The sequence below is a fragment of the Salvelinus fontinalis genome, chromosome 2 (assembly GCF_029448725.1).
Source record: "Salvelinus fontinalis isolate EN_2023a chromosome 2, ASM2944872v1, whole genome shotgun sequence".
NCBI classification, from domain to species: domain Eukaryota; kingdom Metazoa; phylum Chordata; class Actinopteri; order Salmoniformes; family Salmonidae; genus Salvelinus; species Salvelinus fontinalis.
Window position 1 is genome coordinate 20,622,026 of NC_074666.1, and position 60,948 is coordinate 20,682,973.

At 43.3% G+C, this 60,948-nt stretch overlaps 1 protein-coding gene and 1 pseudogene across 5 annotated transcripts; one reads left to right on the forward strand and one right to left on the reverse strand.

Moving 5' to 3' along the window:
* The first annotated feature begins 30,329 nt into the window (after positions 1-30,329).
* LOC129814054 (probetacellulin-like) lies at positions 30,330-36,348 on the forward strand (annotated as a pseudogene).
* An 8,921-nt stretch (positions 36,349-45,269) lies between these two features.
* LOC129813929 (heparanase-like) lies at positions 45,270-60,492 on the reverse strand. Of its 5 annotated transcripts, XM_055866603.1 has the most exons (13): positions 60,261-60,490; positions 59,824-59,866; positions 59,173-59,312; positions 58,718-58,846; positions 58,391-58,564; positions 56,585-56,756; positions 53,922-53,969; positions 50,285-50,378; positions 50,014-50,120; positions 49,075-49,189; positions 48,789-48,913; positions 48,347-48,499; positions 45,270-47,900 (listed from the first exon to the last, which is right to left on the reverse strand). In XM_055866603.1, exons 2-13 carry the CDS (start codon positions 59,835-59,837, stop codon positions 47,741-47,743), a joined length of 1,431 nt encoding a protein of 476 aa, XP_055722578.1. In that variant the 5' UTR covers positions 59,838-59,866; positions 60,261-60,490; the 3' UTR covers positions 45,270-47,740. The 5 variants fall into 5 exon arrangements, with proteins under 5 accessions (XP_055722578.1, XP_055722551.1, XP_055722570.1 ...); XM_055866576.1 differs by having other exon boundaries at positions 59,824-60,490; XM_055866595.1 differs by lacking the exon at positions 58,391-58,564 and having other exon boundaries at positions 59,824-60,492.
* Positions 60,493-60,948: the final 456 nt, after the last annotated feature.

Below are 60,948 nucleotides of genomic sequence, written 5' to 3' on the forward strand. Positions count from 1 at the left end.
TTGTAACCGGTTTTCATCAAGAATCTCTCTGTACTTTGCTCCGTTCATCTTTCCCTCGATCCTGACTAGTCCTCCAGTCCCTGCCGTTGAAAAACATCCCCACAGCATGATGCTGCCACCACCATGCTTCAACGTAGGGATGGTGCCAGGTTTCCTTCAGACGTGACGCTTGGCATTCAAGCCAAAGAGTAAAATCTTGGCTTCATCAGACCAGAACTTGGAGATTTTGGCAAACTCCAAGCAGGCTGTCATGTGCCTTTTACTGAGGACTGGCTTCCGTCTGGCACTCTACCAATCAAGCCTGATTGGTGGAGTGCTGCAGAGATGGTTGTCCTTCTGGAGAGAACTCTGGAGCTCTGTTAGCGTGACCATCGGGTTCTTAGTCATCTCCCTGACCAAGGCCCTTCTCCCCCAATTGCACAGTTTGCTGGGTGGCAAGCTCAAGGAAGAGTCTTGGTGGTTCAAAACTTCTTCCATTTAAGATTGATGGAGGACACTGTGGTCTTGGGAACCTTCAATGCTGCAGACATTTGTTGGTATCCTTCCCCAGATCTGTGCCTCGACACAATCCTGTCTCGGAGCTCTACGTACAATTAATTCGACCTCCTGGCTTGGTTTTTGCTCTGACATGCACTGTCAACTGTGGGACCTTTATATAAACTGGTATGTGCCTTTTCAAATCATGTCCAATCAATTGAATTTACCACAGGTGGATTCCAATCAAGTTGTAGAAACATCTCAAGGATGATCAATGGATGCAGAACGCACCTTAGCTCAATTTTGAGTCTCATCGCAAAGGGTCTGAATACTTATGTCAATATGATATTTCTGTTGTTTTATTTTAATGCATTTGCAAACATTTCTAAAAACCTTTTTTTGTTTTGTCATGATGGGGTATTGTGTGTGATGATGAGGATTTATTTTTTATTTAATCCATTTAAGAATAAGGCTGTAACACAACAAAATGTGGAAAAAGTCAAGTGGTCTGAATGCATCCGGAAAGTATTCAGACCCTTTGACTTGTCTATATATAAGGTCCCACAGTTGACAATGTATGTCAGAGCAAAAACTCATCCATAAGGTTGGGGGAATAGTCTATAGATCATTATGGGGTATTATGTGTAGATTGATGAGGAAAAAAACCTATTTAATACATTTTAGAAAAAGGCTTTTAGGTAACAAAACATGGAAAGAGTCAAGACGTCTGAATACTTTCCGATTGCACTGTACAATATACTGTGTATATACATGTCAAATATATTTGCCCACTACATACTCACCTAGTTATATCTTTACTATAGTGTTTATTTAAAGCACCCCGGAATCGTTACATGATTATAAAAAATTCCTGAAAGGACAGCTCTGATTTTCTGTTCCACAATTTGAGTTGTCATTTCCCAAATAATCCATCTAAATCTTTCATAAAACCCCCTCTCTATCTATCACTGGTTTAAAAAATCGGACATTTCAGTCCATTGGTATATTTGCTCCAGGTTGTAGCCATAAGCATAAAGCAGCTGTCAAATGCAATAAGCTTTGATTGATGCAATAAGCTTTATAGCAAAATATGGAGTCAAAGTATTTTTCTGTCAAGACACAGCAATTTCCAATATTTCATGATATATTCTGATCATCCTGCTTATTCTTGTGCCAGGAAACTAAATATCACATGAATCAGATAAAATACACTATATATACAACAGTAAGTGAACACCCCTTCAAATTAGTGGTTTCGACTATTTCAAGGTGTATTAAAATTGAGCACACAGACATGAAATCTCCATACACAAACATTGGCAGTAGAATGGCCTTACTGAAGACCACAGCGACTTTCAACGTGGCACCGTCATAGGATTCCACCTTTCCAACAAGTTATTTTGTCAAATTTCTCTGCCCTGCTAGAGCTGCCCCGGTCAACCGTAAGTGCTAAAGTGGAAACGTCTAGGAGCAACAACAGCTCAGCCGTGAAGAGGTAGGCCACACAAGCTCACAAAATGGGACCCCCAGTGCTAAAGCGTGTGGCACATAAAAATCTTCTGTCCTCAGTTGCAACACTCACTACCGAGTTCCAAACTGCTTCTGGAAGCTACGTCAGCACAATAACTGTTCGTCGGGAGCTTCATGAAATGGGTTTTCACGGCTGGAGTGGTGTAAAGTTCGCCGCAATTGGACTCTGGAGCAGTGGAAACGCGTTCTCTGGAGTGATGAATCACACTTCACCATCTGGCAGTCCGAAGGAAGAGTCTGGGTTTGGCGGATGCCAGAAGAACGCTACCTGCCACAAGGTATAGTGCCAACTGTAAAGTTTGGTAGAGGAGGAATATTGGTCTGGGGCTGTTTTTCATGGTTCGGGCTAGGCCCCTTAATTCCAGTGAAGAGAAATCGTAACGCTACACCATACAATTACATTTTAGACGATTCTGTGCTTCCCACTTGTGGCAACAGTTTGGGGAAGGCCCTTTCCTGTTTCAGGATGACAATGCCCCTGTGCACAAAGCAAGGTCCATAGAGAAATGGTTTGTCAAGATCGGTGTGGAAGGATTGGCCTGTACAGAGCCCTGACCTCAACCACATCGATCACCTTTGGGATAACTTGGAACGCCGACTGCAAGCCAGGCCTAATCGCCCAACATCAGTGCTCAACCTCACAAATGCTCTTGTGGCTGAATGGAAGCAAGTCCCTGTAGCAATGTTCCAACAGCTAGTGGAAAGCCTTCCCAGAAGAATGGAGGCTGTTATAGCAGCAAAGGGGGGACCAACTCCATATTAATGCCCATGATTTTGGAATGAGATGATTGACGAGCAGGTGTCCACATACTTTTGATAATGTAGTGTACCTGGCCATTACATCAGATCAAAGATTTCTGACCAAATTCGTAGTTCCTGCGTTTTGGCTGTGTAGGGCAGTACAGTAGCCCTGTAAGACAGAAAATCTTTCCCTTTAAAACAGTGTTGATAGATCAATCGTCTGTCTGTCCCTTTCTTCTCTATCTTTGATCATGGTTTAAGTTGGCAGACAGGCATGCTATCAAACAGATAAGTGGTTGGCATCTGGGGTCCAAGGATGAGGATAAGAGACTACAGAGGCCTTGATGGAAGAAGACATTAAACAGGACTTAGAATAACTGTGCATCAGGTAAACCTGTTCTAAAGATTCAATATACTATCTTGTTTGATCAAATATTACTGGAGTGCTTGTAGGTCCTCTAATATTTGATCATATATTCAGGCGCAACCAGAATGTGTCTTTCATTTTAGATTATGCATAGTCTGATGTGATGACAGATGCATGTTGTTATTAATAACCCATATCTACATTTTTGTTACACAGTAGAGTAACTGTCAATAGTTCCAGCAGACTTCCTCAATTAACTGTCCCAAGCTAATCATTACATTTACATTTAAGTCATTTAGCAGACGCTCTTATCCAGAGCGACTTACAAATTGGTGCATTCACCTTATGACATCCAGTGGAACAGCCACTTTACAACAGTGCATCTAAATCTTTTATGGGGAGGGGGGGGGGGGTCAGAAAGATTACTTTATCCTATCCTAGGTATTCCTTAAAGAGGTGGGGTTTCAGGTGTCTCCGGAAGGTGGTGATTGACTCCGCTGTCCTGGCGTCGTGAGGGAGTTTGTTCCACCATTGGGGGGCCAGAGCAGCGAACAGTTTTGACTGGGCTGAGCGGGAACTGTACTTCCTCAGTGGTAGGGAGGCGAGCAGGCCAGAGGTGGATGAACGCAGTGCCCTTGTTTGGGTGTAGGGCCTGATCAGAGCCTGGAGGTACTGAGGTGCCGTTCCCCTCACAGCTCCGTAGGCAAGCACCATGGTCTTGTAGCGGATGCGAGCTTCAACTGGAAGCCAGTGGAGAGAGCGGAGGAGCGGGGTGACGTGAGAGAACTTGGGAAGGTTGAACACCAGACGGGCTGCGGCGTTCTGGATGAGTTGTAGGGGTTTAATGGCGCAGGCAGGGAGCCCAGCCAACAGCGAGTTGCAGTAATCCAGACGGGAGATGACAAGTGCCTGGATTAGGACCTGCGCCGCTTCCTGTGGGAGGCAGGGTCGTACTCTACGGATGTTGTAGAGCATGAACCTACAGGAACGGGCCACCGCCTTGATGTTAGTTGAGAACGACAGGGTGTTGTCCAGGATCACGCCAAGGTTCTTAGCGCTCTGGGAGGAGGACACAATGGAGTTGTCAACCGTGATGGCGAGATCATGGAACGGGCAGTCCTTCCCCGGGAGGAAGAGCAGCTCCGTCTTGCCGAGGTTCAGCTTGAGGTGGTGATCCGTCATCCACACTGATATGTCTGCCAGACATGCAGAGATGCGATTCGCCACCTGGTCATCAGAAGGGGGAAAGGAGAAGATTAATTGTGTGTCGTCTGCATAGCAATGGTAGGAGAGACCATGTGAGGTTATGACAGAGCCAAGTGACTTGGTGTATAGCGAGAATAGGAGAGGGCCTAGAACAGAGCCCTGGGGGACACCAGTGGTGAGAGCACGTGGTGAGGAGACAGATTCTCGCCACGCCACCTGGTAGGAGCGACCTGTCAGGTAGGACGCAATCCAAGCGTGGGCCGCGCCGGAGATGCCCAACTCGGAGAGGGTGGAGAGGAGGATCTGATGGTTCACAGTGTCGAAGGCAGCCGATAGGTCTAGGAGGATGAGAGCAGAGGAGAGAGAGTTAGCTTTAGCAGTGCGGAGCGCCTCCGTGATACAGAGAAGAGCAGTCTCAGTTGAATGACTAGTCTTGAAACCTGACTGATTTGGATCAGGAAGGTCATTCTGAGAGAGATAGCAGGAGAGCTGGCCAAGGACGGCACGTTCAAGTGTTTTGGAGAGAAAAGAAAGAAGGGATACTGGTCTGTAGTTGTTGACATCGGAGGGATCGAGTGTAGGTTTTTTCAGAAGGGGTGCAACTCTCGCTCTCTTGAAGACGGAAGGGACGTAGCCAGCGGTCAGGGATGAGTTGATGAGCGAGGTGAGGTAAGGGAGAAGGTCTCCGGAAATGGTCTGGAGAAGAGAGGAGGGGATAGGGTCAAGCGGGCAGGTTGTTGGGCGGCCGGCCGTCACAAGACGCGAGATTTCATCTGGAGAGAGAGGGGAGAAAGAGGTCAGAGCACAGGGTAGGGCAGTGTGAGCAGAACCAGCGGTGTCGTTTGACTTAGCAAACGAGGATCGGATGTCGTCGACCTTCTTTTCAAAATGGTTGACGAAGTCATCTGCAGAGAGGGAGGAGGGGGGGGAGGAGGATTCAGGAGGGAGGAGAAGGTGGCAAAGAGATTCCTAGGGTTAGAGGCAGATGCTTGGAATTTAGAGTGGTAGAAAGTGGCTTTAGCAGCAGAGACAGAAGAGGAAAATGTAGAGAGGAGGGAGTGAAAGGATGCCAGGTCCGCAGGGAGGCGAGTTTTCCTCCATTTCCGCTCGGCTGCCCGGAGCCCTGTTCTGTGAGCTCGCAATGAGTCGTCGAGCCACGGAGTGGGAGGGGAGGACCGAGCCGGCCTGGAGGATAGGGGACATAGAGAGTCAAAGGATGCAGAAAGGGAGGAGAGGAGGGTTGAGGAGGCAGAATCAGGAGATAGGTTGGAGAAGGTTTGAGCAGAGGGGAGAGATGATAGGATGGAAGAGGAGAGATTAGCGGGGGAGAGAGAGCGAAGGTTGGGACGGCGCGATACCATCCGAGTAGGGGCAGTGTGGGAAGTGTTGGATGAGAGCGAGAGGGAAAAGGATGCAAGGTAGTGGTCGGAGACTTGGAGGGGAGTTGCAATGTGGTTAGTGGAAGAACAGCATCTAGTAAAGATGAGGTCAAGCGTATTGCCTGCCTTGTGAGTAGGGGGGAAGGTGAGAGGGTGAGGTCAAAAGAGGAGAGGAGTGGAAAGAAGGAGGCAGAGAGGAATGAGTCAAAGGTAGACGTGGGGAGGTTAAAGTCGCCCAGAACTGTGAGAGGTGAGCCGTCCTCAGGAAAGGAGCTTATCAAGGCATCAAGCTCATTGATGAACTCTCCGAGGGAACCTGGAGGGCGATAAATGATAAGGATGTTAAGCTTGAAAGGGCTGGTAACTGTGACAGCATGGAATTCAAAGGAGGCGATAGACAGATGGGTAAGGGGAGAAAGAGAGAATGACCACTTGGGAGAGATGAGGATCCCGGTGCCACCACCCCGCTGACCAGCTGCTCTCGGGGTGTGCGAGAACACGTGGGCGGACGAAGAGAGAGCAGTAGGAGTAGCAGTGTTATCTGTGGTGATCCATGTTTCCGTCAGTGCCAAGAAGTCGAGGGACTGGAGGGAGGCATAGGCTGAGATGAACTCTGCCTTGTTGGCCGCAGATCGGCAGTTCCAGAGGCTACCGGAGACCTGGAACTCCACGTGGGTCGTGCACGCTGGGACCACCAGATTAGGGTGGCCGCGGCCACGCGGTGTGAAGCGTTTGTATGGTCGGTGCAGAGAGGAGAGAACAGGGATAGACAGACACTTAGTTGACAGGCTACAGAAGAGGCTACGCTAATGCAAAGGAGATTGGAATGACAAGTGGACTACACGTCTCGAATGTTCAGAAAGTTAAGCTTACGTAGCAAGAATCTTATTGACTAAGATGATTAAAATGATACAGTACTGCTGAAGTAGGCTAGCTGGCAGTGGCTGCGTTGTTGACTTTGTAGGCTAGCTGGCAGTGGCTGCGTTGTTGACACTACACTAATCAAGTCGTTCCGTTGAGTGTAATAGTTTCTACAGTGCTGCTACAGTGCTGCTATTCGGTGGCTAGCTGGCTAGCTAGCAGTGTTGATTACGTTACGTTGCGTTAAAAGAACGACAATAGCTGGCTAGCTAACCTAGAAAATCGCTCTAGACTACACAATTATCTTTGATACAAAGACGGCTATGTAGCTAACTAACACTACACTAATCATGTCAAATTACCGTAAAAGGTGGATCTTTTCTCTCTCAATGCCACTGAATCAATTAAACCTAATGACAAACGACCTACTCTCTACAGTTGGATTACACCTGCTGTATAGGTAGTGGTGAAACTGTCTTTCTGTGAAGACTGTGCACTCTATTTTCAAAGATTGGAATTATATCAGTTTTTTCTAAAAACATTTGTTTATTGATATATTTTTGTGTGTGTGTGTTTGTGCATGCATGTGTGATAAGAGAGGAGGGGTTGGATGTGAGTTGGTAATGAAGTCTGCAAGGATGGTTGTGATGCTCATGATGCTGTCATACCTGCCAGTCATTGGCGAGGAGGATGGTTTTATAACAGCCATTAAAATACCATAAAGCTGAAGGATCCCCAGCTGCTCGACCCTCATCTCCAACCCCCGACAGTGCTGTAATTGAATGCTGGCTGCTGCCAATACACTAAAAGAACACAGTTGCAAGTCAAGCCTCAGTAATTGCAGAATTCTTTTTTTTTTACTGCCACCCACGTAATATAATGTTTATGAGGCCAAAGTTGTCAGCTGAGGGTAAATATTCCTATACATTTTGTTTTCCACACCAATATTACATTCTATAGCAGAACTGAAGTTGTCAAGGGGACGGCAACATGTCAGATCACATCAGTTCCATAATCAGTGCAGAAACATTTGCTGTCATGGCCAACTGCTGGGTGACTAATTAATTTGATGTCAGTCCATGTCCATGAATCTGATCTGGTAATTATCTGGAAGCAAGGTAAATACTTTGCAGCTCTGGGTAGAAAAGTTGACACAGACAGGTTTACATGGAATCACATTCACCTTATGAGAGCCAGTTACATCATAGCGCTTGATGGTTTTTGCTACTGCTCAAAGTTCTTGACATTTTCTGCATTGGATGACCTTCATGTCTTAAAGTAACGATAGACTTTAATTTCCCCTTGCTTATTTGAGCTGTTCTTGCCATAATATGTACTTGGTCTTTTACCAAATAGGGCTATCTTCTGTATATCACCCCTATCTTGTCATAACACAACTGGTTGGCTCAAACGCATTAAGAAGGAAAGAAATTCCACAAATTCACTTTGAACAAGGCACACCTGTTAATTGAAATGCATTCCACCTCATGAAGCTGGTTGAGAGAATGCCAAGAGTGTGCAAAGCTGTCATCAAGACAAAGGGTGGCTACTTTGAAGAATCTCAAATATAAAATATATTTTTATTTGGTTAACACTTTTTTGGTTACTACTTGATTCCATATGTGTTATTTCATAGTTTTGATGTCTTCAATATTATTCTACAATGTAGAAAATAGTAAAAATAAAGACAAATCCTTGAATGAGTAGGTGTCCAAACTTTTGACTGGTACTGTATGTAAATAAGGTATTTCAGATTTTTATTTTGAATATATTGGCAACATTTTGTAAAAACCTGTTTTCACTTTGTTATTATGGGTTGTTGTGTGTATATTGATGAGGAAAAACATTATTTAATCCAGCCTGGAATAAGGCTGTAACGTAACAAAATGTGGAAAAAGTCAAGGGTTCTGAATATTTTCCAAATGCACTCACTGCTCATGAGTCCTGAGTAAAATAGTGTCCTAATGGAGTGTGTGTACTAGTGTCGCAAGGTACTGTAGTGCATGTCGTTGAAATGGAACAGGTCTCTCCATGGATGCATCTTTAAAAGGACATCAAACAAATTAAAGATGACACAATACCATTTCAAAGCAAAGTAGCACTCCTGGGACATTCATTTGGGTTCACCTTCCCGAAGTGCATTCGTAAATCAGACCCTCAGACAAGGACAGAGAAGCAGGTAGAACTGGTAATGACATTAGTACTGAAACAGCTAAACACCATCAACTATATGCCAATGATTACACTTCCCACGGCACTGTCGTAACAGTATATGAAAACAACAGATGAAATAGGATTATGCATATTTCTTCAAATGTAACCACATTGTTTCATGCTGATTGCTCATAATTTTGGGGGTAAATGAGTTGAGCTTCCACCAGCACCAGGTTTAATCCTCAACTGGATGTGAAACCATTGGATACTAAGGCAGCGGCAGCCAATTATGCCAGTCCACCTGATAGGTGATCACAGGGAAGGGACATCCTAAAGTCTATCTGCCAGACATGGACTACCTCGTCTTCTGTAAGAGATGGAGCCCTTTGAGGTTGTTGTATAGATGGAAGGTGCACTGGACTGGAGACTTATAAAAGGAGATGAATTACACACATCCAGGCGTCACATGGCATAGTCATGCAATAAGAAGAAATGTCTGCTTACTATTTTTTGCTAATCACTGACAAGACTCTAAAATGAAGAGTTTAATGTGAATCATGAGCATATGAAATGCTGCCTGTATACATGACTTACATGAATGAAGATAGTCAGTGTAAGGAACACTTGGGGCGGCAGGTACCCTAGTGGTTAAGAGTGTTGGGCCAGTAACTGAAAGTGTGCTGGTTCAAATCCCCAAGCTGACTAAGTGAAATATCTGCCAATGTTCCCTTGAGCAAGGCCCTTAACACCAATTTCTCCTGTAAATCACTCTGGATAAGAGTGTCTGCTAAATGACTAAAATTTAACACTGCTACCTGTTTATTCACATGAGGTGTTTCTTAAAGTTTGTACACTAGATGGCAGTATGTACAGTTGAAGTCGGAAGTTTAGCCAAATACATTTAAACTCCGTTTTTCACAATTCCTGACATTTAATCTTAGTAAAAATTCAATGTCTTAGGTCAGTTGGGATCACCACTTTATTTTAAGAATGTGAAATGTCAGAATAATAGTAGAGAGAATGATTTATTTCAGATGTAATTTTTTTCATCACATTCCCAGTGGGTCAGAAGTTTACATACACTCAATTAGTATTTGATAGCATTGCCTTTAAATTGTTTAACTTGGATCAAAGGCTTCGGGTAGCCTTCCACAAGCTTCCCACAATAAGTTGGGTGAATTTTGGCCCATTCCTCCTGACAGAGCGGGTGTAACTGAGTCAGGTTTGTAGGCCTCCTTGCTCGCACACACTTTTTCAGTTGTGCCCACAAATTTTCTATAGGATTGAGGTCAGGGCTTTCTGATGGCCACTCTAATACCTTGACTTTGTTGACCTTAAGCCATTTTGCCACAACTTTGGAAGTATGCTTGGGGTCATTGTCCATTTGAAATCCCATTTGCGACCAAGCTTTAACTTCCTGACTGATGTCTCGAGATGTTGCTTCAATATATCCACATCATTTTCATTCCTCATGATGCCATCTATTTTGCGAAGTGCACCAGTCCCTCCTGCAGCAAAGCACCCCGACAACCCCCGTGCTTCACGGTTGGGATGGTTTTCTTCGGCTTGCAAGCTTCACCCTTTCTCCTCCAAACATAACGATGGTCATTATGGCCAAACAGTTCTATTTTTGTTTCATCAGACCAGAGGACATTTCTCCAAAAAGTACGATCTTTGTCTCCAAGTGCAGTTGCAAACCGTTGTCTGGCTTTTTTTATGGCGGTTTTGGAGCAGTGGCTTCTACCTTGTTGATCGGCCTTTCAGGTTATGTCGATATAGGACCGTTTTACTGTGGATACAGATGCTTTTGTACCTGTTTCCTCCAGAATCTTCACAAGGTCTTTGTTGTTGTTCTGGGATTGATTTGCACTTTTCGCACCAAACTAAGTTCATCTCTAGGAGACAGAACGCGTCTCCTTCCTGAGCGGTATGACGGCTGCGTGGTCCCATGGTGTTTATACTTGCGTACTCTTGTTTGGACAGATGAAAGAGGTACCTTCAGGCGTTTGGAAATTGCTCCCAAGGATGAACTAGACTTGTGGAGGTCTACCCTTTTTTTCTGAGGTCTTGGCTGATTTCTTTTGATTTTCCCATGATGTCAAGTTTGAAGGTAGGCTTTGAAATAAATCCAAAGGTACACCTCCAATTGACTCAAATGATGTCAATTAGCATATCAGAAGCTTCTAAAGCCATGACATAATTTTCTGGAATTTTCCAAGCTGATTAATTAAAGGCACAGTCAACTTAGTGTATGTAAACTTCTGACCCCCTGGAATTGTGATACAGTGAGTTATAAGTGAAATAATCTGTCTGTTAACAATTGTTGGAAAAAGGACTTGTGTCATGCACAAAGTAGATGTCCTAACGGACTTGCCAAAACTATAGTTTGTAAGCAAGACATTTGTGGAGGGGTTGAAAAACGAGTTTTAATGACTCCAACCTAAGTGTATGTAAACTTCCGACTTCAAATGTAGCTCTGTAAATGTTACAAAGTGAATATTGATGGGGTAACAAAAGATCGCATCTTATTGTATATATGTAACCCCTTCCCAATGAGTTAGTGGTGTAGCATGCTTAAAAATAGATTATTAGGCCCTCCCAAGTGGCACAGCGGTCTAAGGCACTGTAGTGTTTGAGGTGTCACCACAGACCCGGGTTCACTCCCGGGCTGTGTCGCAGCTGGCTATGATTGGGGGACTCATGAGGCGGCGCACAATTGGCCCAGCATTGTCCGGGTTAGGGGAGGGTTTTGCCGACCGGGATGTTTTGTCCCATCGAGCTCTATCGACTCCTTGTGGCGGGCGTGGAACATGCACGCTGACACAGTCGCCAGTTGTACAGTGTTTTCTCCAATACATTGGTGTGGCTGGCTTCTGGGTAAAGCGATCAGTGCGGCTTGGCAGGGTCGTGTTTCAGAGGATGCATACCTCTCCCGAGTCTGTACGGGAGTTGCAGTGATGGGACAAAACTGTAAGTACCAATTGGGGAGAAAAAGGGGAAAAAGTACAACAGCAAAAAAGACCTCTGTACTATCATGTTAAGACCACTCTAATATTTAAGGAAGTGTCGAGGTTCTGCTCCCTAAGATAGAATACCTCATGATAATAAGCTGTAGTCCATACTATTTACCAAGAGTTTTCATCTAAACTCAGCAAAAAAAGAAACGTCCCTTTTTCAGGACCCTGTCTTTCAAAGATAATTAGTAAAAATCCAAATAACTTCACAGATCTTCATTGTAAAGGGTTTAAACACTGTTTCTCACGCTTGTTCAATGAACCATAAACAATTAATGAACATGCACCTGTGGAACGGTCGTTAAGACACTAACAGCTTAAGGCAATTAAGGTCACAGTTATGAAAACTTAGGACACTAAAGAGGCCTTTCTACTGACTCTGAAAAACACCAAAAGAAAGATGCCCAGGGTCCCTGCTCACGTGCTGTACGTTTATTTATGTGTAACTCTGTGTTGTTGTTTTTCTCGCACTGCTTTGCTTTATCTTGGCCAGGTCGCAGTTGTAAATGAGAACTTGTTCTCAACTGGCCTACCTGGTTAAATAAAGGTGAAATACATTTTTTAAATTCTTTTAAAAATGGGTGACATGTCTTGTGAGCATGAAGGTCATGGAAGAACTTGGCCATGTTCAGCTTTCAGGAATTGTGTATAGATCCTTGCGACATAGGGCCGTGCATTATCATGCTGAAACATGAGGAGACGGCAGTGGATGAATGGCACGACAATGGGCCTCAGGATCTAGCCACAGTATATATGTGCCTTCAAATTGCTATTGATAAAATGCAATTGTGTTAGTGGTCCATAGCTTATGCCTGCCCATACCATAACACCACCACCACCATGGGCACTCTGTTCACAACCTTGACATCAGCAAACCGCTCATCCACACAACATCATGCGCATTGTCTGCCATATGCCCAGTACAGTTGAAACCGGGATTAATCTGTGAAGAGCACACTTCTCCAGCAGGCCAGTGGTCATCAAATGTGAGCATTTTCCCACTGAAGTCGGTTACGATGCCAAACTGCAATCAGGTCAAGACCCTGGTGAAGACGATGAGCACGCAGATGAGCTTCCCTGAGACGGTTTCTGACAGTTTGTACATAAATGATTCTGTTGGACGTACTATCAAATTCTCTAAACAGATGTTGAAGGTGGCTTATGGTAGAGAAATTAACATTAAATTTTTTGGCAACAGCTCTGGTGGACATTCCTGCAGTCAGCATGCCAATTCTATGCTCCTGTAATGGAACATTTTATGTTGGTGCTTTTCTATTTACCAATTTCTATGTTCTATGTTTGTGCTTTTCTATAAACCAATTTCTGTGTTCATGCAAGTGACTGATTGAACGAATCCTCACTATCAATGTCTGCAATTTTGGCAATACGCCCAGAACCTTGCTTAGAGAAAGGGATATCTCAGTTTCAAGATTTCAGCTGAGAGAAGAAGCCTTGTAAGGTATTGGTCTGTCACATGCATGACCCTGTACTGGTCGGTCACACGAATGAAGCAAATGTTAATGATTAATTAATTAATTATGAATAAGCTAAATCATGCAAAAATGACTTGTCAGTATATAAGGGAACTAATGGGACTGCCCTTTTAGATCTCCTGACAGACATTCACTGTGGTGCATCAAGTTTGTTGGAACATATCCAGCACGCTGACAAACCATTATTAATTTAAGATTGACTTTGAGTGTCCCTGTCAAACAATTTCTACAACATCCCCTTAAAACATGAAGCACCTATGGCATTTACATGTTGTCAACAATCTAAGCCATCCCCATCTGTTTTGCCCCATAGTTGCACACCCCTTGGTTTTGTTGCTAAACAACCAACTTGTCTATATGGAAGTGGTCCGATGAAGCGGATGCTAAGGTACAGGATTGTTTCACTAGCACAGACTTGAATATGTTCTGTGATTAATACAATGTCATTGAGGCATTTACTACATCAGTCCCCAGCTTCATTAATACGTGTATCGACGACGTTGTCCCCACAGTGACTGTACGTACATATCCACACACCTGTATTTGGGGAGTTTCTCCCGTTCCTCTCCACAGATACTCTCAAGCTCTGTCAGGTTGGATGGGGGTGCCTTTTACTGAGGAGTGGCTTCTGTTAAGCCACTCTAACATAAAGGCCTTATTGGTGTAGTACTGCAGAGATGGTTGTCGTTCTGGAAGGTTCTCCCATCTCCACAGTGCAACTCTGGACCTCTGTCAGAGTGACCATCGGTGTAACGATCGTCTACTTCGTCCTCCTCCTCAGACGAGGAGAGGCGAGAAGGATCAGAGGACCAATGCGCAGCGTGATAGTTTGACATACTGATTGTTATTAAAGTAAAGACGAAACACGAAAACACTTCAACAAACTACAAAACAAATAAACGATGTAGACAGACCTGGACTTGAGAACTTACAATATACGAAGAACGCACGAACAGGAACAGACTACATACACGAACGACAAAACAAAACAGTCCCGTGTGGTGCAACATACACAGACACGGAAGACAACCACCCACCACAAACAATGTGAAACAACCTACCTATATATGGTTCTCAATCAGAGGAAAACGTAAAACACCTGCCTCTGATTGAGAGCCATACAAGGTCAATAAACCTGACACTTAACATAGAACAAACAACACAGACTGCCCACCCAGCTCACGTCCTGACCCACTAAACACAACTATACAAAAGGAAAACAAGGTCAGGAACGTGACATTACTCCCCCCCCCCCCCCCCCCCCCCCCCCCCCCCAAGATGCGGACTCTGGCTGCAAAACTCAACCTTAAGGGGAGGGTTTGGGTGGGCATCTGTCCACGGTGGCGGCTCCGGCTCCGGACGCTGTCCCCACACCACCATAGTCACTCCCTCCCGGCTCTGGCTGATCCTGGCTGGCGGACGGCTCTGGCTGATCCTGTCTGGCGGAAGGCTCTGGCTGATCCTGTCTGGCGGAAGGCTCTGGCTGCTCCTGTCTGGCGGAAGGCTCTGGCTGCTCCTGTCTGACGGAAGGCTCTAGCGGCTCCTGTCTGGCGGTAGGCTCTAGCGGCTTCTGTCTGGCGGACGGCTCTGAAGGCTCATGGCAGACGGGCGGCTTTGCAGGCTCAGTACAGACGGGCGGCTTTGAAGGCTCAGTGCAGAATATGCCTTGTCATCCCTACTGCCTCTGATCTGGCGGACTCATTAAACACACATGCTTTGTTTGTAAATTATGTCTGAATGTTGGAGTGTGCCGTGGCTATCCGTAAACTTAAGAAACAAGAAAATGGTGCCATCTGGTTTGCTTAATAAGGAATTTGAAATTATTTATACTTTTACTTTTACTTTTGATACTTAAGTACATTTTAGCGATTACATTTCCTTCTGATACTAAAGTATATTTATAACCAAATACTTTTAGACTTTTACTAAAGTAATATTTTACTGGATGACTTTCACTTTTACTTGAGTCATTTTCTATAAGGTATCTTAACTTTTACTCAAGTATGACAATTGGGTATTTTTTACACCACTGGTATATAGGTCCTGGATGGCAGGAAGCTTGGCCCCAGTGATGTACTGGGCCGTACTCACTACCATCTATATCGCCTTGCAGGAGGCTCTTGATGGTGCAGCTGAAGAACTTTTTGAGGATCTGAGGACACATGCCAAATCTTTTCAGTCTCCTGAGGGGGAACAAGCATTGTCGTGCCCTCTTCATGACTGTCTTGATGTGCTTGGACGGTCCTAGCTTGTTGGTGATGTGGACACCAAGGAACTTGAAGCTCTCAACCTGCTCCACTACAACCCTCTCAATGAGAATGGGGGCGTGCTCACCCCTTCTTTTCCTGTAGTCCACGATAATTTCCTTTCTCTTGATCATGTTGAGGGAGAGGTTGTTGTCCTGACACCACAATGCCAGGTCTCTGACCTCATCCTTATAGGCTGTCTCATCGTTGTCAGTGATCAGGCCTACCACCGTTGTATCGTCGGCAAACTTAATAATGGTGATAGAGTCGTGATTGGCCATGCAGACATGTGTGAACAGAGAGTACAGGAGGGGACTAAGCATGCACCCCTGAGGGGTCCCTGTGTTTACGATCTGCATGGCAGATGTGTATTTGCCTACCCTTATCACCTGGGAGCAGCCAGTCAGGAAGTCCAGGATCCAGTTGGGAGGTGTTTAGTCCCAGGGTCCTTAGCTTAGTGATGAGCTTTGAGGGCACCATGGTGTTGAACGCTGAGCTGCAGTCAATGAACAGCATTCTCAAGTACGTGTTAATTTTGTCCAGGTGGGAAAGGGCAGTGGAGTGCAATAGAGATTGCGTCATCTGTGGATCTGTTGTGGCGATATGCAAATTGGAGTGGGTCTAGGGTTTATGGGATGATGGGATGATGGTGTTGATGTGAGCCATGACCAGCTTTTCAAAGCACTTCATGGCTACAGATGTGAGTGCTACGAGTCGGTAGTCATTTAGGCAGGTTACCTTGGTGTTCTTGGGCACAAGGACTATGGTGGTCTGCTTGAAACATGTAGGTATTATAGACTCGGCCAGGGACAGGTTGAAAATGTGAAGGAGCTTAGCAGTTGGTCAGCGCATGCTCGGAATACACGTCCTGGTAATCCGTCTGGCCCTGCGGCCTTGTGAATGGTGGCCTGTTTAAAGGTCTTATTTATATCGGCTACGGCGAGCATGATCACACAGTCGTCCAGAACAGCTGGTGCTTCATGCATGCTTCAGTGTTGTTTGCCTCAAAGCGCGAATAGAAGTAATTTAGCTCGTCTGGTAAGCTTGTGTCACTGGGCAGCTCGCTGCTTCCCTTTGTAGTCCGTAATAGTTTGCGAGCCCTGCCACATCCGACGAGTGTCAGAGCCGGTTTAGTAGGATTTAATCTTAGTCCTGTATTGAGGCTTTGCCTGTTTATTGGTTCATCTGAGGGCATAACAGGATTTCTTATAAGTGTCCGGGTTGGAGTCCTGCTCCTTGAAAGCGGCAGCTATACCCTTAAGCTCAGTGTGGATGTTGCCTGTAATCCATGGCTTTTGGTTGAGGTATGTAGGTACGGTCACTGTGGGGACAATGTCGTCAGTGCACTTATTGATGACGCCTCTGACGAATGTGGTATACTCCTCAGTGCAATCGTATGAGTCCCGGAACATATTCCAGTCTGTGTTAGCAAAACAGTCCTTAAATTTAGCATCTGCGTAATCTGACCACTTCCGTATTGAGCAAGTGACTGGTACTTCCTGCTTTAGTTTTTGCTTGTAAGCAGGAATCAGGAGGATTCAATTATGGTCAGATTTGCCAAATGGAGGGATAGGGAGAACTTTGTACGCGTCTCTGTGTCTGGAGTAAAGGAGGTCTAGAGGTTTTTTTTTCTCTCTGGTTGCACCTGTGACATGCTGGTAGAAATGAGGTAAAACGGATTTAAGTTCCCTGCATAAAAGTGTTGGAGCATACCCCTGGCAATTCGTACATAAAAAAATATATATTTTATGCCGTCTGTTTTGGTTTATATAAGGAATTTGAAATGATTTATATTTTAGCAATTACATTTACTTTTGATACTTAAGTATATTTAAAACCAAATACTTTCAGACTTTTACTTAAGTTGTAATTTACTGGGTGTCTTTCACTTTTACTTGAGTGATTTTCTGTTAACTTCTTTGGGCTGCAAGCCCGAAGCCGGGCACAATATGACAACAGCCACTTCAAGTGCAGGGCGCGAAATTCAAAATATATTTTTTAGAAATATTTAACTTTCACACATTAACAAGTCCAATACAGCAAATGAAAGATACACATCTTGTGAATTAAGTCAACATGTCCGATTTTTCAAATATTTTACAGCGAAAACACCACATATATTTATGTTAGCTCACCACCAAATACAAAAAAGGACAGACATTTTTCACAGCACAGGTAGCATGCACAAAGCCAACCTAACTAACTAAGAACCAACCAAACTAACCAAGAAACAACTTCATCAGATGACAGTCTTATAACATGTTATACAATAAAAATAAAAAAAAATTCAAAACATTTGCATATTTGAGGTATAAATCAGTTTTACATTGCAGCTACCATCACAGCTACCGTCACAAATAGGACCGAAGCAGCCAGAGTAATTACAGACACCAACGTCAAATACCTAAATACTCATCATAAAACATTTCTGAAAAATCGATGGTGTATAGCAAATTAAAGACAAACATCTTGTGAATCCAGCCAATATTTCCAATTTTTTAAGTGTTTTACAGCGAAAACACAATATAGCATTATATTAGCTTACTACAATAGCCTACCACACTACCGCATTCATTCATCAAGGCACGTTAGCGATAGCAATAGGCACGTTAGCGATAGCGAATAAACCAGCAAAAGATATATCATTTTTGACTAACCTTGATAAGCTTCATCAGATGACAGTCCTATAACATCAGGTTATACATACACTTATGTTTTGTTCGAAAATGTGCATATTTAGAGCTGAAATCAGTGGTTATACATTGTGCTAACGTAGCACCTTTTTCCCAGAATGTGCGGATATTTTTATGGCACTCAACTATTCTGACCAAATAACTATACATAAACGTTACTAAAAAATACATGTTGTATAGGAAATGATAGATACACTAGTTCTTAATGCAATCGCCATGTTAGAATTCTAAAAATAACTTCATTACGAAATCCAGCTTAGGTATAGCGAGAGAGTACCCAAAATCTGGGCGCAAACGACTATTTCACATGTTCACATGTTCACATGACAGATATATGAAATAGCATCATAAAATGGGTCCTACTTTTGACGATCTTTCATCAGAATGTTGTACAAGGGGTCCTTTGTCGGGAACAATCGTTGTTTGGATTTAGAATGTCCTCTTCTCCAGTCAATTAGCACGGAAAGCTAGCAAAGTGGCGCGAAGCTCTCCTTCCTGAACAAAGGCACACAACGCAACACGCCTAACGTCCCGAAAAAATTTCAATAATCTAATAAAACTATATTGAAAAAACATACTTTACGATGATAATGTCACATGTATCAAATAAAATCAAAGCCAGAGATATTAGTCGTCTATAACGACAGCTGTACAGAAGGCAAAACCAATTCCCTTCACGCGCTCTCCAGAAAACAGGAAACTGGTGACACGTCATACAAAGAGCTTTTGTTCGACCCCAGATCAAGTTACACACTCCATTTCTTCTCTCACTGCCTGTCGACATCTAGTGGAAGACGTATGAAGTGCATGTATACTGATATATATCAAGGACATTTATAGGCAGGCCCTAGAACAGAGCATCGATTTCAGATTTTCCACTTCCTGTCAGGAAGTTTGCTGCAAAATGAGTTCTGTTTTACTCACAGATATAATTCAAACGGTTTTAGAAACTAGAGAGTGTTTTCTATCCAATAGTAATAATAATATGCATATTGTACGAGCAAGAATTGAGTACGAGGCCGTTTGAAATGGGCACCTTTTATCCGGCTACTCAATACTGCCCCTGCAGCCCAAACAGGTTAAGGTATCTTTACTTTTGCTCAGGATTGACAACTGGGTACTTTTTACACCACTGGTTGTGATGCACAAAAGACGCTACTGAAGTGGCCTGGCGGAAAGCACGACTTGTTCATTCTGCAGAACAGAAATGTTGGCCTGTAAGCCTCCAGGCGGGAGCTGTTGGGGATGAATGGCTTATTGGTGAGTGTTGCTTACTCATTTTAAGTATATTTGCCATTGCTAAAGGACAGATCGAAATTGACTGGGTGGTCCAAAATAGGGGAGGGTGGTGAAACTTTTTCTATTTGCTTTGGGGAGGGTTGTGTGGATTTTTGGGGGGCACAGGGGATGGTAGTGCATTTTCTCCCTTGTTTGCATTTGCTCTTCTGCTTGTATTTTCCCTATAAACAATGGCTTACTTTGATCTTTATCAAGGCACAAGGCGAGACCCAGATGCAGACACAGGAGGCAGATGGTTGGAGTCTTACTGTCACGACTTCCGCCAAAGTTGGTCCAACTCTCCTTGTTCGGGCAGCGTTCGGCGGTCGCCAACCTTCTAGCCATCGCTGATCCTCTTTTCATTTTCCTTTGGTTTTGTCTTGTCTTGTATCAGACCTGGTTTCAATCATTGTCCTTGTCGGCGATTGTTTTGTTTGTAAGCATTGTGCAAGATATATTCTGGTGTGCCACGTGTTTTGTACCCACTTGTTCTATTTTGTATATTTTGGTTGTCGGAGTTTTTGAGCACTTATTAAACTGCTCCGTTTATACCAAGTTTGATCTCTTGTGCCTGACTTCCCTGCCACCAGCACGCATCCTTACAGAATCACCGACCCAACTATGGAGTCAGCAGGAGCAGGTACCCCGGTTATTGGGGTGGACGAGCGCGTCCGGGAGCACGCAGCATTGCTTCACCTTTTTGGCACCGCAATGGACTGCGTTGTCCGGACTATGGGCCGCTGGGAGAGACAGGGAGTTCTTCCAGCGCCTCCACCAGCACAACCGGGCTCTTCTCTAAGCGCCCCTTGTCCACCTGGTTCCAGTGCGATTTGTCTCTCCCTGCCCCAGGAGTACAACGGAGAGGCTGCGAACTGCCAGGGGTTCCTGCTTCAACTGGAGCTATACCTGGCCACCGTCCACCCGGCTCCATCGGGCCGTGAGAGGGTGTCCACCCTCGTCTCTTGCCTTACCGGGAAATCCCTGGAGTGGGCCAACGCTGTGTGGAGAGAGGGATATGTGTCGTTGGACCAGTTTGAGGAGTTCACCCGCCGTTTCCGGACAGTCGTCGACTGCGAGCACCTCTTCCAACTGAGGCAGGGGACGAGGAGCGCCCAGAGGTTCGCCCTGGAGTTTCGGACCCTGGCTGCCGGCGCGGGATGGAGCGACAGGGCCCTGATCGACCATTATTGCTGCAGTTTGCGCGAGGACGTCCATCGGGAGTTGGCCTGCAGAGATACCACACTCACGATTGACCAGCTGATGGACCTGTCCATCCGTCTGGACAACCTGCTGGCTACCCGCGGACATTCTGATCGGGGTCTGTTAGTTCCATCCCCACGCACCCCTCTCCGATACCCATGGAGCTGGGAGGGGCGGTACGCAGGGAAACCGGAGTGGGTTCCAGCTCGTGCACCATCTGTGGCCACAGAGGTCACACTGCCAGTCGGTGCCGGGTTGGTTCCTCTAGGTATCAAGGCAGCAGGCAGGGCACTCTGGCGTCACCCCAGGTGAGCACCATTCTCACCCAGAGTCCTCTGTTGCACATATGTTTGTGTCTGTCACTTTTCCTGAGTTTTCCCCGCATTCCCAGCATAAGGTGCTCGTCGATTCAGGCGAAGCTGGGAATTTTTAGATTTTTTTGAGCTTTAGCCCATAGTTTAGGGATCCCCATCGTTCCCGTGGACGTGCCTTTCCCTGTTCACGCCTTAGATAGTCGACCATTAGGCCTCCCGGGTGGCACAGTGGTCTAGGGCACTGCATCGCAGTGCTAGCTGCGCCACCAGAGTCTCTGGGTTCGCGCCCAGGCTCTGTCGCAGCCGGCCGCAACCGGGAGGTCCGTGGGGCGACGCACAATTGGCATAGCGTCGTCCGGGTTAGGTAGGGTTTGGCCGGTAGGGATATCCTTGTCTCAGTATGTAATGTAAATGTAATAAAAAATGTATGCACTCTACTGTAAGTCGCTCTGGATAAGAGCGTCTGCTAAATGACTAAAATGTAAAATGTAAATTAGGGTCAGGGTTGATTAGGGAGGTCACCGCTCCTTTGGCATGGTGACGCAGGGGGATCATACAGAGATAATTAGTCTCTTCCTTATTGACTCTCCTGCGTTTCCTGTGGTGCTGGGCCTACCATGGTTAGCTTGTCATAACCCCACTGTTTCTTGGCCACAGAGGGCTCGCACGGGGTGGTTGCGAGAATGCTCAGGTAGGTGTTTAGGGGTTTCCGTTGGTGCTACTACAGTAGAGAGTCCAGACCAGGTCTCCACTGTGCGCATTCCCCCTGAATATGCCGATTTGGCTCTCGACTCAATTACCACCTCATCGACGGGGCGATTGTGCGATAGATCTCCTGGTAGACGCTGCACTTCCCAGGAGTCACGTGTATCCCCTCTCACAGGCGGAGACGGAGGGTAAGGAAACAGATGTCTCCGAATCCCTGCGTCAGGGGTACATTCGGTTCTCCACTTCACCTGCCTCCTCGAGTTTCTTTTTTGTGACTACCGGGGTCTGAATCAGATCACGGTGAGGTATAGTTACCCGCTACCGCTCATAGCCACAGCGATAGAGCCAATGCACGGGGCGTGCTTCTTCACCATACTAGATCTCAGGAGCGCTCACAACCTGGTGCGTATCCGAGAGGGAGACGAGTGCAAGACGGCTTTCAGTACCACCTCTGGGCACTATGAGTACCTCGTCATGCCGTACGGGTTGATGAATGCGCCATCAGTTTTCCAAGCCTTTGTAGATGAGATTTTCAGGGACCTGCACAGGCAGGGTGTAGTGGTGTATATTGATGACATTTTGATATACTCCGCTACACGCGCCGAGCATGTGTCCCTGGTTTGCAGAGTGCTTGGTCGCCTGTTGGAGCATGACCTGTACGTCAAAGTTGAGAAATTCATGTTTTTCCAACAGTCCGTCTACTTCCTAGGGTATCGCATTTCCACCTCAGGGGTGGAGATGGAGAGTGACCGCATTGCAGCCGTGCGTAATTGGCTGATTCCCACTACGGTGAAGGAGGTGCAGCGGTTCTTAGGGTTTGCCAACTCCTACCGGAGGTTTATCTGGGGTTTTGGTCAGGTGGCGGCTCCCATTACCTCACTGCTGAAGGGGGGCCCGGTGCACTTGCAGTGGACAGCTGAGACGGACAGGGCTTTTAGTCACCTGAGGGCTCTGTTTACCTCGGCTCCCATGCTGGCCCATCCGGATCCCTCTTTGGCATTCATGGTGTAGGTGGGCGCGTCCGAGGCTGGGATAGGAGCTGTGCTCTCTCAGCGCTCGGGTACGCCACCGAAGCTCCGCACTCTGTGCCTTCTTCTCGAAGAAGCTCAGCCCGGCGGAGCGAAACTATGATGTGGGGGACCGGGAGCTGTTGGCTGTCGTCAAGGCCTTGAAGGTGTGGAGACGTTGGCTTGACATCCTTTTCTCATCTGGACTGACCACCGTAATCTGGAGTACATCCGGGCAGCAAGGAGACTGAACCCTCGCCAGGCAAGGTGGGCCATGTTTTTCACCCGTTTTGTGTTTACCCTTTCTTACAGACCAGGCTCCCAGAACGTGAAGGCAGACGCATTGTACCGGCTGTATGACACAGAGGAGCGGCCCATGGATCCCACTCCCATACTCCCCGCCTCCTGCCTGGTGGCGCCGGTAGTGTGGGAGCTGGACACGGATATTGAGCAGGCGTTAGTGCAGAGCCCGCTCCTGTCCAGTGTCCCGCTGGGCGTTTGTACGTCACATCTGCTGTCTGTGACCAGTTGATCTATTGGGCCCACACGTCACCCTCTTCTGGTCAACAAGGGATCGGTCAACCAGTGCGCTGTTTGAGCGGGAGGTACTGGTGGCCTGCCTTGGCTAAGGACGTGAGGGTTTATGTTTCCTCCTGCTCGGTGTGCGCCCAGTGTAAGGCTCCCAGGGAACTGCCCAGAGGTAAGCTACACCCCTTACCCGTTCCACAGTGGCCTTGGTCGCACCTGTCGGTGGATTCTCTTACTGATCTTCCACTCTCACAGGGTAACACCTCGATCCTGGTCGTTGTGGATCGTTTCTCTAAGTCCTGTCGTCTCCTCCCTCTGCCCGGTCTCCCTACGGCCCTACAGACTGCGGAGACCTTGTTTATACACGTCTTCCGGCACAACGGGGTGCCTGAGGATATAGTGTCTGATCGTGGTCCCCAGTTCATGGAACATCTTGGGGTCTCGATCAGCCTTACTTCAAGTTTTCACCCCGAGAGTAATGGGCAGGTGGAGAGAGTGAACCAGGATGTGGGCAGGTTTCTATGGTCCTATTGCCAGGACCGGCCGGGGGAGTGGGGGAATTTCGTGCCCTGGGCCGAGATGGCACAGAACTCGCTCCGCCACTCCTCCACTAACATCTCTCCCTTCCAGTGTGTACTGGGGTACCAGCCGGTTCTGGCGCCTTGGCATCAGGGTCAGACCATGGTTCCTGCGGTGGACGACTGGTTCAGGCACGCGGAGGTTACATGGGAAGCCGTCCGTGTCCACCTTCAGCAGGCCGTGACGCGCCAGAAAGTTAATGCAGATCGGCACCGCAGTGAGACACCGGTGTTCGCACCGGGGGACCGGGTCTGGCTCTCGACCCGAAACCTGCCTCTCCGCCTGCCCTGCCGGAAGCTGGGTCCGCGGTTTGTGGGGCCATTTAAAGTCCTGAGGAGAGTGAACAAGGTTTGTTATAGGTTACAGCTTCCACCCGATTACCGTATTAACCCCTCGTTCCATGTGTCTCTCCTCAGGCCAGTGGTGGCTGAGGAGTCTGAGGTGCGGGAGGTTCCTCCGCCCCCTCTGGACATCGGGGGGGGGCCCGGCATACTCCGTTCGCTCCATACTGGATTCGAGGCCCCAGGCGAGGAATTATTAAGCTTTAGCCACTACAGGCCTATGATATAGAGGCAATTGTTGTTGTTTTTTCACCTTTATTTAACCAGGTAGGCAAGTTGAGAACAAGTTCCCATTTACAATTGCGACCTAGCCAAGATAATGCAAAGCAGTTCGACACATACAACAACACAGAGTTACACATGGAGTAAAACAAACATACAGTCAATAATACAGTAGAAAACTAAGTCTATATACAATGTGAGCAAATGAGGTGAGATAAGGGAGGTAAAGGCAAAAAAAGGTCATGGTGGCGAGGTATATACAATATAGCAAGTAAAACACTGGAATGGTAGATTTGTAGTGGAAGAATGTGCAAAGTGGAAATAGAAATAATGGGGTGCAAAGGAGCCAAATAAATAAATAAGTACAGTAGGGGAAGAGGTAGTTGTTTGGGCTATATTATAGATGGTCTATGTACAGGTGCAGCAATCTGTGAGCTGCTCTGACAACTGGTGCTTTAAGCTAGTGAGGGAGATAAGTGTTTCCAGTTTCAGAGATTTTTGTAGTTCGTTCCAGTCATTGGCAGCAGAGAACTGGAAGGAGAGGCGGCCAAAGGAGGAATTGGCTTTGGGGGTGACCAGAGAGGTATACCTGCTGGAGCGCGTGCTACAGGTGGGTGCTGCTATGGTGACCAGCGAGCTGAGATAAGGGTCTTGTAGAGGGTCTTACCTAGCAGGGTCTTGTAGATGACCTGGAGCCAGTGGGTTTGGCGACGAGTATGAAGCGATGGCCAGCCAACGAGACGTACAGGTTGCAGTGGTGGGTAGTATATGGGGCTTTGGTGACAAAACAGATGGCACTGTGATAGACTGCATCTAATTTATTGAGTAGAGTGTTGGAGGCTATTTTGTAAATGACATCGCCGAAGTCGAGGATCGGTAGGATGGTCAGTTTTACGAGGGTGTGTTTGGCAGCATGAGTGAAGGATGATTTGTTGCGAAATAGGGAGCCAATTCTAGATTTAACTTTGGATTGGAGATGTTTGATGTGAGTCTGGAAGGAGAGTTTACAGTCTAACTAGACACCTAGGTATTTGTAGTTGTCCACATATTCTAAGTCAGAACCGTCCAGAGTAGTGATGCTGGACGGTGGGGCAGGTGTGGGCAGCGATCGGTTGAAAAGCATGCATTTAGTTTTACTTGTATTTAAGAGCAGTTGAAGGCCATGAAAGGAGAGTTGTATGGCATTGAAGCTCATCTGGAGGGTTGTTAACACAGTGTCCAAAGAAGGGCCAGAAGTATACAGAATGGTGTCGTCTGCGTAGAGGTGGATCAGAGACTCACCAGCAGCAAGAGCGACATCATTGATGTATACAGAGAAGAGAGTCGGTCCAAGAATTGAACCCTGTGGCACCCCCATAGAGACTGCCAGAGGCCCGGACAACAGGCCCTCCGATTTGACACACTGAACTCTATCAGAGAAGTAGTTGGTGAACCAGGCAAGGCAATCTTTTGAGAAACCAAGGCTATTGAGTCTGCCGATGAGGATGTGGTGATTGACAGAGTCGAAAACCTTGGCCAGGTCAATGAATACGGCTGCACAGTATTGTTTCTTGTCGATGGCGGTTAAGATATCGTTTAGGACCTTGAGCGTGGCTAAGGTGCACCCATGACCAGCTCTGAAACCAGATTGCATAGCGGAGAAGGTGCGGTGGGATTCGAAATGGTCGGTAATCTGTTTGTTGACTTGCCTTTCGAAGACCTTAGAAAGAGGGGGATGACCGCAGCTGCTTTCCAATCTTTGGGAACCTCAGACGACACGAAAGAGAGGTTGAACAGGCTAGTAATAGGGGTTCCAACAATTTCAGCAGATAAATTTAGAAAGAGGGGCTCCAGATTGTCTAGCCCGGCTGATTTGTAGGGGTCCAGATTTTGCAGCTCTTTCAGAACATCAGCTGACTGGATTTGGGAGAAAGAGAAATGGGGAAGTATTGGGCGAGTTGCTGTGGGGGGTGCAGTGCTGTTGACCGGGGTAGGGGTAGCCAGGTGGAAAGCATGGCCAGCCGTAGAAAAATGCTTATTGAAATGTTCAATTATAGTGGATTTATTGATGGTGACAGAGTTTCCTATCCTGAGTGCAGTGGGCAGCTGGGAGGAGGTGCTCTTATTCTCCATGGACTTTACAGTGTCCCAGAACTTTTTTGAGTTTGTGTTGCAGGAAGCAAATGTCTGCTTGAAAAAGCTAGCCTTGGCTTTTCTATCTGCCTGTGTATATTGGTTTCTAACTTCCATGAAAAGTTGCATGTCATGGGGGCTGTTCGATGCTAATGCAGAATGCCACAGGATGTATTTGTGTTGGTTAACTTCTTATGGCTGGGATCCCGTTAACAGCCAGTGAAAGTGCAGGGCGCCAAATTCAAAACAACAGAAATCTCATAATTAAAATTCCTCAGACTTACAAGTATTTTACACCATTTTAAAGATAAACTTGTTGTTAATCCCACCACAGTGTCCAATTTCTACGACGAAGGCTTTACGACGAAAGCACAACATATCATTATGTTAGGTCAGCACCTATTCACAGAAAAACACAGCCATTTTTCCAGCCAGAGAGGAGTCACAAAAAGCAGAAATAGAGATAAAATGAATCACTAACCTTTGATGATCTTCATCAGATGACACTCATAGGACTTCATGTTACACAATACATGTATGTTTTGTTCGATAAAGTTCACATTTATATCCAAAAATCTTTACATTGGCGCCTTATGTTCAGTAATGTCTTGCCTCCAAAACATCCAGTGATTTTGCAGAGAGCCACATCAATTTACAGAAATACTCATAATAAACATTGCTAAAAGATACACATATTACACATGGAACTTTAGATAAACCTCTCCTTAATGCAACCGCTGTGTCACAATTAAAAAAAACTTTATGGAAAAAGCACACCATGCTATAATCTGAGTACAGCGCTCAGAGCCCGAACAAGGCATGAAGATATCCACCATGTTTTGGAGTCAACAGATTAGCAGTCAGAATAGCATTATAAATATTCACTTACCTTTGATGATCTTCATCAGAATGCACTCCCAGGAATCCAAGTTCCACAATATATGTTTGATTTGTTCCATAAAGTCCATCATTTATGTCCAAATACCTCCTTTTTGTTCGCGCGTTCAGTACACAATCCAAACTAACGACACGCGGGCAAGTCCATGCGAAAGTTCAGACAAAAAGTCCTATTACAGTTTGTAGAAACATGTCAAACGAAGTATAGAATCAATCGTTAGGATGTTTTTAACATAAATCTTCAATAATGTTCCAACCAGAGGATTCCTTTGTCTTCAGAAATGCAATGGAACGCAAGCTAACTCTCTCACGTGAACGCACGTGGTCAGCTCATGGCACTCTGCCATACCCATGACTCAAAGAGCCCTCATTCACCCCTCCTTCACAGTAGAAGCATCAGACAAGGTTCTAAAGACTGTTGACATCTAGTGGAAGCGTTAGGACGTGCAAAATGACCCATATCCCACAGTGTATTCGATAGGCGATGAGTTGAAAACCTACAAACCTCAGATTTCCCTCAGGTTTTTGCCTGCCATATGAGTTCTGTTATACTCACAGACATCATTCAAACAGTTTTAGAAACTTCAGAGTGTTTTCTATCCAATACTAATAATAATATGCATATATTAGCAACTGGGACTGAGGAGCAGGCAGTTTACTCTGGGCACCTCTGGGCACCTTTTCATCCAAGCTACTCAATACTGCCCCTGCAGCCATAAAAAGTTTTAGCCCATTTGTCAGCTCAAGCCATCTCCAGTGACCATACGCCCAGATTATCTGCAGGGAACTAGAGTGGAGACCATAAAAACATAGATACTAGTAGGGCAGAAATGTCTTACTATTAGTTACATATGAATTGTTAACCATTAATATCAAATAAATCAGGTAAATACGTAATTTTTCTATCACATTGTAGACAGCTACTAAAAATACTGATGAAAACGCTCTAGGTAGATAGTGTGGTCTACAGCTTATCATGAGATACTCTACCTCAGGCGAGCAAAACCTTGAGACTTCCTTAGATATCGTGCACCAGCTGTTGTTTACATAAATGCATAGGCCCACGTCTCGTGTCTTACTAGATGCTGCTGTTCTGTCCTGCCGAAAGAGAGTATAACCCGCCAGCTGTATGTTCTTAATGTTGTTGTTCAGCCACAACTCGGTGAAACATAAGATATTACAGTTTTTAATACCTTGTTGGTAGGATAAACGTGCTTTCAGTTTGTCCCATTTATATTCCAGCGATTCAACGTTAGCTAGCAGAACGGAGGGCAAGGGCAGATTAGCCACTCGTCGCCTGATCCTCACAAGGCACCCTGATCTCTTTCTGCAAAATCTCAGTTTCCTTCTCCAGCGAATCACGGGGATCTGGGTCTGGTCGGGTGTCTGTATTATATCCCTCTCGTCCGACTCACTGAAGAAGAACTCTTCATCCAGTTTGAGGTGAGCAATCGCAGTTCTGATGTCCAGAAGCTATTTTCGGTCGTAAGAGACTGTAGCAGCCACATTATGTACAAAACAAGCTACGAACAAAACAAAAAATAAAAATAAATAGCCTGGTTGGTTAAGAGTCGATAAGACGTTAGCCTTCCCCTCTGGCGCCGTCACAATTTTTTCAATAAATAAATAATCATTTTAAAAAGGAAAAAATACAAATAAAAGGTGCATGGCCAAGCAATCATAGTAGAGAGTACAGGAGGGTGGAGGTGTTGTTGCCTACCTTCACAACTTGGGGTCGGCCTGACAGGATGTCCAGGACACAGTTGCACAGGGCGGGGTTCAGACCCAGGGCCCTGAGCTTAGTGATGAGCTTGGAGGACACTATGGTGATGAAGGCTGAGCTGTAGTCGATGAACAGCATTTTTACATAGGTATTTCTCTTGTCCAGGTGGGATAGGGCAGTGCAATGGCTATTGCGCCCATGGATCTCTTGGGTGTCAGGTAAGGTTGAGGTGATATGGTCCTTAACTAGCCTCTCAAAGCACTTCATGATGACAGCTACGGGGCAATAGTCATTTACTTCAGTTACCTTCTCTTTCCTGGGTAGAGAAACAATTGTGGTAATCTTGAAGCAAGTGGGGAAAACATACTGGGATATGGAGAGATGGAATTTGTCCGTAAACACTCCAGCCAGCTGGTCTGCACATGTTTACGGACATATTGGCAGGGTTACATATATCAAGGAACCACCTGGAATTGTACCTTCGAGGGATAACTCTACCCCTGTATATGATTTCCAATTTCCACTACTTATTGCCTGGCCTTGCAGCATTGATGTCCATAGACTACCTATACTTGAGTTCACATTTTAGCAGAGGGCTCATTGTGCACTGAGTAGGCCTCAATAGAGAGTAGTCTGAAGGTGAGAAATGAAAGAGCACACAGGTAGACCTGGCCAGACTCACATCACCTCTTCCTCCTGGGGAATAGTGAGGCATGCTTGCCAATGAACACAAACAAACTCTCTGGTCACAGCTCTAGACTGGCCCATGGTCTCATTAGCCTGCGCCGTCTGCCGTTTACCAACAGTTCAGAGTAGAGGTCACTAAAATGTGCTGATGCAGGTAAAACTATGTGTATTTTAGTGAAATCCATAAGTGCTATATTTGTATATGCAAATATCATGGGATGATCCTTGAAATATTCTTTAATTGTTTACATTTTTGTTTACAGACCAACTCTGTTTGTAACAATGTGAATGATGTTCAAATTATGTTCTGAAGGAGATTAATCTTCTGTCATTTGTTAGAATAATATTAATAACTTCTTGCATTAGGCTATGTGCACATCTACGGATTACACATTTAATAGCCTAGTAGCCAATTTCCAGTTTAAGCTGCATGCCATAATAAACTGCAATGGTCAAGTGCACTCACACATACATAGATGGGTGGGGCAGCAATGGGTTCAGATTCCATTTCACCCATTCAAACCTCTAGACTGCACAATCTCTAGCCTACTGTAGTTCACCAGTGCGTGATTTTGCTGGACTACGTTATTCGAGAGTTGGGACGCAGAGTATCCTACTAAGAAGATATTGAAGGAAGGATTGGATCAAATGAACTCAATCTGCTTTTAACTATATTTATCCACCTGGAAAGTAGATAACTTGCCCACGGACATGGCAAAGGCATACAGTCTGTATGTAGGAATGGTAACAGGTAAGAGGCACCGTTCTGTGATTAAGTTGAACAACTCTTCAGCCTCACTTTATTTACTCCAGCATTTCCCAAACTTGGTCCTTGGGACCCCAATGGATGCACGTTTTGGTATTTGCCCTAGTACTACACAGCTGACTCAAATAATAAAAGCTTGATGATAGTTGATTATTTGAATCAGCTGTGTAGTGCTCAGGCAAAAAACTAAATGTGCACCCATTGAGGTCCCGGGAACCAAGTTTGGGAAACGCTGATTTACTCACTGTATCTAACTATAATTGCCTATAGACTGGTTATTAACTGAATTAGTACTGTTTGATTAACAAATAACATTGTATTTAATTTTATATGAATATATTTCAGGTATTATTAACATGTTCTTTCTTAACTTTACTAGTTTTCCTTTATTAAAAATATTCTGTACGTATTATAGGCCTACTGTAATGTTAAAATTGGATAGGAGGCCTGTGTGGGCTTACAGTTCCATTACAATTGGGTATATGGCTCAGGTCTCTGTTGGCCTCTTTTCACGAGAAGAGACAATACAATATTTATTTGTGCAACTCAGTGAAGTAGAAAGTTGTATAGTTTTTATAACAAAAGATATGCCAACAAAGATGAATGGACTTGTAATGAATACTCAGGGAAAAAAGGTGTAGATTCACGTGCAGAGCGTGGCAGGAATCGTGGTTACAGGCAGGCAATGGTCAAAGACAGGTAGGCAGTCAAAAAGCAAACAATACCTCACAACCATACAAACAGAAAGAACTAACCTAAATAGGGAGCTGATGAGACCAGGTGAGAAACGAACACAGGTGAAATCAATGAACAAAAATGAAAGATAGGGCTACGTTCCAGAATACAAAGAAAAAGATCACAAGGTTGACAAAGAAAAGAAAAGCAGAACCTTACAGGACTGCCCAATTTTGAAATTATTTCCCCTGTCTAGCTACTTTGATTAATCTATCTGTGCTTTAAAGGAGTCTGCAACACTGATTTTAGATACTGGAGTGTCGTGTACTGTTAACTTAATACTCCTATGTACCTGCCTATACTGTGATTGACAGCAGCAATTAGCATGCTGGTGTGTCAGATGATCAGCAAATGATCCACCACCCACCACCCCATAACCCTCTCTCTATTTACAAATAGAGTTCCCCAAATCACATGCCAAGATTACCCAAACCAATAGAATAGACTATTAATAACCACATCTGTTGTTTTTATAGATCACTTATCCCATTCACCACATTCGTATCATGGCTGGGTGTTGTTTTGAATATTATGAAAAACTGACAGTGTTGTTGGATTGAATGCAAAGACTATCTTTAGAAAGGTTATCATGGTGTTGGAAATCCCAGACACCCAAAGCGTGAGCTAGGAGGTATTACTGTCAAATTGTCAATCACATTAAGCTCCATAATCTATTGCCCTGCTCTGTGCTTTTCTTTTCAGATTCTAAAACCAATGTTGGTGGAATTGTAAGGATTTGACTTGATGTTTGTGCATTGTGTGACCAGCTCTGTTTGTTTTCTGGTTGTAGCTTTGGCCCTGTGTAAATACTCTCTGGCTGAATGGAATACAACTAAGCAGCCGGCGAACAACACTGTGTCCCTCCATCACTAAGGCAACACAAACAACTTCAAAGGTAGATTGTTTTCCCCAAAGAAACATCAACTTATGGAGGGATAATCATGCCATAAAAGTTTGTTTGAAGTTTTTTTATCATCTGACATGCACGTGTTAACGTTTTTGAGTCATTTTGACTTTAGAATTAGCCAGGTTTAGAAGAAACCTGTTGGATTTAGAAAAGTAATGTGTTTGTGACGTTTGTAAAAAGTCCTTCAAAAACATTCTTCTACTATTCTTATATGTATTCATGTTCTGTTGTTAAATTGAAGGCACTGCTTCAGGAGTACTTCATTCACAGTCATTCATTCAAACAGTTGGAATATGAAATGCTTCTCCAATCTCCACCCGGCCCTGAAGTAACAGGAGGTGGTGTCACCTACCAGCCCCAAAAGAGACCATAGTGCACATTAAAGCCTTCTTGCCACCAGTGACCATGCAGTCATTACCTCCCCTGTGAGTGTTATTGTGAAGTGTACCACCAGCTTGTTATGTGCCCTGGGTTAGGTTCCTCTGATGCTATTTAGACGTGGCCTTTATGGACGGCAGGCTGACATCATGTGTCAGTTGAAGCCACCTTAGTTGGGGCCTCCACTGTTCAGGAGTTGTCAGTTTCTGTTTGATGATAACCCTCACACCTAAAAGGGCTAATCAACAAGGTAGCAAAACTGTACTTCAAATCTATGATACTCCCCCACTTAACATACTGCTTGACTAGTTGGGCCCAAGCTTGCTGTACAACATTAAAACCTATTCAGTCTGTCTACAAACAGGCTCTCAAAGTGCTTGATAGGAAGCCCAATAGCCATCATCACTGTTACATCCTCAGAAAGCATGAGCTCCTGAGTTGGAAAGATCTTGTGCAATACACCGACGCATGTCTTGTATTCAAGATCCTAAATGGCCTGGCTCCCCCTCCACTCAGTATTTTTGTTAAACAGAAAACCCAAACATATGGCAGCAGATCCACAACGTCTGCCATGAGAGGTGACTGTATAGTTCCCTTAAGGAAAAGCACCTTTAGTAAATCCGCTTTCTCTGTGAGAGCTTCCCATGTCTGGAATACACTGCCATCAGACACACAGAACTGCACTACATATCACACTTTCACAAAAAACATGAAGACATGGCTAAAGGTCAATCAGATTTGTGAACATAATCCCTAGCTATGTATTGCTGCTTTCCATGTTGTCTGTTGCCTGTAGCTTGTGAGGTGTGGAAACACTTTGTTGCTTTTATGAATTTTGTCTTGCTGCTTTTTGTTCTATGTTGCTCTGTCTGTATGCTATGTCTTGCTTGTCCTATGTTGCTCTGCGTGTGCTCACTGCTCAATGATTGTCTATATTGTAATTGTTTTTAATAACCTGCCCAGGGACTGTGGTTGAAAATGAGCCGGCTGGCTAAAACCGGCACTTTTACTGAAACGTTGATTAATGTGCACTGTCCCTGTAAAAATAAAATAAACTCAACTTAACTACTGATCATACTATTGTATTTACCCACATGGAGAAGAAGAGTGATGCAGTTATGTTCATTTTATTACGGTGAAGTAGTTTCTGGTTCCCTCTGCCATATACCTCTTATGTTCTGTTGATCAAACAGCAGCAGCATTTCCCAGCTGCTCACTTATCCCGGTGAAGTATAGTGTGATACCTAGATCAATTTACACCTGTTGTTAATTTGTAACTAGTTCGGATACTATTCAATATGGGTCATTTTAATTTTAAAGGCATGCTCTAATGTTTCACACTACAATTGGGGCTTTCTCCCTCTATGTGATGGGAACTAAGCCTCATTATTTTACCGGCCCAAGTTCGCCATGACTTACTGGATGGGAAAAGAGGAGTATGTAATAAAACTCCAGGTATCCCTTCTCTTTACTAACAGTGGCCAAATCGATTATGTTTGAATGTTATGTTTGTGTATTTCTACACAACAACCAAATTTGGCTGAGAAGGTTGTCTTTTACTCAGTTTTCTTTTACTTTGACTGTATTTCATGACATATAATTGACACATTATCCTCAACCACACCAGTCCTGTCCTCGTTGTGACAGTCCAGTTCCTAGTCCTTCCTCAGATCATATTGCCAGGAGCTTATTTATATGACAGGTGATACTGGCCACCCTGAGTCAGATTACTAAGGGAAAACCGGAGCTTCTCACTTCAAACTCATATCTTATTCTACATCACCTTTGCAATGCAATCTTATCAGAAGGAGATTATATGGCAAAATAGTTACTCTATAATCCCCCTTACCCCCATATTTTTCTATTTGCACTCTCCATAGACTCAATAGAAACTGCAACTCAAGGCAAAAAGAGCGGCCATTTCACCAAATGTCCAAAGGAGTTAAGGCAATACTGTATCCATGGGTCGTGTCGCTTTGTAAATGAACAGAATACTCCTTCATGCAGGTAAATCATCTCACCCGACCCGACCCATGGGCCCCAATCCGTTATCTGTATATATCCATGGCAGAAGGTCTCAAGCCAAGGACATGCTGCATACTCAACAATCCCTGCAGTAAAAATGTATTAAAAACCTGCTTTATGTGTCTATTTTGATAATTGTAGCAGAATTATTACACATCATTATTACAAGTATAAAGTTCAAGTTCCTAATAGATGTCACGTTCGCTAGAATAAATATCGGACCAAGGTGCAGCGGATGTTGAGTTCCACATCATTTTAATAATAAAGTGAAACTTAGCAAAGACAAATAAACAATAAACTAACAATGACTACAGAGGTGCTACGTGCACTAACTCAAAACAATATCCCATAAACACAGGTGGGAAAAACAGCTACTTAAATGTGATCCCCAATTAGAGACAACGATTACCAGCTGCCTCTAATTGGGAATCATACAAATCACCAACATAGAAAATAAACTTAGAACACCACATAGAAATAAATAAACTAGATCACCCCCAGTCACGCCCTGACCCACTTCACCATAGAGAAACAATGGCTCTCTATGGTCAGGGCGTGACAATAGAAGTAAAACACTTTTTAAAAACTTTGTAAGACAAATCACTTGTTGACCCTAATGATTGTCCTAACCTTGTTCACTGTGACCCCCAGATTATACTTAAATCAAAACAACAAGGGAGATAAATGGTTGGTTTAACATGGTCTTAATGCATTTCATCAAGCCTCACAAGCATCATAGAATCACAATCAGCAAGACAGCTCTGATAGCTCAGCATCTGCTTGTTAACTCATAGCCCATGTACTTCAAGTTACTTCTTTGTTTTTCTTTTGGCAACAAGAGATAGAACCAGTAAACAAACTTCTTGTGCATATTTTTATCACAGTGGGTGTATGGTATGTTTGCTCTGTTTTAGATGTGAGAGAGGGTACATTGGGTCCAGGTGTGAGTATGTTAATCTGGCCTCGCGTCTAGATGACAAGAGGCAGATCATCGTAGTCTGTGTGATAGCAGTATTGGTCTTCCTCATACTGCTCATCACATTAATCTGCATCTGTGCACAGTGAGTAAAATACACATTCTTAAAGCATCAAACAGCCAGATTTTCCTTATGTTGTCAACTTCCATGTGTGTGTGTGTTTGTGTTTGTAAGAGTGAGAGGTGGACATACAGACTCATCACCTTACAGCCCGTCATACTAACCCTGGGATGGGATGTAAGGAATCTATGTGTGTCCCGTGAATGGAAAAGTAATAATGTAACGCTTGTGGCCATGTTACCTTTGGTTTTCATCGGGTTGTATGTACTGTATCTGCCCTGCTCTCCCTTCTCATTTTTACCCAAAAGCGAGACAGAGTGCTGAGCATCAGATTAACAAAAGAGTCTTCTGTGCTCAAAAATACATTAGATGCCTAACCTCTGTGATACTGGGAGAATGTATTGGTGAATAACTAAAGTGAGATTCAACACAGACGATTCCATACTCACATGATAGAATAAATATCAAACGATGCATTTTAAAATCACAAATCTACTTTCTAATGTTATTTTTCTGTCTCAGTCAACATAAACTTTGCAGACGGAAGAGGAGAAGGAAAGAGGAGACAAGGAATGGAACAGAGAAGCTTAATATGATTATGATGAACACAAATGGAATGCATGTAGCTTCATCAGATTCAGTAGAAACCTCAGACACCAATGCAGTATGACTAGGTATGTACTGTATGTATGTACAGAGGTATTTGACATTTTTCTGACTTATGACCTTTGACATTGTGTCAATACACACAGCATCTCTGCCTGTTCTAACTACAGTGGTATTGTAAAAGACAATGGAAAAACAGACGAGTCCTCTTTTGTTGCTGTTGGAAGGCTATATTCCCCAGTTGGATCAAGCCAAGCATCCCATTATAATTCAGCTCATCTGAAGAGAGGCCCTGAATGGGAGTAAAAACCTAGTGCTTGGCACTGCCTAAGCCCAACTTTGAACACATTGATATATATCAGACAGCCTATATAGCCATTTTTCTGTGTTGGCCAGGCTGGTTGCATGGTGTCTTACTGTCTGAATTTGGCTGTAACCGTCAGATCAAAGCAGAGGTGCAGCAGGTCCCTCAATGTGCCTGCCAATCTTTCTCTAAAAAAAGGGATCACGAAAACAGACCGACCTAACAAGACCCAAGGCATTATGATGGATGTGGCACTGTTAATAAAATTAGTGTCAATTCACATCTACCTGTTTTTACTCATAATAATGGTATGTTGTTAACTAGATCTGAAATGGCTGTAGGCAAAAGGATCAGCACTGCAGCAGTCACACACTGCAGTGACTGTCAGACTCCTAACAGTTGGCCTGCTATGGAGTAGCAGCCTATTTCCAGACAGGGTTATAGCACCACAAGGTGGCCACATTGTGCTGGTGCTGCTTCTTTTCATGAGGGAAGTATTTTTTGTTGTTGTAAAGGGGCGAGAGAAAAATATTTCTCTGTGCTATTACAGAAGTAGTAAAGGCCCAGTGCACTACTCTTGTGAAGAAGAAAAAAATCCAGTGCTGCAGACGGCTATATTGTTCCACTAATACAGAAGTTGTAAATGTCCCAGTGCACTACTTTTGTCAAATAAAAATATATACAGTACAAGTCAAAAGCTTGGACACACCTACTTATTCCAAGATTTCTTTATTTTTACTATTTTCTACATTGTATATAAATAGGGAAGACAGCAAAGCTATGAAACAACTCATCGAATCATGTAGTAACCAAAAAGTGTTCTAAAATCTAAATATATTATATATACAGTGGGGAGAACAAGTACTTGATACACTGCCGATTTTTACTTACAAAGCATGTAGAGGTCTGTAATTTTTATCATAGGTACACATCAACTGTGAGAGACAGAATCTAAAACGAATATCCAGAAAATCACATTGTATGATTTTTAAGTAATTAATTTGCATTTTATTGCATGAAATAAGTATTTGATACATCAGAAAAGCAGAACTTAATATTTGGTACAGAAACCTTTGTTTGCAATTACAGAGATCATACATTTCCTGTAGTTCTTGACCAGGTTTGCACACACTGCAGCAGGGATTTTGGCCCACTCCTCCATACAGACCTTCTCCAGATCCTTCAGGTTTCGGGGCTGTCGCAGGGCAATACGGACTTTCAGCTCCCTCCAAAGATTTTCTATTGGGTTCAGGTCTGGAGACTGGCTAGGCCACTCCAGGACCTTGAGATGCTTCTTACGGAGCCACTCCTTAGTTGCCCTGGCTGTGTGTTTCGGGTCGTTGTCATGCTGGAAGACCCAGCCACGACCCATCTTCAATGCTCTTACTGAGGGAAGGAGGTTGTTGGCCAAGATCTTATGATACATGGCCCCATCCATCCTCCCCTCAATACGGTGCAGTCGTCCTGTCCCCTTTGCAGAAAAGCATTCCCAAAGAATGATGTTTCTACCTCCATGCTTTACGGTTGGGATGGTGTTCTTGAGGTTGTACTCATCCTTCTTCTTCCTCCAAACACGGCGAGTGGACTTTAGTCCAAAAAGTTCTATTTTTTGTCTCATCAGACCGCATGACCTTCTCCCATTCCTCCTCTGGATCATCCAGATGGTCATTGGCAAACTTCAGACGGGCCTGGACATGCGCTGGCTAGAGCAGGGGGACCTTGCGTGCGCTGCAGGATTTTAATCCATGACGGCGTAGTGTGTTACTAATGGTTCTCTTTGAGACTGTGGTCCCAGCTCTCTTCAGGTCATTGACCAGGTCCTGCCGTGTAGTTCTGGGCTGATCCCTCACCTTCCTCATGATCATTGATGCCCCACGAGGTGAGATCTTGCATGGAGCCCCAGACCAAGGGTGATTGACCGTCATCTTGAACTTCTTCCATTTTCTAATAATTGCGCCAACAGTTGTTGCCTTCTCACCAAGCTGCTTGCCTATTGTCCTGTAGTCCATCCCAGCCTTGTACAGGTCTACAATTTTATCCCTGATGTCCTTACACAGCTCTCTGGTCTTGGCCATTGTGGAGAGGTTTGAGTCTGTTTGATCGCATGTGTGGACAGGTGTCTTTTATACAGGTAACGAGTTCAAACAGGTGCAGTTAATACAGGTAATGAGTGGAGAACAGGAGGGCTTCTTAAAGAAAAACTAACAGGTCTGTGAGAGCCGGAATTCTTACTGGTTGGTAGGTGATTAAATACTTATGTCATGCAATAAAATGCAAATTAATTACTTAAAAATAATACAATGTGATTTTCTGGATTTTTGTTTTAGATTCCGTCTCTCACAGTTGAAGTGTAACTATGATAAAAATTACAGACCTCTACATGCTTTGTAAGTAGGAAAACCTGCAAAATCGGCAGTGTATCAAATACTTGTTCTCCCCACTGTATATGAGATTCTTTAAAGTAGCCACCCTTTCCCTTGATTACTTCTTTGCACACTCTTGGCATTCTCTCAACAATATATATATATATATATATATATATATATATATATATATATATATATATATATATACACACACAATATTGAACAATCATATCCTATTTACTTTTCATACGTTCTTTGAGTGGGGCAGAAGCGATTGATGCATGCACCTGGCACCAGTAAGTTTAACTGTCTGTCCTCACCTGGCACACAGTGATGGAACAGATGTCACGTGTTGCTGCTTTTCACTTTGACACACAGACACTGAACAAACACAGGGTTAGTTTATTCGTGTGCTTGGGATGTTTGGCACGTGGGCTTGTCACAAGGTAAAAGAGGAACTGTTTGTAAAGGCTTGCACTAACCAGACTTCACATGAGTCTGTCAGATGAAGGATGTACTTTTCAGTCTGAACACCATAGAATATGTACATTTGTTTTATTTTCATTCTTCAATCACAAACATTTTAATGATACATACACTACAGGTCAAAAGTTTTAGAACACCTACTCTTTCAAGGGTTTTTCTTTATTTTTACTATTTTCCGCACATTGGCTAACCGGGCTATCTGCATTGTGTCCCGCCACCCACCACCCGCCAACCCTTCTTTTACGCTACTGCTGCTCTCTGTTCATCATATATGCAGTCATTTTAACCATATCTACATGTACATACTACCTCAATCAGCCACACTAATCGGTGTCTGTATGTAGCCTCGCTACTTTTATAGCCTCGCTACTGTATATACCCTCGCTACTGTTATTTTTCACTGTCTTTTTACTGTTCTTTTTATTTCTTTACTTACCTGTTGTTCACCTAATACCTTTTTTGCACTATTGATTAGAGCCTGTAAGTAAGCATTTCACTGTAAGGTCTACACTTGTTGTATAGGGCCCCGTGTGGCTCAGTTGGTAGAGCATGGCGCTTGCAACGCCAGGTTTGTGGGTTCGATTCCCACGGGGGGCCAGTATGAAGTATGAATGTATGTACTTGTAAGTCGCTCTGGATAAGAGCGTCTGCTAAATGACTTAAATGTAAATGTAAATGTTGAATTCGGCGCACGTGACAAATACACTTTGCTTTGATTTGATTTCTACAAGAAGAATAATAGAATAATAGTGAAGACATGAAAACTATGAAATAACACATATGGAATCATGTAGTAACCAAAAAAGTGTTAAAAAAATCCAAATATATATTATATTTGAGATTCTTCAAATAGCCACACTTTGCCTTGATGACAGCTTTGCGCACTCTTGGCATTCCCTCAACCAGTTTCATGAGGTAGTCACCTTGAATGCATTTCAATTAACAGAAATACCTTATTTAGATAAGTATTCAGACCTTTTGCTATGAGACTCAACTCGAAATTGAGCTCAGGTGCATCCTGTTTCCATTGATCATCCTTGAGATGTTTCTACAACTTGGAGTCCACTTGTGGTAAATTCAATTTATTGGACATGATTTGGAAAGGCACACACCTGTCTATATAAAGTCCCACAGTTGACAGTGCATGTCAGAACAAAAACCAAGCCATGAGGTCGAATGAATTGTCCGTAGAGGTCTGACACAGGATTGTGTCAAGGCACAGATCTGGGGAAGGGTACCAAAAGATCTCTGCAGCATTGAAAGTCCCCAAGAACACAGTGTCATCCATCATTCTTAAATGTAAGAAGTTTGGAACCACCAAGACTCTTCATAGAGCTCGCCGCCCGGCCAAACTGAGCAATTGGGTGAGAAGTGCCTTGGACAGGGAGGTGACCAAGAACCCAATGGTCACTCTGAAAGAACTCTAGAGTTCCTCTGTGGAGTTGGGAGAAACTTCCAGAAAGACAACCATATCTGCAGCACTCCACCAATCAGGCCTTTACGGTAGATTGGCCAGACAGAAGCCACTCCTCAGTAAAAGGCAAATGACAGCCCGCTTGGAGTTTGCCAAAGGCACCATAAGAATCAGATCATGAGAAACTAGATTCTCTGGTCTGACGAAACCAAGACTAAACTTTCTGGTCTGAATGCCAAGCGTCATATCTGGAGGTAACCTGGCACCATCTCTGCGGTGTAGCATGGTGGTGGCAGCATCATGCGGTGGGGATGTTTTCAGCTGCAGGGACTGGGAGACTAGTCAGGATCAAAGCAAAGATGAACAGAGCAAAGTACATAGAGCTCCTTGATGAAGACATGCTCCAGAGTGGTTTGGACCTCAGACTGGAGCGAAGGTTCACCTTCCAGCAGGAGAACAACCCTAAGCTCAACACAGGACAACACAGGAGTGGCTTTGGGACAAGTATCTGAATATCTTTGAGTGGCCCAGCAAGAGCCCGGACTTGAACCCGATCGAACATCTCTGGAGAGACCTGAAAATAGCTTTGCAGCAATGCTCCCCATCTAACCCGACTGAGCTTGAGAGGATCTGCAGAGAAGAATGGGAGAAACTTCCCAAATACAGGTGTGCCAAGCATGTAGAGTAATACCCAAGAGGACTCAATGTTATAATCGCTGCCAAAGGTGCTTCAACAAAGTACTGATTAAAGGGTCTGAATACTTATGTAAATGTAATTTTTTTAAATTAGATATAAACTGACAATCATTTCTAAAAACCTGTTTTTGCTTTGTCATTATGGGGTATTTTGTGTAGATTTATGAGGGACAAAAAACATTTAATCAAGTTCAGAATAAGTCTGTAAAATAACAAAATGTGGAAAAAGTCAAGGGGTCTGAATACTTTCCGAAGGCACTGTAGCTACTATAACTAACGCGTTAGTAAACCCGCTATAATCAGTGTACAGTCAGCAGCAAGCAGTTAGCAGTATTGCCCCAGTGGCAATAAATTAATAAAACCAAAAGCTTACCTTGACTTGGAAGAGTTCCAGTGTTGGACAGCCATAGCCAGCTAGGTAACATAGCATCCCTTTCTGTTTGACCTGGGTGTTTGAGTAGGCTAAACTAGCTAGCAGCATTCCCTTGTTAAGTATGTTTAAGTGAAAAACAATACAAAATCTCTGTCTCTTGATTCTCCTTCATTTTTTTATAAATTAATTTGTTAAACTATTGTCTTTTCTCTCTTCGAGACAACTATCCATCCTGCCATGCCTTTCTAAAATCTTCGAAAGCCAAGTTAATAAACAGATCACCAACCAGTTCGAATCCCACCGTACCTTCTCTACTATGCAATCTGGTTTCCGAGCTGGTCATGGGTGCACCTCAGCCACGCTCAAGGTCCTAAACGATATCATAACCGCCATCGATAAAAGACAGTACTGTGCAGCCGTCTTCATCGATCTGGCCAAGGCTTTCGACTCTGTCAATCACCGCATTCTTATAGGCAGACTCAATAGCCTTGGCTTCTCAAATGACTGCCTCGCCTGGTTCACCAACCTTTTTTCAGATAAAGTTCAGTGTGTCAAATCAGAGGGCCTGTTGTCCGGAACTCTGGTAGTCTCTATGGGGGTGCCACAGGGTTCAATTCTCAGACCGACTCTTTTCTCTGTATATATCAATGATGTTGCTCTTGCTGATGGGAATTCTCTGATCCACCTCTACGCAGACGACACCATTCTGTATACTTCTGGCCCTTCTTTGGACACTGTGTTAACAGACCTCCAGATGAGCTTCAATGCCATACAACTCTCCTTCCATGGCCTCCAACTGCTCTTAAATGCAAGTAAAACTAAGTGCATGCTCTTCAACCGATCACTGCCCGCACCTGCCCGCCCATCCAGCATCACTACTCTGGACGGCTCTGACTTAGAATATGTGGACAACTACAAAACATACCCTCGTAAAACTGACTATCCTACTGATCCATGACTTCGGCGATGTCATTTACAAAATAGCCTACAACACTCTACTCAGCAAATTGGATGCAGTCTATCACAATGTTATCACATCCGTTTTGTCACCAAAGCCCCATATACTACCCACCACTGCGACCTGTATGCTCTCGTTGGCTGGCCATCGCTTCATACTCGTCGCCAAACCCACTGGCTCCAGGTCATCTATAAGTCTTTGCTAGGTAAAGCCCCGCCTTATCTCAGCTCACTGGTCACCATAGCAGCACCCACCCGTAGCATGCACTCCAGCAGGTATATTTCATTGGTCACCCCCAAAGCCAATTCCTCCTATGGCCGCCTTTCCTTCCAGTTCTCTGCTGCCAATGACTAGAATGAATTGCAAAAATCAATGAAGCTGGAGACTCATATCTCCCTCACTAACTTTAAGCATCAGCTGTCAGAGTAGCTTACAGATCATTGCACCTGTACATAGCCCACCTGTAAATAGCTGTCAGGAGAATTTTCAATCCCAATGATAATAACAATCAATCAATAGCTTTGACGAATCCCCGAGGTTTGTAAGACCATGGGTTTAATAATAATTAGTCAAGACTCAGCTTATGCAAAAGGATAGTACAGTTTATTCACGAGAACGTTCTGAAGTCCACAATACAAAGACATCCATTTTATACTTGCGCACATACTTCCACACAAACAGTAGATGTCATACGCACATACATACACACGAACAGTAGGTATCCTACACACATACTGTATCACTACCCAGCCGACAAAGATTAGGGAGACCGTGAGGAGCACTCCCTGTCCTCCCCCAAGATTAGGGAGACCGTGAGAAGTACTCCCTGCTCTCTCCCAAATCTCTCAGTGGCCCCTAGCCAAGGTCGGCAGCAAATCTTGCTCAGACAGTCTGTGTTTAAGATACTATAAAGATATATTGTACAGATATATTGTTTTACCCTAATTCTGACAAACTACACACATCATTAATTATACTTTTACTGACTAAAACTACACACATCATTAATAATAACTTTATGATTCTAATCAATTTCATACAATTATATGGTTTCAGGGTGGAATATTCAAATCATAAATTTAAACATATAAATTCCATTAACAATAGCCCATCCAACTAACTCATCCCCATATTGTTATTTTTTTTATTTTTTGCTCCTTTGCACCCGTGTCTCTACTTGCACATTCATCTTCTGCACATCTTTCACTCCAGTGTTTAATTGCTAAATTGTAATTACTTCGCCACTACGGCCTATTTATTGCCTTACCCCCCTAATCTTACCTCATTTGCACACACTGTATATATACTTTCTATTGTGTTATTGACTGTATGTTTGTTTATCCATGTGTAACTCTGGATGTTGTTTGTGTCGCACTGCTTTGCTTTATCTTGGCCAGGTCGCAGTTGTAAATGAGAACTTGTTCTCAACTGGCCTACCGGGTTAAATAAAGGTGAAATAATAAAATTAAAATAAAACTACTCGCCACATTTTATGCACTAGTGCTAGCTATCTGTAGATTCATTCTCTGATCCTTTGATTCGGTGGACATGTCAGTTCATGCTGCAAGTGCTCCGATAGGTTGGAGGACGTCCTCCGGAAGTTGTCATAATTACTGTGTAAGTCTATGGAAGGGAGTGAGAACCACGCGCCTCCTAGGTTTTGTAATGAAGTCAATGTAACCAGAGGACGACAGAAACTAGCTGTCCTCTGTCTACACCATGGTGCTACCCTACAGAGTGCTGTTGAGGCTACTGTAGACCTTCATTGCAAAACGGTGTGTTTTAATCAATTAGTTGGTGATGTGAATATATTTTGTATAGTTTTATGTGAAAAGGTTAACTTTAATGCTTTACTATTTTTATGAAATTCACTGAGGATGGTCCTCCTCTTGCTTCTCCGAGGAACCTCCACTGCTACAAGCGCGTACTGATGACACAACCAGACAAGTTTACAGCCGAGGTGGTAAGAGGCAGATAACTTTTAATATTGTAAACCTTTTAAATGTACGATATAAAGATTACTTTTGTGGACAATTTGGAGCATCCGCAGGTCAGGTGTACAGCAGGCTAGATAAACCCAGTACCACACTTACTAGGTGTTAGGTGTGCTAACCTCTGTTTATTGTTTGACAATAAGTAACATGAATACCCCTAATACTTCATGTGTGTGATTCATTTTAGGTGAAAAAGATGTTCCAGTCATCTACCACGACCCAGCAGGAAACATGGACTATAAAATACCCGTTACATCATCAAACACACAAGGAGGAACAGGAGGAGTAAAGGATCTGTCAGCGTCAAATCAACGTCCATGTTAGTGTTGTCAGACAGAGGCTGGTGGTTCTACTGCCTGTTCTGTGTATTAAGTCTGCATTAATGACCCTCACTGATTCAAATTAAGTTAAATAATGGTATTAAGAGAATATTAAACAAAGAATATGAACTTTATAGCATGACACGCTTTGAATTCATTACTGCATTTATTTTCTCTCCAAAAATAATTTTGTACAAAGATATTAAAAGCTAAAAATGTTATAATAGTGTTGTATCCCAGTGTACCAAAATAGAAAATTGCACAATTCAACTATTAAGTGTAAACATAATGTAAACAAGTTGTGTTTAGTCTCAGGGTTTTGGCATCAAATATGAAACATAAATGTACATTAATTAAGTATTGCCAAAACAACATTGGAATATATGGAATATATATTATATATACAGTTGAAGTCGGAAGTTTACATACATTTAAACTCAGTTTTTCACAATTCCTGACATTTAATCCTAGTAAAGATTCCCTGTCTTAGGTCAGTTAGGATCACCACTTTATTTTAAGAATGTGAAATGTCAGAATAATAGTAGAGAGACTGATTTATTTCAGATTTTATTTCTTTCATCACATTCCCAGTCAGTCAGAAGTTTACATACACTCAATCAGTACTTGGTAGCATTGCCTTTAAATTGTTACCTTGGGTCAAACATTTCGGGTAGCCTTCCACAAGCTTCCCACAATACGTTGGGTGAATTTTGGCCCATTCCTCCTGACAGAGCTGGTGTAACTGAGTCAGGTTTCTAAGCCTCCTTGCTCGCACACGCTTTTTCAGTTCTGCCCACAATTTTTCTATGGGATTGAGGTCAGGGCTTTGTGATGGCCACTCCAATACCTTGACTTTGTTGTCCTTAAGCCATTTTGCCACAACTTTGGAAGTATGCTTGGGGTCATTGTCCATTTGGAAGACCCATTTGCGACCATACTTTAACTTCCTGACTGATGTCTTGAGATGTTGCTTCAATATATCCACATAATTTTCCTTCCTTCAATGCCATCTATTTTGTGAAGTGCACCAGTCCCTCCTGCAGCAAAGCACCCCCACAACATGATGCTGCCACTCCCGTGCTTCACGGTTGGGATAGTGTTCTTCGGCTTGCAAGCCTCCCCCTTTTTCCTCCAAACATAACGAAGGTCATTATGACCAAACAGTTCTATTTTTGTTTCATCAGACAAGAGGACATTTCTCCAAAAAGTACGATCTTTGTCCTCATGTGCAGTTGCAAACTGTAGTCTGGCTTTTTTATGGCGGTTTTGGAGCAGTGACTTCTTCCGTGCCGAGTGGCCTTTCAAGTTATGTCGATATAGGACTCGTTTTACTATGGATAGAGATACTTTTGTACCCTTTTACTCCAGCATCTTCACAAGGTCCTTTGCTGTTGTTCTGGGATTGATTAACACTTTTCGCAGTACGTTCATCTCTAGGAGACAGAACGCGTCTCCTTCCTGAGCGGTATGACGGCTGCGTGGTCCCATGGTGTTTATACTTGCGTACTGTTGTTTGTACAGATGAAGGTGGTACCTTCAGGTGCTTGGAAATTGCTCCCAAGGATGAACCAGACTTGTGGAGGTCTACAATTTTTTTTCTGAGGTTTTGGCTGATTTCTTTGGATTTTCCCATTATGTCAAGCAAAGAGGCACTGGGTTTGAAGGTAGGCCTTGAAATACATCCCCAGGTACACCTCCAATTGACTCAAATTATGTCATTTAGCCTATCAGAAGCTTCTAAAACCATGACATAATTTTCTGGAATTTTCCAAGCCGTTTAAAGGCACAGTCAATTTAGTGTATGTAAACTTCTGAACCACTGCAATTGTGATACAGTGAATTATAAGTGAAATAATTTGTCTGTAAACAATTGTTGGAAAAATTACTTGTGTCATGCACAAAGTAGATGTCCGAACCGACTTGCCAAAACTATAGTTTGTTAACAAGAAATTTGTGGAGTGGTTGAAAAACGAGTTTTAATGACTCTAACCTAAGTGTATGTAAACTTCCGACTTCAACTGATACACATATATATATACATATACATACATACACATATATACATATATATACATACATACATACATACATACATACATACATATGTGTATCAGTTGAAGTCGGAAGTATACATATACATATACATATACAGCACCAGTCAAAAGTTTGGACACACCTACTCATTCAAGGGTTTTTCTTTATATTTACTATTTCCTACATTGTAGAATAATAGTGAAGACTTCAAAACTATGAAATAACTCATACGGAATCATGTAGTAACCAAAACAGTGTTAAACAAATCAAAATATATTTTAGATTTGAGAATCTTCAAAGTAGCCACACTTTGCCTTGATGACAGCTTTGCACACTCTTGGCATTCTCTCAACCAGCTTCACCTGGAATGATTTTCCAATAGTCTTGAAGGAACGTTTGACTGGCTCTGTAGCTGAAAACAAAGTTTTTTTTAAATATATATTGAATCCTTTCACCACATTCACCTGGTTAACATTCTTTGGCAAAATCATACAGCAGTGTTTAGAGTAATAGTCAAGTGTTTCCTTCTTAGTCTAGACAGTGAATATACATCCATCTTCTCAAGTCCTCCTGTCCAGTTGGGGTCATCGGCAGGCCAGTGCCTGGGCCTCACTGAGGAGATAGAAGGCAAAGGAATAACCAGGCAGTCTGAGATGTTCTCCTGCAGCAAGAGGAGTTCCCTGGAGCGATGGAAGAGTTCGATCATCTACCATCTTCAACACCTCTCCGTTGAGTTTCACAGACCTGGAGATCACAGCACACAGATAGTCTCCTTTCTATAGTTTTTTTAGCACGGTATTGTTTACACTGACAATGTTACAAGGCAAGACAAAAGCAGAAAGAGGTAACACTTCCTTGTACAGGGATCCCGAGTGGCGCAGCGGTCTAAGGCACTGCATCTCAGTGCAAGAGGCATTGCTAAAGTCCCTGGTTCGATTCCAGACTATCACATCCGGCCATGATTGGGAGTCACATAGGGCGGCACATAATTGGCCCAGCATTGTCCGGGTTTGGCCGGGGTGGGCCGTCATTGTAAATAAGAATGTGTTCTTAACTGACTTGCCTAATTAAATAAAGGTTCAATAAAAATAAAAATTACAATAATAATAAAAAGACAGCAAAAAGGTTCAAGCAACACACTTAAGGTTAGTGGCCCCATTGATGGGAATAAAGATTAAATGGTAGCCTACTTCGAGTAGAGTCCCTCCTCGCCAGGCTGTTCAGACTGAAGAACGAAGGCCTCTACAGTGCTGTTAGAGACCATGGCAGGCACAGCGATGCTAGCAGGGCTCTTACTCAGGTTCAGAGCAAACAATGTGATTGCTCCACTTTTGTAGCTTGTACTGGAGAAGAGAGGAAGAGAAAATTGAGGGACAGGCAGGATGGTTGTCTCACAAACACAAGTTGTTGTCTCACATCTAAAAGCTGGAATGCATAATTGGTGAAACTCCCACGTCCGTTTGAGACACTACAACAAGGAAGTTACTGCAAACAGCGAACACTTACTGTCACATTGCACGTGTTATAGAACAGCAGAATGTGCTGCAATTATTTTTACCACGCTGCCTGAGGTTCCTCACCTGTTTCGTCTAATGCGGATTCCATCTTTAATACAGCTAGATTGTGAAATACCTTTTCTTGTTAGTGCAGTGTAGGTAGACCCGTACTCTTTTCGTCTTTCCCAAAATGGAAAAGGCTTCTATACTCAGCACCTCTGGTCCAACAAGCCTCTTGTACAGAACTGATAGCCAGTAATCCTGATACAAATATAAACCAGAGAATTTACTACATATAGAAAAATTGAATATTCCTAGAATAGACAAACTATTTTTTCAATTTAAAAAATACTTAATTGGATCATTGGCGTTTTTTCAGGAATTCAAAAGACATGAGGAGAATAAACAATCATTTCTCTTACAGGAAGTGGATCGAGGTTATCATCTACCAGGTGGTAAGTCCCAGATCCAATCAAAACCTGCCTGATTACAACATCTAAGCCAAGCTTTGCACCAAGGCCCAGTTTATCCAGCCACCTGTAATCATGAAAGAGTTATTTTACACCACAAATACAGTACTGCAGGTGTAGGCCACCCTGGTCCTGGAGTGCAGCAGGCACTTCATGTTTTTGATTTAACCAACCAGGAGGACCAGGTGTGTTGAATTTAGGGAATCACTGAACTGATCAATTAGCTCAGTTGGTCAGGTGTGGTGCCTAGTTGGAACAAAATCCTGCAGTACCTGCAGCATTCCAGGAACAGGGTTGCCTACCCCTGCAGTACTGTTTCAAGACACTATAAAGTTTTTGGGGACAATAATGAGATTCAGCCACATATCATCTGATCTAGAAACAATCAACCATATTCAGGCTCAATGAGAATTACATTAGATGTAATCCCTTGTAAGAAAATACTTCCCTCACACTGGATTAAGTCAATGTTGGATACATCATGGGACATGCATTTTTGTGGCATTCCTTTAAAATAATTTGGCACTTGAGACTACTATTGTAAGTCTTCGTGGAACAGGGCATGGTGGAAAGATTGATCATGAGATACAGGCTGACAGGTGACCTGTAAATTCAATGAAATCCACGTTCCCAAATAGCAGAGATTCCCTTCCATGAGAGTAGACTAACAACATAATTGACTCAACTGCTGCTAGTGCACGGAGCGTGCAAAGCTAGGCTGTCTATAGTCTCTCTTCCCACAGTGGAGCGCCATGAGTTTGGCCAGCATGAGTAGGCTGCCTGTTACAACATCCACACTCAGTCAGACTAAAATTATCACTCCGGCTCACATGGTATCAGGGTATGATTCTGAATGGGTCGATCTTTCTGTCCTCACAGACACAAACTCACATGAATCCAGCGACAAATGTGTCAGACAGCCCCTTAGCCCCGCCTCCATAGGCAGAACTAGTCTCTCCAAGCCACACCTTCTTCCCAGGGGATGCCAGATCAACGGTCTGAGGATACAAGACACAGGACAACCAGTTAATTGCCTTTACTGAAATATAAAACATACACATTTTTATTTCCTGTGAAATTGCTGTGCACTGGCATTCATCTATAAAATGAAAAATATCTTATATACTATGATTACACACGTACTTCCACATCTTTTCATTACCTTGATGACTTCATGTGTTTTCAGGGCTAAAGTGTTTAGCACCTCAGGGTCTAGGAAATCTTTTAAAGATGTGTGTCTTCCGTTGACATAGTAACTAATAAAAATACAGAGTAGTCGATTAAAGATAATTTCTTCAAATCAAAGTGACATGACAGAAACATATAGTACCAGTCCAAAATTTGGACACACCTACTCATTCAATGGTTTTTCTTTATTTTTTATACATTGTAGAATAATAGTGAATACATCAACACTATGAAATAACACACATAGAATCAAGTAGCAACCAAAACAAAAGTGTTAAACAAATCAAAATATATTTTATATTTGAGATTCTTCATAGTAGCCAACCTTTGCCTTGATGACAGCTTTGCACACTCTTGGTATTCTCTCAACTAGCTTTGAGGTAGTCACCTGGAATGCATTTCAATGAACATGTGTGCCTTGTTAACATTTACTTTGTGGAATTTATTTCCTTCTTAATAGGTTTGAGCCAATCTTTTGTGCTGTGACAAGGTAGGGGTGGTATACCGTAGATAGCCCTATTTGGTAAAAAACCAAGGCCATATTATGGCAAGAACAGCTCAAAAGAGCAAAGAGAAGCGACAGTCAAAAAAAATAAAATGTTATTTGTCACATACACATGGTTAGCAGATGTTAATGCGAGTGTAGCGAAATGCTTGTGATTCTAGTTCCGACCATGCGGTAATATCTAACAAGTAACCTAACAATTTCACAACAACTACCTTATACACACAAGTACAAAGGAATGAATAAGAATATGTACATAAAAATATATGAATGAGCGATGGCCGAACGGCATAGGCAAGATGCAGTAGATGGTATAGAGTACAGTATATGAGATTAGTAATGTAGGGTATGTAAACATTATGTAAAGTGGCATTGTTTAAAGTGGCTAGTGATACATTTATTACATACATTTTTCATTATTAAAGTGGCTAGAGACGAGTCAGTATGTTGGCAGCAGCCACTCAAAGTTAGTGATGGCTGTTTAACAGTCTGATGGCCATGAGATAGAAGTTGTTTTTCAGTCTCTCAGTCCCCGCTTTGATGCACCTGTACTGACCTCGCCTTCTGGATGATAGCGGGGTGAACAGGCAGTGGCTCGGGTGGTTGTTGTCCTTGATGATCTTTTTGGCCTTCCTGTGACATCGGGTGGTGTAGGTGTCCTGGAGGGTAGGTAGTTTGTCCCCGGTGATGCGTTGTGCAGACCTCACTGCCCTCTGGAGAGGCTTACGGTTGAGGGCGAAGCAGTTGCCGTACCAGGCGGTGATGCAGCCCGACAGGATGCTCTCGATTGTGCATCTGTAAAGGTTTGTGAGTGCTTTTGGTGACAAGCCAAATTTTTTCAGCCTCCTGAGGTTGACGAGGCGCTGCTGCGCCTTCTTCACCACGCTGTCTGTGTGGGTGGACCATTTCAGTTTGTCCGTGATGTGTACGCCGAGAAACTAAAACCTTTACACCTTCTCCACTACTGTCCCGTCGATGTGGATAGGGGGCTGCTCCCTCTACTGTTTCCTGAAGTCCACGATCATCTCCTTTGTTTTGTTGACATTGAGTGTGAGGTTATTTTCCTGACACCACACTCCGAGGGCCCTCACCTCCTCCTTGTAGGCGGTCTCGTCGTTGTTGGTAATCAAGCCTACTACTGTAGTGTCATCTGCAAACTTGATGATTGAGTTGAAGGCGTGCATGGCCACGCAGTCATGGGTGAACAGGGAGTACAGGAGAGTGCTGAGAACACACCCTTGTGGGGCCCCAGTGTTGAGGATCAGCGGGGTGGAGATGTTGGTACCTACCCTCACCACCAGGCGGCGTCCCGTCAGGAAGTCCAGGACCCAATTGCACAGTGCGGGGTCGAGAACCAGGGTCTCGAGCTTAATGACGAGTTTGGAGGGTACTATGGTGTTAAATGCTGAGCTGTAGTCGATGAACAGCATTCTCACATAGGTATTCCGCTTGTCCAGATGGGATAGGGCAGTGTGATTGCATCGTCTGTGGACCTATTGGGGCGGTAAGAAAATTGGAGTGGGTCTAGGGTGTCAGGTAGGGTGGAGGTGATATGGTCCTTGACTAGTCTCTCAAAGCACTTCATGATGACGGAAGTGAGTGCTACGGGGCGATAGTCATTTAGCTCAGTTACCTTTGCTTTCATGTGAACAGGAACAATGGTGGCCCTCTTGAAGCATGTGGGAACAGCAGACTGGGATAAGGATTGATTGAATATGTCAATCATTACTTTAAGACATGAAGGTCAGTCAATACGGAACAGCTCAAGAACTTTGAACGTTTCTTCAAGTGCAGTCGCAAAAACCATCAAGCGCTATGATGAAACTGTCTCTTATGAGGACCGCCACAGGAAAGTTCATTAGAGTAAACAGACTCAGAAATTGCAGCCTAAATAAATGCTTCAGAGTTCAAGTAACAGATATATCTCTACATCAACTGTTCAGAGAAGACCACATTATTCAGGCCTTCGTGGTCGAATTCCTGCAACAACAAAAAACACTACTAAAGGACACCAATAAGAAGAAGATACTTTTTGGGTCCAAGAAACATGAACAATGGACATTAGACTGGTGGAAATCTGTCCTTTGGTCTGATGAGTCCATATTTGAGAATGTTGGTTCCAACCACCGTGTCTTTGTGAAACGCAGAGTAGGTAACGGATGATCTCCGCATGTGTGGTTCCCACCGTGAAGCATGGAGGTGATGGCGTGATGGTGCTTTGCTGGTGACACTGACACTGTGATTTATTTTGAATTCAAGACACTTAACAAGCATGGCTCCTACAGCATTCTGCAGCGGTACGCCATCCCATCTGGTTTGCGCTTAATGGGACTATCATTTGTTTTTCAACAGGACAATGACCCAACACACATCCAGGCTGTGTAAGGGCTATTTGACCAAGGAGGAGAGTGATGGAGTGCTGCATCGGATGACCTGGTCTCCACAATCAACCGACCTCAACTCAATTGAGAAGGTTTGGGATGAGTTGGACCGCAGAGTGAAGGAAAAGCAGCCAACAAGTGCTCAGCATATGTGGGAACTCCATCAAGACTGTTGGAACAGCATTCCAGGTGAAGCTGGTTTAAAGAATGCCAAGAGTGTGCAAAGCTGTCATCAAGGCAAAGGGTGGCTACTTTGAAGAGTCTCAAATATATTTTGATTTGTTTAACACTTTTTTGGTTACTACATGATTCCATGTGTTATTTTATAGTTTTGATGTCTTCACTATTATTCTATGATGTAGAAAATAGTAATCATAAAGAAAAACCCTTGAATAAGTAGGTGTGTTCAAAGTTTTGACTGGTGCTGTATATGTATCATTAAAATGTCTGGAATTAAACAATGAAAAAAAACTTTACATATTCTATGGTGTTCAGACTGAAAAGTACATCCCTCATCTGACAGACTCATGTGAAGTCTGGTTAGTGCAAGCCTTTACAAACAGTTCCTCTTTCCCATTGTGACAAGCCCACGTGCCCAACCTTCCAAGCACACGAATAAACTAACCCTGTGTTTGTTCAGTGTCTGTGTGTCAAAGTGAAAAGCAGCAACACGTGACATCTGTTCCATCACTGTGTGCCAGGTGAGGACAGACAGTTAAACTTACTGGTGCCAGGTGCATGCGTCAATTGCTTCTGCCCCACTTTCCAAGAACCTATGAAAAGTAAATAGGATATGATTGTTCAATATTTTTTATATATAGCTCTGGAAAAAATTAAGAGACCACTGCAAAAGTATCAGTTTCTCTGTTTTTATTATTTATAGGTATGTGTTTGGGTAAAATTAACATTTATGTTTTATTCTATAAACTAGTTACATCATTTCTCCCAAATAAAAATAGTCATTTAGCGCATTGCTGTTATTTTGACCAGATGCCATTTTCTGCAAATAAATGCTCTAAATGACAATATTTCTATTCGGAATTTGGGAGAAATGTTGTCAGTAGTTTATAGAATAAAACAAAAAATAATAATTGAACCCAAACAAATACTGATAAATAGTAAAACCAGAGAAACTGATAATTTTGATATATCAGCCAAAAGTTTGAACACACCTACTTATTCAAGTTTTTTTTTTTTAAATGTTTTACTATTTTCTACATTGTAGAATAATAGTGAAGACATAAAAACTATGAAATAACACATATGGAAACATGTAGAAACCAAAAAAAGTGTTAAACAAATCAAAATCTATTTTATATTTGAGATTCTTCAAAGTAGCCACCCTTTGCTTTGATGACAGCTTGGCACACGCTTGGCATTCTCTCAAACAGCTTCACCTGGAATGCTATTTCAACAGTCTTGAAGGAGTTCACAAATATGCTGAGCACTTGTTGGCTGCTTTCCTTCACTCTGCGGTACAATTCATTCCAAACCATCTCAATTGGGTTGAGGTCGGGTGTTTGTGGAGGCTAGTTCATCTGATGCAGCACTCCATCACTCTCCTTCTTGGTCAAATAGCCTTTACAAAGCCTGGAGGTGTGTTGGGTCATTGTCCTGTTGAAAAACAAATAGTCCCACTAAGCGCAAACCAGGTGGAATGGCGTATCGCTGCAGAATGATGTGGGAGCCATGCTGGTTAAGTATGCCTTGAATTAGAAATAAATCACAAACAGTGTCACCCGCAAAGCACCATCACACCTCCTCCTGCATGCTTCACAGTGGGAACCACACATGCAGAGATCATCCGTTCACATACTCTGCATCACAAAGACACGGCGGTTGGAACCAAAAATATCAAATTTGGACTCATCAGACCAAAGGACAGATTTCCACCGGTCTAATGTCCATTGCTCGTGTTTCTTGGCCCAAGCAAGTCTTCTTCTTATTGGGTTCCTCAAGTTGTGGTTTCTTTGCAGCAATTTTACCATTGAGGCCTGATTCACGCAGTCTTCTCTGAAGAGTTGATGTTGAGATCTGTCTCTTACTTGAACTCTGTGAAGCATTTATTTGGGCTGCAATTTGAGGTGCAGTTAACTCTAATGAACTTGTTCTCTGCAGCAGAGGTAACTCTGGGTCTTCCTTTCCTGTGGTGGTCCTTATGAGAGCCAGTTTCATCATAGCGCTTCATGGTTTTTGCGACTGCACTTGAAGAAACTTTCAAAGTTCTTGAAATTGTCCGGATTGACTGACCTTCATGTCTTAAAGTAAGGATGGACTGTTGTTTCTCTTTGCTTATTTGAGCTGTTTTCGCCATAATATGGACTTGATCTTTTACCAAAAAAAGCTATCTTCTGTATACCACCCCTACGTGCTCAAAACAACTGATTGGCACAAACACATTAAGGAAAGAAATTCCACAAATCAAATTTTAACAAAGGGATTCCAGGTGACTACCTCATGAAACTGGTTGAGAGAATGCCAAGAGTGTGCAAAGCTGTCATCAAGGCAAAGGGTGGCTACTTTGAAGAATCTCAAATATAACATATATTTTGATTTGTTTAACACTTTTTAGGTTACTACATGATTCCATATGTGTTATTTCATAGTTTTGATGTCTTCACTATTATTCTACAATGTAGAAAATAGTAAAAATAAAGAAAAACCTTGGAATGAGTAGGTGTGTCCAAACTTGACTGATACTGTATATATAAATAAATAAAATTCCACATGATTGGTGGTTGTGTGAGAATAATATAATGACCCAACATTAACCAGCCCTGAGACCACTGGAGACACACTGGAGGGGTGATAGTTTGTCCCATACATTGTGAAAAAAATAAAGGAGTTTTCCCAATAGGGAAAAGAGACTGGAAATGTTTGATATACTTTGTGCCGTTGAGATGAGAAATTAATGAGTTGGTGTTATTATTAACAGTTTAGGTTTGAACCACAGTCTTGGGTATAGACATGCAGTAGCCAGAGGAAAATGAGAGAAGCAGTAATACAACTCTGACCTTATTGTATAATAAGGCTGTGAAAAGACAGAAAACGCCCATAAACTGGACAAACCAGTCTAAATCAAGTGGCCTATTATTCAGAGATTAGTCTCCTACTGCATTGGCAGTGATATTCAACCATGAATATAGACAGGTATGCACGTCAAGTCGTAATTCAATTGTAGAACATCCTTTTAATTAATAATAATTCACACTTTCTTTGCCTTAGTTTTCCAATTAGCAACGACTTTTTCATGTTTGGGAAAATATGTTTCTTACTTTGACCAGGGAGACTTCCAATACTATTGCTTTAGCTAGTACACCAGCATGTCAAATATGACTATATTGGGGCTACCTTATGTATAGGCTACATAAAAGGGACAAACTCTCACCCCTCCAGTAAGTCTCTCCGGTGGTCTCGGGGTTGGCTAATGTCCGGTCCATAGAGTCCAGTGTCATGGTAAAGTTTGGATTCCCGCAGAATCCTGCGGAGTTGAATGAAGTCTTGGCCCAGCTGGTATCCGTTCACCCGGATCCCTGCCTTCTTCTCATAACTGTTGGGCTCTGATATGAATGGAGACAGGATTTTAGAGGACCAGAATGGACATAAGTCAGACTTTTTGATGTTATCCTTGAGGAGTTGTAATATGTGTTGCCATTGCATTAGTGTGAAGCTGACAAACTCAGCAAAAAAAGAAACGTGCCTTTTCAGGACCCTGTCTTTCAAAGATAATTCGTAAAAATCCAAATAACTTCACAGATCCTCATTGTAAAGGGTTTAAACACTGCTTCCCATGCTTGCTCAATGAACCATGAACAATTAATGAACATGCACCTGCGGAACGGTCGTTAAGACACTAACAGCTTACAGACGGTATGCAATTAAGGTCACAGTTATGAAAACTTAGGACACTAAAGAGGCCTTTCTACTGACTCTGAAAAACACCAAAAGAAAAATGCCCAGGGTCCCTGCTTATCTGCGTGAACGTGCCTTAGGCATGCTGCAAGGAGGCATGAGGACTGCAGATGTGGCCAGGGCAATAAATTGCAATGTCCGTACTGTGAGACGCCTAAGACAGCGCTACAGGGAGACAGGACGGACAGGTGATCGTCCTCGCAGTGGCAGACCACGTGTAACAACACCTGCACAGGATTGGTACATCACACCTGCAGGACAGGTACATGATGGCAACAACAACTGCCCGAGTTACACCAGGAACGCACAATCCCTCCATCAGTGCTCAGACTGTCCGCAATAGGCTGAGAGAGGCTGGACTCAGGGCTTGTAGGCCTGTTGTAAGGCAGGTCCTCACCAGACATCCCCGGCAACAATGTCGCCTATGGGTACAAACCCACAGTCGCTGGACCAGACAGGACTGGCAAAAAGTGCTCTTCACTGACGAGTCACAGTTTTGTGTCACCAGGGGTGATGGTCGGATTCGCGTTTATCGAAGGAATGAGCGTTACACAAGGCCTGTACTCCGGAGTGGGATTGATTTGGAGGTGGAGTGTCTGTCATGGCCTGGGGCGGTGTGTCACAGCATCATCGGACTGAGCTTGTTGTCATTGCAGGCAATCTCAACGCTGTGCATTATACAGGGAAGACATCCCCCTCCCTCATGTGGTACCCTCCTGCAGGCTCATCCTGACATGACCCTCCAGCATGACAATGCCACCAGCCATACTGCTCGTTCTGCACATGGTTTCCTGCAAGACAGGAATGTCAGTGTCCTGCCATGGCCAACGAAGAGCCTGGATCTCAATCCCATTGAGTACGTCTGGGACCTGTTGGATCGGAAGGTGAGGGCTAGGGCCATTCCCCCCAGAAATGTCCGGGAACTTGCAGTTGCCTTGGTGGAAGGGTGGGGTAACATCTCACAGCAAGAACTGGCAAATCTGGTGCAGTCCATGAGGAGGAGATGCACTGCAGTACTTAATGCAGCTGGTGGCCACACCAATACTGAGTGTTACTTTTGATTTTGACCCCCCTTTGTTCAGGGACACATTAATCCATTTCTGTTAGTCACATGTCTGTGGAACTTGTTCAGTTTATGTCTCAGTTGTTGAATCTTGTTATGTTCATACAAATATTTATACATTAAGTTTGCTGAAAATAAAACGCAGTTGACAGTGAGAGGACGTACATTTTTTTGCTTCGTTTATTTAATTGTTTAGTCAATTCAATCAATGATTGTTACCATTGCCCAGCTCCCAGGCCATGCTGTACTGTTTGGATTCACAGTACTGTATGAGGGTCCTGGCATTGCTGCTGTCCCAGGAGTTGCCAGTGGTCCTGAGCAGCTCATTGAGCCCAAAGATGAGGTCTAATCCAGAGCAGTTTGTAAAAGAGTACAGTAGATCCACTGCATACTCTGCCAGGGAAAAAACAAATATTTTAAATGTTGTTTTCTTCTTCTTTCAGACTATTTGCTCAAGGGAAAATGGGTGGTTAGCTAAACAAAAGAGTCAGTCTATTGTGAGCTAGACTGATGCTGCCTGCATGACAACCATCGCTCATACAGTACCTGTGAACTTTAAACTCTGGTACTTCCTCTGCAAGTCCTCTTTCTGGAGAAGTACTTCATGTAGAGCCCATTCCTGCTTCAGCCTCTCCTCCAGTATTGGGGGCAGCTCCAGCCTTTCACAGAGATCATCTGACAGCAGAATAGAAAGCAGGAATCAGAAACCAAGTGGCTGTGAGTCACTCAGAAACTGATGACCTAAGATTTACCTCAAACACATGATATTGTTTGAAATCTGCCTGGTCTACTGTGTGCATTCAAGCTGACTCTGTGTGAATCAACATACTGTTCCTTCTCAGTGCCATTAATGCAAAACAGGAATTGTGCTGTGGAAGTGAGTGACCACAATCAAACCACACACACATCACAAGAGCTGCTGGTGAAATATATGAAACGACTCTCTGTGGTAATATGACTAGTAAGAGGTTGAAATGTGTGACAATGTATGCCATATTTACCTGCATCAAAAACAGAGTTTTTGTGATACTCATTTGAATGTAAAAATGCAGGGTTGAAGGTCATGAAATCTTGTCTTGTCCCTCCAAATCTTAGAAATGCTGGGGATAAAGCTTTAGCCAATGTCCTCAGCTTTGGAGACCTGGTGGATTTAGTTCAGAATTTATGCAGTTTTGGAAGATTAAATTGAGCTGGGGTGTATTCATTAGTCAGATTTCAATGCAAAATGTTCTCCATTGCAAAACGTTTACTTCAAATGGAAACTTCAAAAGTTTATCTTGGACACATTCAGCTTGTTCTGTTTGGTGGTTCCTAGAGTAAACTGTTTTGTGTTGCAAAACGTTTTGCCCCTGGGGTGTAATCATTAGTCCAAACAGTTGTTTTGCAACTAAAACAAGTTTCTGTTGGAAATTCAGGTAGGTCTCTCCCAATTTCTTTCCATTTGTTTCTGTTTAAAAAACGTTTTACAACATTATAGGCGTAATGAATATGCTAGACGTCTCTCTGAACTATGTTTCTCCAGGGAGAAAATATTTATAGGACCTGACTGAGTCTAATCTAGTGGTAGTCTGCTGGTTTAAAAAAAATAGACTGAAGGCAATCGTTTTATAAAACAAATAGATGTAAATTGTGCTAAACGTAGTAATACTCACGCTAAAAGGTACATGAACTTCTCTTCAGCGACGAGACTCGCATCTATGGCCACAGACAAAAAACGTTCGTTCACTCTCTTGAGTACTCGAGAGAGGTCTACATTCAGATTTACAGACTCAAAATTCACCTCATCCCTCGCAGACCTGACACTTGTTCCGACATAATATCCATGAGATAGAATAGATATCACTAATGCCAAGATTAATATGCCTGACATGATAAGGCTAGACGGACACAGTTAAAATATTACATTACCGCAGTGTATTCAATATAAGACAATTGTAACCCAAATCTACTGATGCTCTCTATATTCCCTCACTATCCCAATAAATGCGTCGATATGTGTAAATCCATCATCGTCATTAGTGAATTCGTATGAAGTTATGCTCAGACTCAATTGTGGAGAGAAAACTGAGTTTCCTGGTTCGCAAAATACCTTGGTCTATGGAGGGTGATCAGTGTCAGTTTGAAAATGCAATGCAAAATAAGAACGTGAAAATGATAAATGCATTTGTTTTTCTTAACAGTGCGCATGATTCATGCCACAATGAAATGTCAATGTTAAAATAAAAATCTAAAATGGCTTATTGAAAATTCTATATTAGAATAGTAAACAGAAAATGAAAGGCAAATTGTTATCGGTGCACTACACAGATATCACTGCGCCATTTCCTGTATGCAAAAATTCAAATTTTCAGTTTGTGACACAACAAGCAAGTATAATGTAGAGAATCCTTGTACCATCTAAACCTCTGTGAACTATATCTAACCATTTCACAACATATACCCAATATACACAAATCTAAAGTAAAGGAATTAAGAATATATAAATATTTGGACAAGCAATGTCAGAGCGGCATAGACTAAGATACAGTAGAAATGTATAAAATGCAGTATATCCATATGAGATGAGTAATGCAAGATATGTAAACATTATTTCCGTTTATTAAAGTGGCCAATGATTTCAAGTCTCTGTACATAGGCAGCAGCCTCTCTGGGCTAGTGATGGCTATTTAAACAGTCTGATGGCCATGAGATAGAAGCTGTTTTTCAGTCTCTTGGTCCCCGCTTTGATGCACCTGTACTGACCTCGCTTCTGGATGATAGCGGGGTGAACAGGCAGT

What these genes read in the sequence shown, in the direction of transcription:
- LOC129813929 (XM_055866576.1), bottom strand. Translation starts at nt 60,041, where the DNA reads ATGTCAGGCATATTAATCTTGGCATTAGTGATATCTATTCTATCTCAT. An exon ending in AAGTTCATGTACCTTTTAGC is followed by an intron (nt 59,313 to 59,823) that starts GTGAGTATTACT and finishes TAAATCCACCAG; the next exon opens with GTCTCCAAAGCTGAGGACAT. An exon ending in CGGAGAGACTTACTGGAGGG is followed by an intron (nt 53,970 to 56,584) that starts GTGAGAGTTTGT and finishes TACTTTTCATAG; the next exon opens with GTTCTTGGAAAGTGGGGCAG.